Source organism: Apteryx mantelli, chromosome 10, assembly GCF_036417845.1.
Source record: "Apteryx mantelli isolate bAptMan1 chromosome 10, bAptMan1.hap1, whole genome shotgun sequence".
Taxonomy (NCBI): domain Eukaryota; kingdom Metazoa; phylum Chordata; class Aves; order Apterygiformes; family Apterygidae; genus Apteryx; species Apteryx mantelli.
This window is the reverse complement of record NC_089987.1, coordinates 9,789,489-9,861,577: the sequence shown is the minus strand read 5'-3', so window position 1 is coordinate 9,861,577 and position 72,089 is coordinate 9,789,489. Positions and strand designations below refer to the sequence as shown.

Sequence of the window (72,089 nt, the reverse complement as noted above, 5' to 3'; positions counted from 1 at the left end):
ATGCTGTTAATGCTACAGCCTTCTGCTAGTAAGTGGTGTGTTACTGGTAAGTAGAAAGCATACCACAGCTTCAGGTCGTCGCTTGGCATGCTGCAGTCCAGGATGAAAGTTTTGGTCAAAAAGCCCACGTCGAGGTTTCCCAGTATTGCTTCAGACTGAGATCACAACTGCTGCTACTCTTCCGGTGCTACATCTGACAGGGGAATAAAAACTTATGTACCACTAATGTATATATGGTGCAGGTGGTTTTATTTCTAACTTATCTGAGAACTACACTATGCCAACACAGAGAGACTTTGGATACACTGGAAGTCCAGAAACAGTAAATAGCAGTCTTGCCATATGTCTCAAAATGTCTCATTTGGGACCAAATCCTAGCTGCATGTGCAAAACATTTTTAACGGTTTTTGAACACAGCTCTGTTAGTTTTTTGCTTAATGTCTTCAATGAACAGAGCCTCAGAGTAGTAATTTTATTCCATGGTATGTAGCCTTGTCTGTGCCCACTGATTCCCAACTACAGACTCTTTACCATGCCCCTCATTCAATTTGTTTCCAGCCTTCCTCAACTACTCTGTCTCCTCAGGTTAGGAGAGTGACTGCAGAGCTAGCACATTTTGTTAATAAATGCACCTAGTCCAGAATGGGGAAAGACATGAGTTCTCCCTTTTCACATGTACACGGTAAAAATTGCATGCAATAAGATTTGTGCATTTTTATATCTTTATCTAGAACAGTGTAATACTTTTTAGAGATGACAGCCCAGATTAAATTGGAAGTGACTGAATCCTGCCCATTCTCCATACCATTATAAAATGACCCATGTGAACTCAAGCTCCCCCAATACGAAACTATAAAACACGTGAGTCAGTCAATGTATTGGAGATCCTGACTATTGAGAAAGCAGTAACTGGAAATGTTGCCTCAAATATACACCGGAAGGGGTCATATGTGGTCAATGGATTTCTCCAAATTTTTCAGCAGACTTTAAATTACCCTTAAGGGTTGACCTGTGGCACTAAAAGATGACAGACATTCAATTTCAGCGTTGCTGTTTTTAATCAAACTTTATCATTCATACCATATTATTCCAACTAAAATTAAATAGAGGTTTGCTCATGTCAGCGAATGCTCTCCAGCAATGGACAAGTGTTTCATAAATTGTTTCATCTGCATTGGAGTCCAGGTTTTCAGATAAACATCCTGGGGGATTAGAGTGTTTACTAACATTCAGGTATCATTTCCAAAGTGCGTCATATCCTAATGAAAGAACTTCTGAAGTAAATATACTGCTGACATTAAAACAAAGGATTTTTGTTGTTTTTATAAGTTCAGAATCAGAAAGCAGTATTAAAAAAACTGTCAGAAGAACTGAGCTTTATGAAAGTTCATAGAAGGTAAACAATTCAAAACAAGCCACTTATTTTTTAAAAAGAGGAAAAAAATCATTTAAAGTTAAATTAATTGGGTGTGCAATAGTCTAGTTGAGGCTCATGCCACATGTATACATGAATATCAGTTCAAAGGCTCAAAAAGTCTTCACAGCTTGTCAGTGGTCAGTGCCTAAAATCAAGATTTCCCAGATGATCTATCTTGCAAACATGCCAAGTTGCACGCTCCTGGGTGAATTCTACACAGTTCAGTTATTTGAAGATTCCTGACAAAGTCCATATTACTTTCCATTCTTTTGAGGCAGTCTTACTGAATTAAATTCATAATTTAGCATGGGTGTATTTCCATGATAATTACTAAATTTACCTCTCAAAAAATACATGGGTACAATACATTTTAATGAGAAAAATGCAAAGTAAATAAGGTAAATAACACTATTTTCAAAAAAAAAAAAGACAAACTGAAACTTATTTCACTTGATTCTTCTATTTAGTATTAGATGGTTTAGATTCAAGTTACATTATAGAAGTCTTCCAACGATCTCATTAACTTTTCATTGCTTATATTATGGTAAAGTGATTTGTATTCTAAACAGACAACAGAAGTCTACCCTTTGTTTTAAAATTGCTTTAGTTCTTCAGGTATCTGAATTTTTCCAACTCAAATGTACTAATTTAAATGTTATTCCTCTTACATCTTTCCAGTTATATGTTCATCATTTACAAAGTCAACAACAAAAACCACGTTTTTACAATAGCAAGAATAAAATAGGATACTGTATGACTATAAAAAATAAAAGCACTCACACTGCAATAATCTGAAAGGCTGAATTAGGCTGCAGACTGTAGTTATTAAAGGAAGTCATGCAGAAACATGCCCTTTAGCATGATACTTATTCTAAATTATATTACTCTTTTAAGTGCTTATTTTACCATGTGAATCTTTAAATTAAAAATGAGGCAGTTTTAGGTATAGCCTGCAATGGCTTGTTTTCATCTTATTAACCTGTGTCCTTTTATGAAATAAGATCAGCCAAGTTCACTAACCACCTATGCAAACCAGCTGCTCTGCTCGAAATCCATCACTTCTGCTCTTATTTATTCTTTCTTCTTTCCTTTAAGCCTCGGGTTGTTTGCTGCACACTTAGGAAGCTGTGCAGCATAACCCTGAGAGATGAGGATGAGCAGAAGGACAGTGCGGTCTCTTCTGGGCTGCTGTGGTGCGCTCTAGCTAAGCCTGACCAACAGGCTGTGTGTAGTTATTCTGCTTCAGCTGCTTCACGGTTGTAGCAACACATAACTTTTCTAGTCTAGCTTTAAAGGACCAATGTTTGTAGAACAAAGTCTACAACAAGATCAGAATGATTATTATCATTCTAAATATTGATTTGAAATTAAAATGGTTATGCATATGGTTAAAATGCAACTGGATTGTGGAGCAAACACACGCCCAGCTACGCAAATTGCATTTAACAGATCTGAATATTGGTCCAGATTTACCCCACGAAATGAGCTGCTAGACCTCCTCCGCTGCCTCTGGGTGAATGACTCTCTGGGAGCATCCAACTTTCTTCTGAATACTGATCAAGCAGAAAGTTAAGCAAAATGTTTAACTGTGGTAGCAACCTAAAAGCATATGGATTAATTTGGGTCTTTAAATACAGACATGCAGGTGTAGGTTGGCCTATTTACACATTTACTCCTGCTCTAAAGAGTGAAGCAGATGGTGAAAAGTATAGAACAATGAGTGGCTTCATTCAACTGACCGTTTCAGTCAGAACCAGAGTTTACAAGCACATAGGCTAGGAGTACCCCACCTCTGTGCAGAAACGCAAGGAGAAATGGTGCTGGATATATTCCATGGATAGTCACACGGTGGAGAATAACTCTTTGCTCTCATCCATGCCTAAGTCTGAATCCAGTCCTACCCTGCTATTCTTGATGCAAGCTGGATGGATACTATCCTGTGCCACACCACTTGCCTTTCAGAGCACGCTGCTTGGAGCCGGAGCCGTAAACGTGCCTGCTCACCTTTGGTATTTGCAAAGCGTTTATCACAGCAGGGCTCTGTCTCTGATTTGAGCCTCCAGTACTACCACAGTCCCAACATGAAATAAGAACAAAAACATAACCACAGGAAGAAGTGGGGAGTTTAATGAAGGAAGGACTTAATACATGCCACATTTCAGCAATTCTCCCTAACCACGCAGTTCAGCAGAGGTCATTTCATCTACAGCGGTTTGATTATTGGGTTATAACAGACAAAGCTTTAGTTTACCCTCAGGGATAAAGAAACAGGTCAGCTTTTCATTAACAAACAACCCCCTCCCCGCAAAAGAAAAGTTATTTATAAAATGGTTATGATATGTGAAACCATTAATAGCAAAATCATAAGCACAGTTAAGTAGGTAAGAAACAAGTTACTATGAGGAAGTGGGCAGGTAAAACATCATGAAGTGATTTAACTTATCTCTAATTAAATTCTGGATCTGTTTTATTTACATTATATAATTCATGATTTCCTCTTGACTGTTTATTTTTCCTTGTTCCTTAAACTTTGAAGTTGCACATCTTGTGCAGCCTGGTACATTACCAATTAAGATAACTGTCATTGGATTGTAAGTCTGAGTGATAAGTTCATTCTTACCCTTTTGGTAGCCTTATGTTGAAATCTATTATGTCCTTCCTACAGCAGGATTTTATTATAAATCCAAACATAGCTTCCTTTTTATCTTTTTTTTTTTCACTTAGATTATTGGCCAGAAGCAAAGCTGCTGCTTCTTTTATTGCTGCACAGCAGTAAATCTTCTCCTGCTGCCTAAAGAACGAAGATACAACCGGAAACTGTCTTATTTCTTTAGTGTATGAAATTCTTAGTGGCTGCTTTGTGCTCACATTCTGATGCCACCAGCCATCCTTTATTTGGAAATAGAAGAAAACTGTTTTTTCTCTTATGAAGAAATTTATAATTAATTAATTGTGATTTCCTGCAAACTTGAATTAACTGTTGTACCACCATTAAGTCTAAATCTCTCTGCTCTATTTACAGCATTATACTATGCATCTCAGATGGAGCAAAAATGATAATATGATGTCCTGCAACCTTTTATCAGAAAATTCTTGGAATCTTTATATTCCTGTGGAGCAGTTAAGATCAGTTACTGACAAATAAGAGCAACAACAGATTTAAGAAGTCCAGCTTATGCAGTTGCAATGAGAAAAGACTAAAAAATATTTCTGCAATTCTTGCAAGAGGAATCTCCAATCCAATTACTTCAATTTTGATATTACTTTTATTTTTTATATGCTTGACCCAAAGAAGGTTTTAATTATAAATGGGGAAGTTGAAGTGCCCCAACCAGATCTGTATCATCATTCAAAACATCTGAAAACTGAAATGCTCAAGCCTAAAAGTTATATGCCTATGATACATTATCTCTGCAAGTTAACTGAAGGGAGGGAAGAAATCCTTTTAGAGCTGTGCATGGGTAGCTTGTCTTTTCACTGAAAGCAAAAGTAATGGTTGAATTTAAATATTTACTCTGAATTTTTTATGTTACTGAAAATTATTTGCTATATATTTTATCTCAATCCAACAAGTCACCAAGGCATATGAGACACTGAAACAGGGAGAATAAATTTTATGGAAACATTTACAAGTCTGGTCCCAGCTTATTTTCAATTAATGAAAGGAATGTATTTTCTTAAATTCAGTAGATGGGATACCCATATGCCCTACTAGCATAAAGTTGCACATACTAGCATGATAAGTCTGTAGAAATATAAGAATAAAGAATAGGAATGAAATACTACCAAAAATATTATCGAAATACTGAAATAGCATAGCCAAGCAGACATTTTAATGAAATACTTGAAAGGATATGTGCACAATCCTATTGCTCTCTCAGACCTGGCAAAGGAATGAGCAATCAGATCTATACTAAGTTTGATAGACAAAAAAAAAAGCGCAATTTGCTTTATTCAGCACAAGGCAGCCAGACAGATATTTTAACTTTTCAAATAAATTTTAAAAAATGTCACCAGCAAACTTCATATATTAAGAAAATATACTTTGAAGTAAGATTCAGTAACAGAGTTTGAGTCTGACAGAAATACAATTGTACAAATGATACTTTTGTAGTAATATGGGAGGCATTTGTCATTTCATTGCAATCCATGAATGACGCAAACAGTAATGGGTACTAGGAATTAATTGCTGGTCAGGACGTGTAGGAAAAAGACCATAATATGTCTTAAAAAAAGAATTAATCATACAGTGATTGTTCCTTCTTTCCCCTAAAGACATTTAAAGTACATAGCTGTTGTATTATGTAGAATTCAGACAGACAATCCGGATTTATCATTTACATGATGGACTTCACAGATCTAATAATAATCATAGGGTTTCAATATAGCATATGCAAGACTCTCTTGTTGTAGTCATTATAGGAATTTCACCCTGATTGTGTTTCAGCAAATTGCACTAATCTAAGTAATTTTAATCAGCACAGGCTATCAAGGAGGACAAGGTTGGGGTAGGGATCATGAGTTTCCAATTGCCTCATCAAAGTTAGTCAAGGCTTATTTAAGTCAAGTATCTGAAGGAAATCATATGTGCAGATTTCTAAAAAGAACAGATCTTTGTTTGAACAACAGCAAAAACAGGTTAATTCTTTTAAGTGGACTGTTATTCTCTCCATCTGTCCCAAACATGCAACATGCTTCCTGGATGGGGTATTAGCCCTTGGGCCCACCAGCTATCATTTGAATTGTTTCAGCTCGCACTGTGGGCTATTAGCAGTGCTGTCTCTTGGACCTCTACGATACATTAGCTCCATCTGTAGTAATTCCATGTCTCATTGACAGATGCGACCCTCATTAAATAAATAAGTGAATACATTTAAAAGAAACTTTTACAATTCTTCCCCCTCCTCCATCTATACACATGGTAAATCAAAGTGCTAATTCATCAACTGGTGTGATTAACAAAAGATGTTACTATGAAGAAGTAACAACATGATCAAATATACAGATTCTTTTTCTTTTCTTCAGTCTGTACATTTCTGTCACTTTATCCAAAGCTCAACTTCGTTAAGGAAAATTTGCATCCTTTCTCACCTCCTTATTTTCTGTTCTTTAAGAAACAGCTTTTGTGTTACAGAATTGGCCTAGTTACTTTAGGAAAGATAACTCCACAACTGAAAGAAGGAAAAAGACTTACCACATCCATACAAGAGAAGAGATCTCTGTTGCAGTCATTATGGGAACCTCACCCATAACATCCCTTTCATGCCCTTTCCTCTGACTCACTCTATCCTCCTCATTTTCTTCTGGCATCTCCTGTCCCAGGGGAGTCATGGGGTAATGAGGTTTCCAAGTGGGTTGTGCTTCTCCATTAAGGAGGTCTGTCCACCTCAATTTTTCTCCACTTCAGTCTAAATGAAGATTCTTCTCTTCCAAACCACTAGACTCTAAGCACTTCCTCTTTTGTTCAACTCAGCAAAACCCTTCAACAAATACTTAACTAGAGCAAGTCCAGCAAATCATGTAAGCATGTGGCCAGTTTCACCTCTCGTCTGTTTTACCTAAGGAGATGCTTAACTTCTGTCTATGTATTAAGTGCTTTGTGGAACAAATACAAACCACGTATTTAAAACTGAATGCATGATGTGATGCTTCTTTAAGTTCAAATATTTACTAACCTCAATAACTAGAACTTGTATTCAAAGACTTTGGAACCTGCTGTTGATTATTACAATTTTTAGGGACCTCAAAATTGCTTAAATGAGCAATGCAACACCAAAAATCAAAGTCAATGAACCAAGAAACACAAAAAAAGACTACTGTCTTGCTATGCATGACTTCATTACTCTGGAAATCGAGAACCAGACAAAAAAATCTTTGTTAAATCTAGCTTTAACATCAACTGACACCAAGTAATTCCCCTGGAAAAATATGCTGTGTCACTTCAGCTCTTTAGACAGACCCCAGCAGATGGCATCGGCTGGCCAGCAAAGCCACCTCTTAATGTAGTAAGAAACTTCAGCAGGAGAAGGCACTTTCTAATGAACCAGGTAATTTTTACTGCTGTATGAAAAAAGCTAACTTTTGAAGGAGAACTTTAGGCACCTGTTTGTCTTGTTATTTCTGGTTCTTTTGAAAGAAAGAAATGAACCAATGCTTCAGAAAAGGCATGTACTAAACACAAGATCTTGTTTTTATCTATGAACATTTTAAAGTGCGAAAACACTTCCTTTATTTGTTACCTCTACCACATCCGGCACAGACAGGATCCTGATTCATGACTTGGAGTCTAGGTGCCACTGTAATACAAATAATATTATTGATCATTAGTACCCTGGTAGAAGATGGCATAGAGTTCAAGAAAATTAGATAAAATACAGATCATGTAAAAATGACTATGTTTGCCTCACATAGTTGGAATATAAAAATCCTTATGGCGATGTTTTATTTTAGCTGGAAAAAATATATAAAACAATGAACCAGCAGCTGATCTTCCTTAGCTAATAAGAGGCCTATTTTTTATACTCATGCTTACAAATGAAAGCAGCAAATTTAGATGCTATACCGTATGTTGTTTATAGAGTCTTCTCTCTCCTTCTGGTTTTGAAAACTGGCTCTGGAGTTCTTCTCTTGTACTTTGGGTTAGCAAAAATACTTCTAGCTCCGAATAATTTATCATGCTACTTGAACTTGCTAATCATTCTTGTAATTAACTCCCTAGATCCTATTTGTAAACTCATTATTATCATCTATAGAAGTGCGCATACCCAGAAACCTAGTTTTCTGTGATTTAACAATCCCTTGATTAAATTCTATTTACACCTAAGGCAAATAATGAAAAGGTACCTAAAGGTAGCTTTCAATTTTCTCACTTCTTTATTCATTTCCTCAAAAGCCAGAGGCTTGATAATGAAAAGTCAAAGTCAGCTATAGTGAATAAGTAACAAAATGCTGTTGTTCACAGTACACATCTATGTAAATTTTATTAATGACTTGTGCTTTTCACTTTAAAGGCTATGATTTAGCCATTCACTTAAGAATGGGCTGAATGTTAACCACATGAGTGATACTGCTAATGTGTTTATAATTAGACATATTTCATATGCTTTACCGGACTGGGTCCTAAAGCGGCATTCAGGTCACTGAGCAACAAACAGGCACAACCTAAACCGTGAAGGCTATCCCTGTCAGGAACTAGGTGTGCGGGCGATGGGATCATTTCAGGCTTGTGACAGGAAGGGAAGTTAGGTTGGGGCTCCCTCTCCTGCCCTCGCAAAGGCATCTTCCACCCTTACGAGCTGTCTCCCTCGATCCCCTTCGCCCCCACCCCGTGACCCCACTGCCAACAGCACTGCCCGGCTGGGCACCCTCCCTGCCGCAACTGCCGACACAGGGACCAGGTATCAACCCTCCTCCAAACTAAATGAAAAATCCAGGAATCACTGACCTCCACATGCCTGCCTGGGCACCAGCCAGCGCCAGCAGATCTTTCTGTTCCCTCATATAATAGCAACTTCAGTGTCCAAAATAGAAAGTGGTAACGCAAAGGAGGGAAGCTGGATGAAACAAGCTGTTAAGGAATCTCATTTTCTGAAGATATATTTTAACTCATCTACACATTCAGCATTCCCTCCCAGGTACCTGTTAAGTGGGTCTAAGTTTCAAAGATTTTTTTCACAGTGTAAGCACAATGAATAAAAATGCGACAGACACAAGGAACTTTGGGATATGTCTGCTTTTTGTCCACACATCCAGCTCCAGCTGACTTGTTATTTTGGTACACCATCACGTTATGCAAACTTTCCTTTATAGCAGAACTAAATATTATGATCTTGAAGAAAATGAGATATTCTGAATCAACTGTATTAACTTCTATTTTTAGAACTAGCTGAAAATGTGGTTCACTTATCACTTTTTGATAACAGTTTTCTTCTTGTTGATTTGTTTCATGTATGGTAAAGCAAAACTATCGGATTTAGTATTCCCACTTACTGAGTACTATGGGCTTTTTAAACTTCTTACATTCAAAGATTTCATAGCACCTTATAGATAAACATATGAATATTTTCTTTTCCCTCTTGCAAAATGATCTACTTTTCTTCCTGCTGCTCCAATTGTGAAATAATAAATTAATATTTTAAAACTATTTTTATTTTATTTATTGCTATAATAAGCTGCATCTTTTAACTTTAATTTTTAATCAAAACATTTTGAATACAGTCCAGTAGATGTCTAATTTTTGTGATGTGTTAGAGACAGAAGCTGAAATACTTTAGCAATAGGAAGGGAAAGGTTTTATTTCAGTCAAGGAACAGATTAAGCAAATTAGTTCATGGATTGGGAAAAGCATTAGAAGCACTAGATGCACAGAGCTTCCATTCATGCCATGCCTTCTTTATTTTCGAAAAGTTGTCAGCAGCAATAAAATCAGAAGACAGCAATGCAAGCCAAAAATGTTCCTCTTTAGTTCATCCAGGGTATTGTACGAGGTCTGCCTCAAATGGAGGGCAACCAGTTTCCGTAGGGTTTCATCTTCACTGAAAGAAGGGAAAATGCTTAAAAAATATGCAACCTCTTCTCTGCTGTTAAAAGCATACAGGGATATGTCTGACAGCTAGGCCAGATGCTGTTGGTCAAAAGTTTTGCATCAAACACATCTTTCCAATAATTTTTATGACAGCGCCTCATACACTTGCAGGGATGTGCTTGTGAAGTGTTTTCTGCATGGTATATGGTACACAGGTACAAAGTGATTTGAATGCATTCGGAAGCCACATGTCTGCATCTCTATGGCCGTGAGCCTAATGTGATCATCTTAAATGTAACCTTTACATGGGCAGCTGTTACAGGACATTTTGATAGATATTTTCCTTCCTCGGGTACTTATTTGAAATGGAGATTGTTCTCCAACATATGGTCTTGGTCTCATGGGCAGATAGAAGGAGCAGGAGATTGTGAAACTAAGAGTGCATCTGACTTTACTCACAAGTGGCAACTGAAGTATTATGCCTTTTCTCCAGATGTTTCTTAATGACATGGGCATGTCTATCCTCACCACTTTTATCAGACTTTCCATTCTTGGGAAAATATCATTTATAAGTACTGAATAGTATCATTCACTTTTTATATCTTGTCTGGTTTCTCACACTACCAACTATATGAACACTGTAGGACAAAACAGCAGCTATGTGCAAGTGCTTAAAAAATCATAGTTAAAAATATTATAAAGAAGGACACTTCCATTTGAATCTATGTCTGAACTGTCAAATTATCTTCTGTTGCGTACAAGCACTACTCATGGTGACCTCGTTTTGCAGATATAAGTAATTGCTTCTTGTAAATGACTCTCATTTAGCTCCAGAGAACTCATTTTAGTTCCTCTCTGATCACTCTCCATTCTTCTAATGCATACACTTCCATTCTCCTCTCTGGCTTATTCAGATAATACTTTATAATAGCCAGTATCAGCAAAGAACAATTGCAAGAGATGATATTAAAAAGAATCATCATCTTTTGATTTGATTGTGAAAACTGGTAAACATCTACTTAGAGATAAGAGAAGCGCTGATCCACATGAGTTTTAGTCTCAGCTACTCAACCTGAAGTTTAGAAGTGATAGATTTTTCATACTTTCTCCACTTGCATGTGCACATTAAACACACAGGAACATAGAAGCAGAACCAGTTTTTCTGTCATAGGTACTTCACTGAATCTTTAGGAAGTGCATGGCAGAGGCTGCCAATAGCCTTTCATTCTTTAGAGGTGTCTTCTTGAAACAGAGAAAATCAGCATTGTTCCTACCTTTTACCTTCTTACCTACCTCCAGTATCCCATTTTATCTTCAGCTCAACAGAGCTGAAAAGAAATGTGACAACGGTCTACTCTCTGAGAAGAGGCCTGTTTCAACAGAAAAGAGAGAAATTAAGTAAAGTTGATATTTATGTACTCTGGTGATCATATAATAGAAATGTTAATAACTCAAAGTATAGACCCCTTTGGTATATTAATGCTAAAAAATTAAACTTGCACCATGTGCTTTCACCCTTTTAAAACAGCAAAAAAGTACAGGTCATCTTCTCATTCTAAAAGGTTGAAAATAATAAGAAGAGTTGCTCCTCATCAACCCTAATCATCACACAAGGAATATTTAATTTTAAAAAAGTAAGCATGCTGCAGGAAAAAAAATTAATGTGATCATTGTTCTGATGTTCTTCAATAGAGAAATTAGGCATATATTTTTATTGACTGGCTCATATTCAGCACATTCCTGTGAGAGTTTTTATTGCTATTGGAAAAAATATTTTTTTATGAATAGCAATCATTTGCTCACCTCCTGTTGCTTCACATTCATTTATGTATTAAATGTACACATGCTGAACTTCTTTTTTCAGAAGACTAATCACTGTGAACTGTTATTAATCAAATGTAAAAAAAATTTTTTACTACTCCATAGTACTTAACATCTGTAATACAGACTTTTAGAAAAAAGCAATCTTCCACAAGAATTAAAATTTTAGCCAGCAGAAAAGAGAGAATGTCATGTCTTTAATTTCTTACAAACTTTTAAAGGAATAAGACTAGAAAATATTTCCCTTTTCCCTTTGATAGATGTGAACAAAAGCATCTTGGCCTGTGCCTGATCTTTGACAAGCTTCTTAACTATTATTGTGCCCCAATTAGCAGAATTTGTCACCTACTTGTAACCTCAGCGTGCTTTATACATCCACAACACATCTCAGGTATATCTGGCTGTGTGAGGGCTCTGTTCCAGTGCAAAGTCAGACTGTTAATTTAAACCACAAATGGGTGAAAACAGTAGAAAGTGTTTATATAGTCAGAGGTGATAATTAACAGGTGTGAGGTGAAAACTCCCATAGTTAAACAGCTTCCCATGTCCAACTGTCCATCCGAGTGGTTCAGTCCCTTTTGGTACACATGAGACCTGGTAAGTGAAATCATCTCACAAAACGTTGAATAATCAGTCTGAAGGCACACAAAAGCCGCTACAAAGATGCAGCCCGAATCTGAGCCTGAAATCCCAGGCAGCCCTCGCCCCAGCCCCAGCACCTTTCTCAGGTTGAAAACGGAAGAACATTTACTGCCAAATTCAGAGAGCTGCTACCCTTGTATCAAAGTTCTTTAACATTTATCCCCAAAACCTTGTATTTTAATTTCTTCATAACTGCTTGACTTTGAACTTTTAAGATGAAACTTCCTATGCTGTCCTCAGTTTTTGATTGGACTGATTTGTGTAATTATATACCAAGAAGTACATGATTCGTATCATTTTGTCAGAGTTACCTAGAATCATTTTATATTTAAAGCTGTTTCTTTAAACCATGAGAATTTCTGCTAAATTTCTTCCAGAAGTTGGCAAAACATTCTATATAATTGAAATAAAAAAAAAACTCCATTCATTTCTCATTTTAGATGGAGGTTTTATTGTTCAATATCTGAAACATTTACATATTATGAAATACATTTGCTTTGTTAGTAGGCTGTAGTATATTATTTGCTTTCAGGCAAACACAAAAGTGTAAGGCATTTCTGCCTTATAAGCCTTCATTTACATTTAAAGAGTAATTTTAAGAAAATAGGATTTTGAGGACAGACTTTAGCCATTGACTAGCTGTTTTCCAAGAAATGATCCGTCTTCTAAGCAAACAAGGCTGCTTCTTCATGGTAAGAATTTTATTTAATTCTGTATAGATGACTACAATAAGGATACAATGTGAACATTAAAGGTCACACTGAAATATAGTAGAGAAATGAGAAATGCAATAATAAATAAAATCACAGAGTTGCAGAATGGTTGAGGTTGGAAGGGACCTCTGGAGATCATCTAGTCCAACCCCCCTGCTCAAGCAGGGTCACCTAGAGCACATTGCACAGGATTGCGTCCAGGCGGCTTTTGAATATCTCCAGAGAAGGAGACTCCACAACCCCTCTGGGCAACCTGTTCCAGTGCTCTGTCACCCTCACAGTGAAAAAGTTTTTCCTCATGTTCAGGTGGAAGCGTCTGTGTTTCAGTTTGTGCCCGTTGCCTCTCGTCCTGTCGCTCGGCACCACTGAAAAGAGTCTGGTCCCATCCTCTCGACACCCTCCCTTCAGATACTTGTACACGTTGATAAGATCTCCTCTCAGCCTTCTCTTCTCCAAGCTAAACAGGCCAAGCTCATTCAGTCTTTCCTCATAAGAGAGATGCTCCAGTCCCCTAATCATCTTTGTAGCCCTTCGCTGGACTTGCTCCAGTAGTGCCACATCCCTCTTGTACTGGGGGGCCCAGAACTGGACACAGTACTCCAGATGTGGCCTCACCAGGGCTGAGGAGAGGGGGAGAATCACCTCCCTCCACCTGCTGGCAACACTCTTCCTCATGCACCCCAGGATACCATTGGCCTTCTTGGCCACAAGGGCACATTGCTGCCTCATGCTTAACTTGGTGTCCACCAGCACTCCCAGGTCCTTCTCCGCAGAGCTGCTTTCCAGCAGGTCAACCCCCAACCTGTACTGCTGCATGGGGTTATTCCTCCCCAGGTGCAGGACCCTGCACTTGCCTTTCTTGAACTTCATGAGGTTCCTCTCTGCCCACCTCTCCAGCCTGTCCAGGTCTCTCTGAATGGCAGCACAGCCCTCTGGTGCATCGGCCACTCCTCCCAGTTTTGTATCGTCAGCAAACTTGCTGAGGGTGCACTCTGTCCCTTCATCCAGGTCATTGATGAAGAAGTTGAACAAGACTGGACCCAGTACTGACCCCTGGGGGACACTGCTAGTTGCAGGCCTCCAACTAGACTCTGCACCGCTGATCACAACTCTCTGAGCTCTGCCATTCAGCCAGTTCTCAATCCACCTCACTGTCCACTCATCTAACCCACACTTCCTGAGCTTGTCTATGAGGATGTCATGGGAGACAGTGTCAAAAGCCCTGCTGAAGTCAAGACAGACAACATCCACTGCTCTCCCCTCATCTACCCAACCAGTCATTCCATCAGAGAAGGCTATCAGATTGGTTAGGCATGATTTCCCCCTGGTGAAGCCATGCTGACTACTCCTCATCACCTTCTTGTCCTCCACATGCTTGGAGATGGCCTCCAGGCTGAGCTGCTCCATCACCTTTCCAGGGATGCAGGTGAGGCTGACTGGCCTGTAGTTCCCTGGGTCCTCCTTCTTGCCCTTTTTGAAGACTGGGGTGGCACTGGCTTTCTTCCAGTCTTCAGGCAACTCTCCGGTTCTCCATGACCTTTCAAAGATGATGGAGAGTGGCTTAGCAATGACATCCACCAGCTCCCTCAGCACTCGTGGGTGCATCCCATCAGGGCCCATGGATTTGTGAGTGTCAAGTCTGCCTAAATGATCTCTAACCCAATCTTCCTCAACCAAAGGAAAGTCTTCCTTTCTCCAGACTTTCTCTTTTTTCTCCAGGGTCTGGGATTCCTGAGGGCTGGCCTGAAACATGCATTGCCTGTGACATTAAAGTGATAGGACTGAATTAACGCAGTACTTAATGTAGTGCTGAAAAACTGTGTCTTTCTATGGAATCTCCTTTATTGACTGTTTAGTAGTTTCTCAAAATCTGTATTTCTTTATTTCAGGGTTTCACTGACAGCTAAGATGATTCCTAAAATGAACATATGGTTGAACAAATCTTTTGGATAGTAGCCAAATATGCTTTTAATGAACTCACATTTTCGATCTGTATGTGTTGAAAGTATTGATAGTTTCATCCACCTTGAATGTAAACCCCAAATATTTTGCATACGAGCAAGCCGGCAACTCCTCTGAGCAGGAATTCCTCTCATCAGGTGGTGGAAGGTGGAGAGCAGCTCCACGGATGCTCAGGACTTTCAAGGCAGTCACGCATAAGAGCAGCATCATGGTAGAAGTGGATCAGGATTTGCTGAAATACATTTACAGTATTTAAGTGCTAATTGCCATCTCTCAAATGAAACTGTTACTTGACTACGTGAGCACTTCTAGTCTGTCTCAGGATAAGATTCAGCCTTTGAGCTTAAACTGCCACCCAGGGTGGGTAAGTGAAACTCTGCAACTTTGTCTTGAAATGGTTTGAATACCGAACACTGTGTCTTGGCAGAGAAATGGTAAAGCTGAGAAAAGCTTTTAAAATCTCCTCTCAGATGTAAATATCCATGTGAGTGCTTCCAATCTCTTTCAGGGTGAAGTTCTAAGATTAGCGTAGCCCACTTGCAGCAATGGGTTAAAAATCACCTGCTTGGTTGTGCACAGAAACAGAAGAGGAGCTTCCTTTATCAATACTGCCCTGCATCTGAGGTCTCCAGTTTAGCTTCTACTGATCCTGCAAATGTCATAGTTCATTTCAGGAGGAAAAAAAAAGTTAATTTAAACCACTATTGAAAATAGTTTAAACTAACTCACTGAAACTTGTTAAAACTTGGAGAAAGTTTAGTAAGGTGCATCTTCATTTCCCTTAGTTCTTAGTTTTCTAGTCCAGTTTAGAGAGATGTAATTTAAACAGTATGGATATGCTTCAAGCACAGCAATGAGACACTGACAGGGAGAGTTTGAGAGGGTGCTGAGAGTGAACTTAATGACTGAGTCATTAAAGCACATAGACGTACCCTTAGATGTACAGCTTGGAAAAGATTTGGACAGCTTTTTTTGTAATATAGTTTTAGCTTAACAGAGTTGCTTTGGATATCTGCAATGGTTTGGTAAAGGTTTGTGATACCCAATGTATTTTGAAAAAAATAAGCTCAACAAACTGGCTTTTCTTTCATGAAACTGCTTTAGCAGACAATTTCCAATTAATTCTGGGTAGGTATTCCCCCTCCATCCCAAGCTTCATCCTAACCATATTAAAATGAAGAATTGACTTTTCCACTATCTATCAGTAATAGATCCATGGATATAAAATAAAGGTGATATTGTGACTAAAGTCTGGGACTTAAATTCCTTTGCAACTGCTGAATCAATATTTGTTTATCCAGCCAAAAAGCTCATAAAGGTTCAATATAAAAAAGGAAAATTACTATATTAACACTCAATCAGAGCTCTAGCAACTTCATGGAGTCATGCCCCCGTGCTTCTATATGTATTTTTTCATCTTAAATTGTATTAAACTACAGTTTAGAAAGAGTGACAACTAATCAAAAGATATGCCTGGTTCTGAAATGGGTAAATTCTATCTTACTGATATCTTTAGGGCATTATCATTCTTTACAGTGCAAACAGGATCATATCCAATAACTGTAAGAATAATTTTGTGAACCTTATGTTCAATGGTAACCATCTAGAGCAGTTTTAATGGATTTCTCATGGCAAACGTCAAGCTGAATTTTACTGACAGGAATTGATTGCCTTGGTCATCATTTCATCAAGGAATTGCAACTTTAACACTGCAAGGAGAAAATATGAGCTATGATAATTTAGTTAACTAAATAACTTGCTGTTTATGTTTTCATCTTGACCATGTACAGTACTATCACAACTGGCTTACCAGAAACTTTTTTTATGCTCTTGTTCATGCTTGTTGATTAATAGTTTTTGATAATATTCGGGGCATTTAAGTTTCATATACAGTATTAAGTATTAACATGATGCTAATACTTAGAATATCAGGCTACTGATTCGGGAGAATAAACTGAAAAGGTACAGGATAGAAATATAATTATGTGAAGTGCATTAAAATGCTTCCATTTAGATTCCATTATATATTTTAAAAGCATACCAACATCCTATGCATGCTTTTGCATAGGTGCCCAAGCAATTCCATTTTGGTTCTTTTTTTCTACTTGTTTCACTCCTACTTGGTAAAGTGAATATTCTAGCAGGCTGAAGGGATTAGGTGTGTATAAGAAGAAGAAGCTAAACTAGTATATCTTGTGTATATTTGGAGGAAAGAGCAAGCAAAGGTGAAGTTTAGCTTGGGAAACAAAAAAAGGAAATCAAATCAGCTTTCTCAGGAGATAACAGTAATTCAAAACAGATACTTTCTTTTAACGGAAGCTCAATACCTTTAGACTAACTGATCCTAAGAAAAGACCTTTTCATTAAGGATTATCTGTCTCCTTTGCAGAGACATTATTGAAGATTAATGAATTTAATGAAAAGCCCCATGTAAGCATCAAACTAAGAATTCTGTTGCTAAGACAGGGCAGCTGACTTCCCTCAGTGAAATCACACTGTTACCATATGCATCTAATCCTGAGCAGGTGACCACATTATTTAATGGATAACTGCTGTATCTGAATGATGAGCTCATAAAAAAATTTGGCCCGTGTTTCCAGGCAAGAAAGAAAGTGAAAGTAAAGACAATTAGTGAATTGCTGTTGATTTTTACAAAAGATGTTGCCACAAAAATATTTAAAACAAAGTGTAGAGAAACTCTTACCATTTACATATTTTTGAGACATTGTGCTGCTTCATAGGAAAAAGTGGGGTTTTTTACTATTATAGTCTGCATTTTCCTTTTGCTTCAGTTCCAAAAACAAATGGTGCAACAGCTTTCTTCTTTCTTCCCAGCTTATTTTCCAAGCGCGCTGTTAGCGAGAGGTGACAACTGGCATCCCTGGGGCCTGAAATCTCCTAGATTTGCCCATTACAGAATCACACCAGCACTGCAATCTTCTCCAGCTGCCACAGTTTACCTGCACGCCTGGTGTACGTCTTGTTTTACCTTCAGAAAGTGGTTACACACACTCAGGTTTACTTGCAAGAGTGGCATGGATGGACATGGTTTGTCAGCAATGTCAACTGCAATTAAAGTCTTAAAGCAGCAACCTCAACAACTGTAGCTGACTCAGGCTGTGCACGGTCCCACCACCAGAAGGGTGTCCTAAGCATGGGTGTGGCACACCAACACACCGAGCTTTCAGAGTTTCTGAGCATCTGGAATAAAACCAAAATTCCCCAAAGTGCTGAAAAAGATGGTTGTCATATTCCCTGGATAAAAATCATAATCTAAGCTCAGACACTTTAAGATTTCATTCTAGCTCTGTATTGTTCCCTCAGAATCCCAGCTCTTGGTTGTGAGTCCAGTCCAACGTTTCAGTGTGCAGGACACTTAAATTTTTCCAGCTCAGATGAATAAATAATATGAGCCTGGGTAAGGCTCCAAATACTTCTTCCCATGGTTGAGATTACTCAAGGTAACCAAGGTGCCACAGTTGGGATGTTTATTTGAGAAATTAAGTAGATTGAAATGAAGAGCCACTATGCAGAGGCAGCAGAACAGATGTCAGATCTCAGTGATTTACTGCCATGGCTTAGTTGTGGTCAATTCAAACCAGAAACAATGGAGAAAAAACTACTGGTAAATATAAATTCATTCTGGGAATTCTGAATAAGGCATTATTTGCATTTTATAAAAACTGAAAGCCTGACTTTATACCATGTCATAAGAATTACTCAGATTTCATAAAACTAGACAGACTCATAGAACTATATGTAGCTTGAGAATATAATACATATTTAGCCAAAGACAATATTACTGGAGCTATTGTTTTTGCCTGTTTCAACTTTTAAATAATAAAAGATTTGACCTGCCAATAGTCAGGAAAAGAAAGGGGAATTAAAAGGAGACATTTCACTCTCAGCTGATCTCTTATATTTTTCTGGCATTAAGTCATCACCTTAATTGCCTGTGAATTTCCTCAAGGGCTTAATATTATTCATTTTTAGTCCATAAAATTCTTGAAAATCCAGATGTTTGAGGTAATGCTCTACCAACCCTAATCTTCAATATCAACTGATATGCTATATTGATTTCAGTAAGCCCAAACGATCTCTTTCCCCCCCTTTCTTCCTTTCGTTGAAACAGAGAATCAGTTATGGCTAGCTTTTGCTGGTCAAATTTCATTATGACTTTTCTGGGTTTTTTTGATTTAGCAACTGTAACAACAAGCAATATTTAGCAGTAATTAAAGCTATACCATTACGTTAACAGAGCTTAAATGAATCCAATTACTCTCCTGTTTCAGAAGTCAAAAAAGATGAACACCTCAAGCTTATTTCCTACCACAATTGCTTATGTGCTGCAGATACCTCTTACCCATCTTAACCACTGTGCCAGCACAGAGAATGCACAGGAAGATTAGAAATGTCCTATGTATCCTCTCCTAAATAGTTTTAATATGCTTTACTCTGATTTTTAAATATCTGTATTGTCCATTATTGAAAAAGCTATTGAATATTTATTACTCAACTCTATCTTCTCAACAGAGTATAAGAGAATAATTAAACTGTATTTTTAATATACATCGCTGGGAATGGATTTTAAGTTATCTGCATAGTTTCATTTAGTGAGATCATCACTTTCAAAGATGAGACATGACATTTTGATAAAAGTGTGTCTGCAACTCTTGCACTGTGTTTTACTCATGTATGTTGGAAAACTATATTAAAAAAGCAGAGGTTGTACATGCAGTTGAATACTCTGCAAAGTGATTAGGTAAATCTTCAGAAGCAACACACAAAAAGTAAAATTTTCAGAAGTTTTTGATGCCTTAATTCTGAAGTGCTTAATTCAGAGATTTTATATACAATCTGATATTTATTGGGCAGGCATTTGGCACTTTTAAGTTTTTGTCTCAGAGTTGAGATTCCAAAAATCTTAAAATACTTTAAAAAATCTTGGGTAAAGCTCCCTAATTAGCCTAAGCCACAAAGCTTTAAATCTAGAAGCAATTTTCTGATGAAAGTATTCTGATTTTACTCAAACATCTACAGAAGAACAAAAGAGGTAAACAAAAGGAAAAAAAAGTCCCTCCCTAGAAAAAGGCCTGATACCATTGTCCATTGAATGCTGGGAGTCTCTCATACTGAAATTTTATATATATTTGTACCAAGCATGTTTAGCATAGCTTCCAACATGGATAAACTTTCAAAGCGTTAATGTGATATAAAGTGAAGTGTTCACATCTAATTAAATCTGTAGTGAAAATAAAGCTTATGTATCTAAATATCCATTGTATATTTGATTTTTCTTCTCAGCATTTCTTGGAAATATATATACTGTTACAGAAAACATTAAATCCCTTTCTGAGGATTTGAATGTCAGTTGTTGTGGTATATGTAAAAACTAGGCTGTATGAAAGCACCAGTGGTATGTAAAGATACATTTAAAAGTAATGCATTATATTGTGTTTTGGTTTTGCCCACAATTAGTGCCTTTATCCTCTCCTGGGATCAAGGATTCTGCTGGAAAAACTCCCTTGACTTCCTCTGGTATAAGTTAAAAAATATCTAAAATAACCAGTTGTGCAAATACCTGTTTTTTTCTGCGGTAAGCTGAGAAAAAAGCCAAGAACGAACATATCAGATGCTGTTTAAGCTGAACCAAACACTGGGGGCACGTGAATTTGTTTAGTTTTCAATCTGTTTGAATCTTGATGCTAATAAAAAATGAGAAATTTTGCTACATTGCATTTGTATTTTTATAGAGCTTTTTACCGAGACTATTTTCTAAAATTTACTAAAACTCATAGAAAATTTCTGATACATAGAAAAAGCTGCTATCACATGTCTCTCCTAGCTCTAGCTGTAACCAGAAAACAACACAGTAAGCTCAGTTTTCTGTTCTCCCATAGCTTTTACTAAAATTATGATATTATTATAAGTACTCTATGATACCATATTGGAATAGTAGTCAGGTTTCCTTTGTATTGGTAGAGACTGATCACAGACTAGGGCAACAACATAGAGCCCTTTTTGTAGTGCTGTCAAAGATTTTCCTCTGAATTAAATGCTAATTATGCTTGTAGTCAACAAGCATATACATATACATGGACATATATGTGTGTATATGCTATATTTATATATTATATATAAACATAGCATTCATAGTATGTTAAGAATTTTCTGCTTGCCAAAATAAATATTTCTCTGTTCCTCTTGTGAGCAGAAATGTAAAGCAAAATGATACATATCATATACTCTTCTATATAATGTATCATATGTAAATATGTGCTGGTGATTTTCAGTATCAGTTGTCAAAACAGTTTAAAAGAAACAAGATTATGTTTTGCTTTTTAAAACCATTGTGACATGACAACCGAATTCATGGACTTTCCTCTAAGTGGCTCCCAGGTGCCTGGCAATAAGGGGATGTTTTACCACGATGTGATTACACTGCCTTTCCCATACCTCACTACTAATCCAACGTATGATACGAGCAACTAGTAATAAATGACAGCATGCTGGTCATCTGGCTGTAGTCTAGAAAATGCCAGCAGTCAAAGGGTTAACGTAAGAGTAGAGTTAAAGTCGGTTCCTCTTTCTTGCACTGCACGCAGTGTTTTTGGAATGTTATTCAAAGGATAAGCCTGTCCCCAACTCATTTTTTTAAACAAAGCTTGCAGTACTTGAACCTGTCTACTTCAAGCCTTGATTAATGTCGTTAACTGCTATCCTCGCTCTCTCCTTGCTTCTGCCAGATGGAATGCTGAAGATTATTCTGCATCACTTAATTGGAGTTTATAATTAAAAAATGGTGTGTTATGGACCACGTTTTGCCCCTTTGATCCCTATGCAGACAAACAAGCTTCTCTAATCAGTAATTCCCCCATGCCCTAATTCAGAGGCTGTCTGAGATCATATACCGCTGATGTCTATAGTATATATTATAGTGTGTATATATATATATTTATTTACATATTTATTTATTTATTTATTTATATTTATATCATGTCATTTCCAAAAGTGAGGAGACAAATTCTGGTCATACGTGCTTTGTCCCCTCCAAACAAGTAATCCTACATATGGAAACGTGGCTCTTCATATACCCTCCTGTGCACACCTCTCAAACAAGCAGCAATATACTCCCTAAGCAGAAAAATAGCAATATACGCCAAACTATACATACGGCTCCTATAAAGTTAAATCCAGGACATCTTTTTTGTAGTTCAGCTAAGGACAATTTTGAGAAGTGACTTTCTGCATTATTTTGGAGGGCAGCCAAACCGAGCAAGGGCAATTATACCTCTGCTTCTGTTTGTAGCAGCAGTCAAAATGTGTGTCTGTGTGCACAGGAATATGTATGCAGACAGAAGTTTGCACAGTAATTTTAAAGCAACTATTCTTCCATTTTTCTATTTAAGTAATGACACTGCAGGCAGAATTAGCACAGGAGGAATCACACAGTATGCACCTACTATAAGAAAGTTCCCAGGCCTCTGCTTCTCTTCTGAGCATAGAACACAACCCACAAAGCCCTTCTAACAGTCTTCTAACACATTAAGACCTTTGGTACAAAAAGAAAGCCACAAAAACTGCAACATGCTTCTTTCAGAGAGATGGAAATATGAAAGTCACAGCCATTGGCCTTCACTCTGCAACAGCAAAAAGCCTCACAGACTAAAATGCTGAGGTGAGCCCAGGAAATCAACTGCGACTCACACTATTGGTGAAGGCAAAAACCACAAACAAACAGAACCAAAAACAAACCTGCCACTCCGAACCGAATGGGAAACCTCTTCCTGCTGTTTCTGGAGGTGAACCTGTTCCAGGTGACAGAACGAGCGGAGGTTGGTGCTGGTGCCTCTGAGCCTGCTTGAAGCCAAAGCAGCTGCATAGGCCAGCGGCGGGGAGCAGGCCGGAGAGCTAAGCGAGGAAGAAGATTAGGTCACCATTAGCCACTGTGGCCAGAGGGAAAAGCAAATTCTGCTTCCTAACTGAACGGGCCACAGAAATGTTTAGGTCTCTAAACAGACATGCATACTGATTGCTGCGAGTTAACAGATGTTATACGAACATCAACTCCAAAATCTGACACGTACTACACAAAACCTGTGTGAGTCTACCTGATTTGCAAACATGGTTTTAGCTCTGATCTCTGTAGGGAAATACTACATTGGATTACTTTGATTTGCTCCCAGTTGACTCTAGCAACTTCATCAGCATTAGAATAACTACTGCTGGTAAGGGAAATACATTCATCGTTGTGACCAGGGTCTGCAACTTGCAGCCAACTCCTAGGAAGGCTCCAGGCCCAGGATTTCCTAATGGGCACAGGGAAACTTCCTCCAAAGGTTACAGAACCGGCAACACCCAGAGAGCACTTGAAAATGCCTAGAAAGATTCCAAACTCAGAAATTCCTAGAAGATAAAAGGAAATCCTAAAAGGAGCTGGGAAGTTCCTAAAAAGCAAAGAGAAACCAGTTCCAGATGCAGGAGTTCCTAAAAAGCTGTGGGAAATCCCTAGAAAGCAAAGGGGAGTACTAGAAAGCACAGAAAAAATTCCTAGAAAGCTGCAGGTCCTAGAAGGCAGTGACCAATTCCTAGACAGGTTCTATGTCGAGGAATTCCTAGAAAGCTTGAATTCCTACATATTTGGGAAATTCCTAGAAAGCAAAGGTAGAATCCCAAAGGTAGAAAGCTGAGGGAATTCCTAGAGAGCACAGGAAAAATTCCTAGAAAGTGGTGCAGAACTTCCTGGGAAGCAAAGGGGATTCCTAGGAAGTTCCAGGATTCCAATCTGGAAAGCAGTGACTAAGTCCTAAAAAGGTTCTGGATCAAGAAACTGCTAGAAACTGCTGGATTACTCTGAAAAAGGTTCCAGGTACAAGAATTCCTAGACCACTGTGTGGACTTCCTAGAAAGGTTACAGATCCAGCTGGTGCATCTGCAAGATTCTTCTGCAGTGAATCAGTATTCTTGGAGTCTAAATATGTTAGCAGAGCCTACCATGCCAGGTTATCACTCATAAGAATGACAGGTAATCAGTTAACAAAAAATAAGAAATCATACGAAAAATAATATGTTGGATTTAAAAAGAGCACATGTCCTTTTTAAATTTGTTCTATCTTTGTCACATTTTTCAAATATATAAGTATAGTTATATATATTTCTAAATTGTATCATCTCTATCAGAATAGAACTTCCCATCTGCAAGAAATAGAGGGCATGTTAAGAATATCATGATTATTTTTAAGACATCGTGTTGTTTTTTGATTAAAGAAAGACCACTTTCAAACCTGATTTATTCTGATAAGCACTGTAGTCTTGATTCAGGAAAACATTTGAATACATAATTTGTAAATGCTTAATTTAAGCATGTGTTTATCTGTTGCATTAAATAGTTTTTTTTCCTTAAAATAAAGCCAGTTATCTTATGTAATAAATCTGTAAAAGTTAAGAGAGCTTGTTAACTTTTACACTTATCCATAACTGAAGCAGAATTAAAAGTTAGTGCAAAATGAAAAACAGTAATATAATAGCTCATGGAGAACATTCAAAAGAGTAACAAAGCTGAAGCGGTTGTCCTGTCTCACAGTCAAAGACAGATCATAGTTCTTCATACTCAATCTGTAGGGCCAGAGAAGAATCTGAGGTTTGAATGTTTTCTTTACCATATGGTATTAACTGCAGTGCCCCATCTCGATTTATTTAGCACATAGCTGTTCTAATCTGTAATGACTCATCAAGCAGCAAGTCCTGCTGAAGCAACAAAGGAAAAAGGACACTGCAGAAATATCATTTAGTGTATATCGGGTAAATGACATCTTCAAACTAAATGTTCTATTCTCTGGAGGGAAACAATAGAAAATAGCTTTTATAAACAAAACACCAACCCCAGAAATTAAATTTGGATATTATTTTGCAATGGTAAATTACAAGCTATTTAATGTCATACGGAGCTGGAGGAGCCCAGATTTCAGGATGGAAAGGCTGAGCAAGGCTCCAATCCCTCAGAAGAAAGGCTACATAATTCCCTTGCACTGTGAGAACAAGCTTCCCCTCTCTTTGGTTCTCGGGAGCTGAAGAAACAACTGTGGCTCCATCATCCCATGTACCTTGGGCAAATGTCAGCAGAGTGACCAAAAAGGAATACTCTAACACAGATTTTCCTGAAAAAACCTTCTGGTCCCAAAAATGGTTGCCTGTGTTGTACGAGCCATTAAGAACAAACCTAACTACCTTGGCTGGAGGTAGCAAACCTCACTGGTCCTCAGTATCACTCTAACTATGGGCTTCTGCAAACAGCAGTGGAATATTGTCCCCCAAACAGATATAATTTTACACATTTAGGGCCTGTAACTGATCACATTGTTCTCACAGCATAGAAAAAATTTTAAAATGCTAAAATGATTATACTTATATCTTAATAATATAGTTTTCAAGGAAAGGTATTTGGCATTTAACTATAATATTTAGTGTTGTTCAAGTATAATGATTAGATACTTGAGATTCAAGTCTTTATGTGTAATTAGCTTAATCCATAAATTATAATCCATGAAGGTAATAAAAACAGTCATTTTGAAAATCAACCAACAAACAAGCCCATAATTTACTGCAGCAACAGTGCTTAGTAACAGCAGCATGCAAAAGCCAAAATGCTGGTTGTTAAGGAATGCTGCCCATCTCTACCCATATTAAACCAAATTACTTGACAAGACAAAGTCGCTTTCATGTTACTCTCATGTGGTTTCCTTGCCAAGTTCTTCTGGTAACTGGTAAAAACAAGAAACCAGAAATGGAGGATGACTACCCATTCCTCACTTGGGCAGAGTTAATGTATATAGTTCAAGATCCTGACTAGAAGCAGATCTCTTCTGAAATTACTATGATTTCAGTATTTCATATTTTTCCCTGAACAGCTATAGTTGGCAGTGAGACTCAGCACTAACCTATACTTAGCAAAAGTGTTTCTTTGTAATAAGGGTGTTTCATTCCAATTTAGGTCAGAGCTATGATTGAAGTACTTATGTTTTTTATTTAAATCAGTGTTTTTGCTACTAAGCATCTCTCCTTGTTTGCTTTTTTCTTTCATAACTTTTAAGTTTTGTAAAATATAATCTTATACAGAGAGAATATGGAGCAGGAAGGCTGGAAGTGTGCATTAATTGCATGAGTCCATCACCTATAGCTTAAAAGAGAATTCTGTGTTTTTTTATTTTTTACTGTTTTGTCAGAAGCAAGAAAATACTACAGCGCTGGGGTTGTTCTTTGTGAATGACAAAAATAAAAAAACCTTAATGAATAGTTTAGTCAAAAATAGTTTTCTAGGCCACAATCATGGCATATAAAGAAATCAGAGGTGCCTCCTTGTTCCTCTACACATATCTGTAAACCAATGAATTTGTGACACAGCACTAGTGTCTTAAAGTCATTATGGCAAATTGTCAGTCCTTGTTAAACTGAAATCTAGAAACAAATGCTTGATTATAACACCTTATAACAGCTCCTTCACATGTCATATACTATATTTCTATTTTAGAATATACAGGTTAAGATGTTAAAATGAATACTGCTTACAAACACATTAGGGAAAGTTATTTATAATACTAGACAACTAGGAATTAATCATTCTTGACTCATATGTAAAATTAACTTTCAAATGGACATATACAAAAGGTAAACTTGTATATTTAAACTCACACCATTTATAAAGTATGGTTGAACTCCTAGGCTCACTAAAGTCAATGAGTTTTTTCTCCAGACTCACGGAGACAGGATTTCACACACAATACTTTGGTGTAACTATGCCTAGTGCATTTCACAAAAGGAAGAATGGCAGAAACATTTAAATAAGTATCTTGCTGAATTAGGTTAAAGCACATGCATGATACTTCCCGGGCTTCAAAGGAGAAGGGCTTGCTGGAAATGCCAGGCGAACCAAGACATGTTGAAGGTTGACATTCTCTTTGTATCCAATGCCTTGGATCATCAGTTTCTAAATTACTTCCAGTTACAAGCACATTTTTTATTGTGATCCCAAAATCCAATACGAACAATTCATTTTTGTCAGATTTGTGACCCCCTTCATAATGGCTGTGATCCATAACTTTGCAGCCATTGCCTTCGCTAGCAGCCCAGCTAAGAGGCATGGCTTTCCCAAGTTCTACAAACACCAAGAGAAAACATTCCTATGGGATGGATATGTTGTTCTCATTTTATAAGACTTTTCCAAAAGAGCTGAGATACAAGGGATTATTTTTTCTTTTTGTTATTTACTTTAAAATATTTTTTAAATTGCTGAAAGACACAGCACATCTTTCTGAACTGAATACCTGGCACACTACCCTGAGATGTAAGCGATGGTGAATCAGGCTGGAACAGATGTGGCCACTGATCCACCACAGAACTCCCCGGGCAATCAGTGCTCCTTAGGCAGCACGATACAGAAGATGCAGCCTTTCTAACAGACAATGAAAACTTACAGGGAATTGAGAGGGGTTTTAAAATTCTCGTACCAACATATCTGAGGAGAAAAAAAAAGCCACCGATAGGTCACTGTGCAGTTGCTATTGCTTAAATTGATTAAATTGCTGTATTGATTAAATTGTTCTGTCCTCAGTACAGTAATATAATATTTCATATGATTGCAAGAGATATATTTACTTCACTCATTATTATATGATGTGCACAAATCTTTTAATGAAAATCCCCCAGTAAAGCCTCTGCATAATCAAAGTTCCTAATACTCAAATACTCTTTCTGCATTATGATACAAAGAGGCTCTAGAATTGTATGGTCTGCTTTGCTTTGAGAATTAGAAGAAAACATTACAAGACAAAGCATGTTTTTTTTTAAAGAGACTGTGGCATAATGAGTAACTGTGAGAAAGGCTTCCACTGTATAAAGTATTTTAAACAACACTGCATTTTATAGAATAACAAGAGAATTTCTAGTTTTCTTACATTAGTCAATGGTAGCTTTTAAAGAATCATAATGCATAACGTATTTTCTACTATTTGTATTTGTGTTATTAAACTCTATTATATTTTTAAAGAGAAACAAAGTGGATCACCATGCCAGCCTAAGTGTTCTTCATATGAAAATCAAGTTCTGTAACAAGGAAACAGAAAACCGTTCTGGTAAACTCTCCCAAAGATAAAAAATATGAACTAAGTAAGTTTGTATTTTACTGTTTAAAGATGTGCTTCTTAACACTAGCAGTTTATGCCTAAAATGTGCACCTTCAGTAAGCTATCTAGATCCTGAATGTATGTGAAAACAAAAACAGGAAACATGCTTTTTGCCTCTTGTGATCATTAGTCCCTTTTTCACTTTTGTTAAGCAGTAATTTTCATTTGTAGAGGTAAATGCCATACTAACAGCCAAGTTTCTACATTTTTAAACTGAAATTCCGTAATGCTCATTTCTTGTTCAACTTTTCAGCAAGTTTGCTAGAAAGAAAGAGAATCGATATATTCCTCACTGTTAATCAAAATTGCCATTTCCTTTCAGCCAGAGGATACATTAAACCTCAGAACACACTTCTCTGTAAGTAATCTGACCATTCTGCTATCAAACTGACAATACCTGAATGCATGTCTCACATAACAGTAACAGGGACGTTTGACAAAAAAAATCCTCTCACTTTAATAATTTTGGTCACACAGAGTTTTGTGCTAATTCCCTTGCATTTGCAACAGAAGCTGAGCATTGCAAAGGGAGTGATAATTGAAAAGTTGTGCTAACGTGCTGCTTGGCAAGGAACAGCAATCTGAATGTGTAGACTTCAAAACAGTATTTGTTTTACAAGGCAAAAGGAAAAATTGTGGTTCATGGTTTTCAGTTGCAACAATTTTTTTCCATCTTGGCAATGTGTGGGTCCTCATTGCCTCCCATTGCTGGAGAGAATTAGGAAGAAAATATGGTTCTGGGTTGAAGGGTGGTCGGCCACCTCAAAGGAATCTGAGACAAAGGACAGGAAAACTGCATGAACACGCTTGGAGGTTAATGCTATTAGAAGCTGGCTAATTCCTTCTGGTTAGATTGCTGTCATTTGCAGTAAAGCATCTGCCTATTGCTGTAAAATATCAGGAAAGCAAGCCCTGTTGGTGAGACCAGCCAATTAGAGCTATGTCTGCCTCTGTAGGGTGCTTGCATAAGAGGCTGAGCCATTTTCACAGATAATCCATTTATAAATCACTGTAATAAAATGGCCATCTTGACAGCAGCTCACTAGCGTTCTTGCACGTGTTACAGTTGTCTCCAGGCAACAGAAATGTGTTCATTAGATAAAAGGAGAGGTGGGGATTTAAGGGTAGGGGTTCTGGCAGATTTTCACTGATTAGGGTGGAAAGGGCAAAGGGCTAAAGATAGACTAGTGATTAACATCTGAATCTGTTAGCATATTAATATTAGCTTAGTTACTTGCTTGAGATACCAACCATGATACAACTAATGTACGCAGACACACTGAAAAAGTGCATTAGCTGAATAGTTAATGGCAAAATTACTTTTTCTTGCTATATATATATATATTCTTTAAAGTTTTTTCCTTCCCTCTTCCACTCATCCTCTCTGCTACCTCCTCTCATTTCTATTGAATATTGACTTTATGGTAAGTTCAGCCCACTGTATTAGCTAAGAATGTAGGACCAGATGGTAGAAATTCAGGTACACACTATCCAGCTCAAAAGTATTTTGATTTCCTACACATTCTGGAATATTAATTGTAAAAAGCTGGGATAGAACAAGCACAAAAGTAATTTTTCAAGCACAATCACAGTGGAAAATGGGGATAAGTGTATCCTTCCTTGAAAGAAAAGCTTCTGTAAATTCCCTAGTTTATCACAGATGCAATTCAAAAGCAATGAGAATTTGGCTGAATACCCGTAGACCCATTTGAAAATCACAGTATCTGGATTCACCATCATATAATGTAGTATAGAAATCACGGCCTCAGTTATAAGAGTAAATACAGTGGCAGTGTTACATGTCGGTGAATAAGGTATTTCTAATTCAAAACATTTAGTCTGTGTAATTTAGTCACCAATTTTACTTAGTGTGCTACGGTTAACTTTCAGAACAGTCCCCCAGAATGAAAACAATTCTTCTAATTTGGAGAAAGGAGTTTTATGAAGAAAAATTAAGAGCAAAATCCTTGTAATATGATGGAGGTGAAAATAGTGTAACATGGTTTTAGATTGCCATTAAATAATCCTCTTCTACACAAAAGACCCTTTCTATATATAAATAATAACCTGAAGTCAAAAGAAAGCATCCATATAAGGGAATTTACTTGCCTCCTTTTGAAAAGAAAACAAGAAATTTAATCTTCAGTGCAATACAATAGCACTCTCAGAGCTGATCGGGAATATTGCCTACCATGACATATACAGACTAATGCCCGTGAAATGAGAGGAGCCTTCAAAAAGCACTGCACCTCAGCAGAATCGCAGAGCAGCAGGGAGCAAACTCGAGGGCTCTGCTGGAGTTGTCTCTTCAACTTTGAGTTACTCACTCTCCAGACATGCATCACTGTGTATTACTGCTAAATTGTTGAAAATGCACTTCTAGTTCTTATTTCATCCAGTATATTAAAACATTATGGTGGAAGAGAGAGCAATTTCCACAACCTGACTGTGGCACCAGATTCTAACAGCATTTTGGCTGTATGATTTTGGAGTGAAAGACAGAAAAAAGGTTGCAGATCAGATCCTTTTGCCTGTGGCTACAGAAGAGAAGCTGGAGGGTTAAGATTTATTTGGCAAAACTAAGCTAACTAATCAAAAATGCTGAAGCAGCATAACCACAAATAAGGCTGTTCATACTATAGTAAGTGCTGCTCCATTGCTTATGTCTACAAAACTCTTAGCCATGAACTTTCCCTTGAGCTTTCCTCATAAAAGTACATCCTAATTAACTACTTGCACTCTCATGTACCCTTGGTATTCTCAGCAGAACATGTATTCACTAAATTAGGCAAGTCAAGTCTGGAGTTCAAGCCCAAAACAAGGGTTTTATCATGGAAGGCTGCACACAAAGTACAAGAAAGAGGAAAAAATGTGTTTGGACAGAAGACACTGAAGAAAAATGGTGGCATGAATTACTCTTAATATAAACATATGAAATCACCTGAAGAGAAGAAAGAAGAAATCAGAATGAGAATTGCTCCTGGTTTTATTTTTTCAGTAGCTGAACTACTGGAACAAAACAGGAATTATGCTATTGGGGTAAGAGACCAAACAAGGCAGCAAGTTGTTGTACATCATGGAGATTAAGGAAGGGTTCCATCGCATGCCGGTTTTCCTTTCCAAATTTCAAGGCTGTTTTTACTTCTCTAAATATAGATGCCTACTGCCATTTCTGATGCTCAGGGCTATCCTGTCTAGCCTTCAGCTGGTGATCCAAAAAGTGCATGGGTCTCCTCTAAGTTCTGTGTCTCATCTGTCAGACTCTTGCTGATGTCTTGGGTACCACAGGACACCCAAGATGGTACTAGACACTTATGTTTAAGCTACTGCATTGACTCCTCAATGTCTCACGGATTTCTGTAATGAAATTTCTCACATTTATAAAAATTAATATATACAACATAAAAGCATAAACAACATTTAACAACTTGGACAACAAATTAGAAAAAGAACTAGAAATACCAAACAGACAAAAATCAGAGAAACATTTGCTCGGAGCAGTATGTATAAGGTATGTCTACATAAGTTTAAAATATTCACTGAAGAAAGAAAAGACTCAAAATTTGAATTATATGTGTGTAATTTCTGAATAAAAGCACAGTTAATTCCAACAATACAATGCTTGCAACGAATAGCCTCAGTTTAAATATCAGCTAGATATTAGCTGTCTGAACACTTTATATATTTACAGCCTGCTTTTCATTAACAGTGACAGAAAGTATGAATTCGTTTCATTCCTCTCTCGTCTTGTCAAACTATTTGCTTAGTTTTCAAAGCAAGCAAATAACCATTGTCAATCGTAGGAACTGAGTATCTAATTATGTACAAGCAGGTTTAAATGGCAAAATATGATCATGTCACAAAAATGTTGCTTAAGTACCAGTTTTGTCAAAGTCATGATTTGAATATCCTCCAACTGATACATCAGCAATACATGTATTCTTATGGTAGGGACAACAGTTTTCCTTGCGAGTTTCAGAAAAGGAGAAAAAAAAGCTGAGAAAATTTCCTCAAAAGTTCCCATTTAAAAAAATGAACATTCAGAATTTATTTGCCCATGTCCCTACTTTCAGTCCTTCTGTCTAATGTCAAAACCTGTTCCAGCTGTTTCCTGTTTACGTTTGTAAGATGTTAACAGAGGAAATGCAAGGTTTCTACTGTTTTTTCACATCAGACTTTTATTCACTGTCTCTTCTCCCAAACACAGCCCCATTTTTCTGCGCTCTCATATAAATTGATTCCTGAGCTCTAGTTCATCTATTGTGCAAGAGTATAGCAGACAAGCTCCTTTCACAGTAATATTAACATCCTTTTACTTCTTGAGTTAGACTTTGTATTACTTATAATTGATAATATTTCTAATGTTTTCTTGCTGCCATAGCACTTAAAGGCCCTAAAAAGCTTGAGCTCTAGTGGTGCCAGCTGCCTCATTTACCTGGGTACAACGACCAGTGACAGAAAACTGGACGCTGGCACGCAAGGAAAGGAAAGCGAAGGTCTCAGAGGAACACAGTGTGCCGTGGAGGATGCAATATTTCATCAGGGTCTGTGAGTGAGTGACAGGCAACGAAAGTCATTTCCTTCTACTTTCTCCTCTAATATGAAAGCATCCCTGCACAAGGCTGTGAACACATTCAAGGTCTATCACAGAGTAATAAAGCTCAACCCGAGAGAAGGGAAGTGCAAGAGGTGTTGTTGCAGTAATTTTCAGAGGCAGTGCTTAGTTTGTTGACAGAGTTTGGCTGAGCACCACCTGGTTGTGGTTTTCATTTCCCAGGCTCTTATTTTTCCATCTCAATTATTTACATATTCAATACTTTGGATATAACTCTCTTTAAAAACAAATTCAAATAAACCTTGAAAAATTGAAGTGACAGTATTTGAAATTATTCACTAAGTTTTCTCCCTGTATGTAAAAACTCCAAACTTTTTTTTTTTTTAATATTTTGTAATGTTGCTAGATTGAGAATTTATATACAGTCTTGCCAGATATGCTCATACAAGTAGCACAATCTCCAGTGTTCCTAACTCAGGCAAATTTTTCACTCTCTGTATTACTGAACAAAACACCACAGGTTGGGTATGCTGGTGTCTCATATATTCTGCAACAGAGAGAGAAAAACACCCTGATGGTATTCAGTGAGCACCACCTGTGAGACAAGTTTTCTGTCTTTTGCGCTCCTTTTTGTTTATTATCCCAGCTAGCACTGCACTTTCTGGGCCACCAAGTCTCTAAGACGCTCAGTGTTCCCCATCATGGAGTCCCGCTGGAGGGAGAGAGACTGACACTTACCTCTCTTTCAGGAGCACCTGCCCAGAGATGTGGCTTAGATCCAGGACAAGATTCCAGTTCAGCACAAATCCTTTTAATCTCTTGGGAGCAGAAGCTGCCTTCCTAGACAGCTGACATATTTCAGACCACAGATATCATTATTTGGAGGTATTTATTGGTGTCTGCGCAAGATAAAATTTGGAGCATGGTGTATCTAGCCAAGAATTTTCCTTTCCACAGTGCCTCAGATCCTCACGCAATCCACTGCTATAGAAACAGGGAGAAAAACAGGTAATTCAGACACAATTCTTCAAGTATAGATAGATCTGTTGTTTTTTTCATTCCATATAGGACTGCAGATCCATGATTATTAATACTGGATCATTACTATTTCACCCAGCAGAAAAATTTGATCTGATCTGGACGACGAGTGCATGATTTTTCTCAGATTAGAGGGATCACTATATCAGTAGATTTTAGCATGGCTGCCACAGTTCTGATGTGGTACCTGGATACTTAGATTTATTGTATCACCACGCCATGTCCTACATATGCAGACTGCCCCTGCTGAGGAGATAGCTCCTGTTCCAAAGAACATTTCTGTTTTCTTTTAACCACATTGAGGCATTCTGTGCTTTCTTCATGCACAGTGACATAATCCACAGTTTCACTGATAAAAGCTTGAGATGGTCACTGCTCTAAAAAGCAGAACTGTTTGTGTACCTGTGCGTAAGTCACCATTTTTCATTTTCACAGCATTTAATATAGATGCTTCCATGCTCAGCAGTAGTACTGCCCTATCCTCATTACAGGTATTGAATGGTCATTTATTAGATTTTTTATGTCCTTTTATAATACAGTTTCTGTTATAGCATCAATCATAGAATAACTCAGGTTGAAGGGACCTCTGGAGGTTCTTTAGTCCAATCCACTGTTCAAAGGAGGTCTAATCAGATCAGGTTGCTCAGGGACTTGTCCAGTCTTGTGATTACCCTGTGATTAGAAAAAAAACATGTAAAAAATTCAAACTGTTTCTTAACACAAATATATCTTAAAACACACAGAGTCATCTTTCAAAAACGAGACAGATTTAAAATTAATGAAAATCCTTATGTCAGTTATATTTGTATATATTATTCTTCAAAGAAGTATAATTTAACCTATGATGTACAATACAACCCAAAAAATAGAAAGAAATAATTCTATACTAAAAATTATTCAAAAATAATGAGTTGAATTATTCACATGGAAACCATTTATTGTTTTTCCTTTGGGGGAAGAAAGACCGCTAGAATCTAAATAAATTGTTTTTTTTAATATTGCACTACAATATAAATTAATTGGTAACTGATACCCTGCAAAACTTTAAAAGGTGAGTTACAGTAAAATTTAATATGCTTATCAGACAGTTAATGCAAAAAATATGTGGGAGATGCATGTAATGTTATACCACAATTTTCTAAAGAGGTACCCTTAAGGAAATACATACTTTCCATTCTAAAATGCAGATTTGTGTTATGATCCTATTTTAAAGGCATGTACTACATAAAGTGCAAGGCTAAACTGCATATGTGCAGAAAATGTGGCAAAACAGTCTCAGAAAATGGTGCTTATGGGTAGGCTTTTTGGTATGTTTGGTACGTTTGTAAGATCTCTAAGACCTATTTTTACCCTCCTGATTCTATAATCTTGGGTTTTAGTTTTACCAGTCTGATTTTCATGTCCAGTAACTCCTGCTAGTTGTATACATGGGTTACTGTATGAACAAACCTGCACATACAGGTTCTCTCTCATTTCTTGTTGTATTCTAAGATTAAACGATATATTTGCCTCCTGACTCCTGAAGCACAAGTAACATTAAACTCACACTTTAGAACAAAAGACAGAAAATTGGTAAGTGTATCCCATGCGCTAGTGAATGCTGTTATTCCACATCTCCTCCCTTCGAGAAGCCTGGTATCAACCAGAAAAGCCCTCTAGGGACTCAGCAGAGTTTGGAGCAGGCCCCTGGGGTTTCACACATAGGATGCTCAGAAGTTTTCTTCATTGCCTTAATTTCAGCAGAGGCCATTCATGGTTGTTCCTGCTACTATCAGCAGCATAAATCTGAAACTCGTCAGTAAAAAGTGAAGTATTTAGATAAAATGAAAACTGTACGGGAACATATGTAATAAAATAAACCCAGTATTATGCTATGCCTTCATGTTAGCTATCGTTCAAGTGAAGTAACCTAGATAAAAGGGCTAGATTTTGAGAACTGGTCAGCTTGGAGCTGGATATAAAAGATGTCTGCATACAAAAAGTCATAGTCCATGGCTTAGATGTCTAATTAGATACTGCTGGGTCTTCCGTCATTTTGGAAATCTGGCTTCAAATAGACACCAGAAACTTTTGAGTACTGAAGAAATAGAATCACCTCACACTTGCTTGAAACACTAACTACTGGTAATAGGAGGTTAATATAGTGCCAAAAGATGCAAGTGTAAGATAAAGCTGAAGTGGCAGTGATTAGTCTATTAAATCTTTCAGAGTATATTTCCCTCAGTCTAAACCCATGAAATCACTTTTGATCCAAGCTGAAGGAAAAAAAAGTAAAATGTCAAGCTATTATATTAACATTTCCCAACTTCAGGTCTTTATCAACTTTCTGAGACAATAACCAAATCGAACTTTCATGTCTGAACATGGCTAGTGAGATACAGTTGGTATAGCACTCCTGTCAAACACTTGGATCATTCTTTACCAAGCATAGAGCAAAAATGTCAGCTGGGATGTTCACACAGATCTTGACATTTGGGTGAGCGACTATAACCTTCAGATCTGGCTTTCTTTTAACACCTAGCAGAAAAATGAACAAGTAATGGTGAGGGGCAAAGCAGAGCGAAATAATCATAGCACAGCATCCTATTACTCCAGGTCTGCCTAGAGGGTTCAATCTAAGTATTTGCACTGGGAGCTGCACGTCACCCTACACAAAGAACTAACTACTTAGCTCAGGAAGTGTGGGTTAGATGAGTGGACAGGGAGGTGGATTGAGAACTGGCTGAATGGCAGAGCTCAGAGAGTTGTGATCAGTGGTGCAGAGTCTAGTTGGAGGCCTGTAGCTAGCGGTGTCCCCCAGGGGTCAGTCCTGGGTCCAGTCTTGTTCAACTTCTTCATCAATGACCTGGATGAAGGGACAGAGTGCACCCTCAGCAAGTTTGCTGACGATACAAAACTGGGAGGAGTGGCCGATGCACCAGAGGGCTGTGCTGCCATTCAGGGAGACCTGGACAGGCTGGAGAGGTGGGCAGAGAGGAACCTCATGAAGTTCAAGAAAGGCAAGTGCAGGGTCCTGCACCTGGGGAGGAATAACCCCATGCAGCAGTACAGGTTGGGGGTTGACCTGCTGGAAAGCAGCTCTGCGGAGAAGGACCTGGGAGTGCTGGTGGACACCAAGTTAAGCATGAGGCAGCAATGTGCCCTTGTGGCCAAGAAGGCCAATGGTATCCTGGGGTGCATGAGGAAGAGTGTTGCCAGCAGGTGGAGGGAGGTGATTCTCCCCCTCTCCTCAGCCCTGGTGAGGCCACATCTGGAGTACTGTGTCCAGTTCTGGGCTCCCCAGTACAAGAGGGATGTGGCACTACTGGAGCAAGTCCAGCGAAGGGCTACAAAGATGATTAGGGGACTGGAACATCTCTCTTATGAGGAAAGGCTGAGAGAGCTGGGCCTCTTTAGCTTGGAGAAGAGAAGGCTGAGAGGGGATCTTATCAATGTGTATAAGTATCTGAAGGGAGGGTGTCGAGAGGATGGGACCAGACTCTTTTCAGTGGTGCCCAGCGACAGGATGTGAGACAACGGGCACAAACTGAAGCACAGACACTTCCATCTGAACATGAGGAAAAACTTTTTCACTGTGAGGGTGACAGAGCACTGGAACAGGTTGCCCAGAGAGGTTGTGGAGTCTCCTTCTCTGGAGATATTCAAAATGCGCCTGGATGCAATCCTGTGCAATGTTCTCTAGGTGACCCTGCTTGAGCAGGGGGGTTGGACTAGATGATCTCCAGAGGTCCCTTCCAACCTCAGCGATTCTGTGATTCTGTACCAAAGAGCAACATGGTGTATTTTTCAATACCAATCTAGTGAGGTTGTTATCTATAAATAGGTTCTACCAATAAGTTACTTGCCTACGTCAATTATCCACCAACTCACGACATGTAATGTGAAGAACTCACTCTTTTCCTCTCTACATGCCAGAGACATCCCAAGACTCTCCAAGGAAAAGACAGCACCTCCCTTGCTCTGCACCTTAGATTCTGTACATAAAGTAGTTAAGCTGGGAAGCGTGGCATCACCTTCTGTAATGCATCCTCAAAATCATATTAGCATTGAAGGGTGGTAAATGTCAATCACTGCAAGTATTGAAGTCTGATGCATGAACCTGCATTGTCCCCAGATCAGACGACTTTGCTATTTCAGATGTTTCAGTAGAGGCAAGCAGTGCAAAAAAATGGGGCTGTTACCAGCAGTGACACAAGTTGGGGTTATTATCAACAGTGACACTGGCTAGTACTGTGGAGGAGTGCGTTTTATGAAAAAAATCAGAGGCAGATGCTTTATCCTAGGTTTGTTGCTGTAATTTAGACAATTGCAACTCCATTTCTTTAAGCACTTCAGTGGTTTGTGCTATATCTTTGATGGCTTTTAGCAGTTAAAAGTTAGAGAAACATACAAAACCTCGTAGCTAAATTTCAGCTAATATCTATTTTGTTCATAAAATTTTTGGTAACATTTTATTTGACGTTTTCTCACTGATACAATTATTACATTCTACGCTATTCACTTTAATTACTCCATTTATTCATTTCTTCAGCCTTTTCCACACATATTTTTCCCCATACAATTTTGAGAAAGTTTAATGTGTTATGATAGCAGAGAAATGACTATGGATATAAATGAATAATACTAAATCTTTTTTCCTCAAAACAAGGTAAAGAGATACTTCCAAAATCAAGTAAGAGGAAAATACTGATTAAGCACTTATTCATCTAAAATACATACTCTCCGCCTCATCATTTTAGTTGAAGTTGAGAATACAACATCTTACTGCAGTGCTCCACAGCTACTAGATTGAACCTAAAAGGTGTCTTAATTTTCAAGCTGCTCAACAGCAATGAAGTTTGGGCAATCTTGATCATTTTGAAAAGTCTGTTTACTAAATGAAAACTAAGCTTTGAAATTCTTGTCTTAATTGTGATGATGAATAGATGATAGATGAAAGCCAGTTCAAAAAGGTATGGTTTTCCATAGCTTTTCTCCATAGCAGTGGTGTACTTTTTGTTAAAGATTTACCCTGTGGAAAATATGTTCTTGCTTCTACTATAATTCTCGAATTAAAAAAAAAAAAAAAGACTTTGCTGATCATAGTAAATTCTGCTATATAACCTCAAAGACCATGACATAAGTCATTTTACCATGCCATCAAAATAACCTGCCCCTGTAAAATAATCCCTAACCAAAATATTAAATCAAGCAACCATCTCTTTTCACGCACGACTGACCAAATAAGCTGGCTTGAATTCAGCAATGACATAAGCGTACAGAATCTACCAGAAAATAAATCAAAATTCTGTCCTACCAGGCAGTGAAATTGCCAAGAATCAATATCTCTCTGGAGTTTTCAACATCAATGCACAGGAAGGATCTGAAAAACTCATCAAGGACAATTCTCCTATTCAGCAAACTAGGGAAACACTGGATCTGTCAAACCAAACATGAAAGAAACAACAAACACTGAATTTGTGTTATGAGCCATGTTGTGTATATGTAAAAGGTTAAAAAGATTCAGATTCTCAGGGAATTTAACTTTTAATGACTCTGTTAAAATATTTTTCAAACTATGTCTCCTCCCATCTGAATATAGACTTAGTTAATAATGAATAAGCATACTCATAAGACATGTAACAAAATTAAAAACCCTGCACAATAGAATCTGTAGTTACCTTCAACGTACATATTTGTGCGACTTTTATAAAAGGCATTGCTGTGAGGTTACATCAGAAAAGGGCACATTTGCACCCTAATCTCTCAGAAAGTTAAATGCTATACATCGAAAAGACAGAGTAGTCTTTGGCCAGATTTTTTAACCTGAACATCTCATTGAAGTCAAAGGGAAATTTCTCACTTACAGTCCTCACTGTTTTTATACAGCAGTAGTACTGGGTTCAGTTTCTGGCACTGTTTTCTTCTGATTTGTCATATTTCAGTCTCTCAATATTATTCAGTTGAATCATTTCTTAGAAACAGGAAAAAAACACCTGAAACACTTCATTTCAGTATTATCTAATTGAAACACTGAGGGTTTTTTTTTATATTATATATTAATACATTTAGCTGCTTTTTTGACTTTTTGTATCAGGAGGAAAAATGAAACACTGAACCTTATTTTCATTTGCTTGTTTTCTGTTTAGCTCATGAATGTTGAATATCCTTGGCTGTAGAGAACTAGAACTAAGTATAAGAGAAGACTCAGTATAATCTTCCCATTTGAGAAAACTATTCTGAGAATGACAAATGTAAATGCTAGTCCTTTTAATTAGGTTATGTTCCACTTCGACTTCTCTTGGTGGAGAAGAAGTTTAAATAAGATTTACATTTCTTTTCCTCTCTTTCCATCTTTTGTTACCACATCACTTTAGTAACATTGGTAGAGCATGGCTAAACCCAACTTTTAAATCAGCAATTTCAGAGAGCTCTTTAGTTCTGTTTGACTTTAAAACAGAGTATGTTCTATTATCATTATAAATCACTGTGCGATCCATATACATTGTTTTGTGTGTTGCTTGTTTATGTAACTTCTGTCCTTGAAGAATTAACAAATAAATTTAAAACACATATTACCCTGAAGCCATAAATGTCGAATTCTCAGTACTGAGAATTAGATTCAGTATGCTCAAAATACCTCTGAAAACTCAGAATCTAATAGTGTTGATTATAGAGTTTTCTATCTCCAAAACCCAACAACTGACTTATTTCATCCCACAGAAAAATCAATCTGCCATTTAGGAGCTGTAAGCCAGACAGTCCAGGCCTCACCAAAAGCCCTTAGATGCTCAGCCCACGGAGGGGTAGCGGTTGCTGAAGAGGCACAGGCTCGCAGACCACAACCAGCGCTCAGCCCTGGCGGTGCGGCAGCGGGTCTTTGTCTCGCATCGGAAGGTCTTGCCTGAAGAAGTGGACTGAGCTGAACTGCTATGATTCAAGAGAAATGATTAACTTTGTTTTACTGTTTTCCTTTGCTTAGGAAATCAATAAGGAAATTAAAACAACCCTCTCCAAACCTCCCAACAAGCTAACATTGAAATCATGACAAATACCTGTATGCTATCAGCTGATATACAGCAAATACAAAAGAGAGGCAAACACACATTATCCATGCATACCAGCAAGAAAATAACACAGATATACATATCCCTGCAATATAGATATGAATTTTACCATATACTCAAGATGACAAGGACAGAGAGGCTGTCAGCTCTTGCATAAATAACATGAACTAAAATATAATATTTCAGGACACTTCAGGACTGGAAATTTATATCAACCCATTGGCAAAAAGGACTGTGAAATCCTGACCCCAGTGAAATCAAAGGCGGGAAGGGAACTCAGGATGTTTTCTTCTACATCTGCCATACTCCAGGAAGGATCAGTTCTGCCTATGTCAGTATGCCAGGCAAGCTGTTCTAGTGCTCACATTGATTTACCAAGAACTTATCCACTGATTTACTAAGAACTTACTGAAAACTTTCTTCTATTGTCCAAACAAAATTTTTCCTTGCCTCAGTTTATACCTCTTCCTCTTTGTCCTGTACACCATGAACTTGGAGAAGACTTCATGTCATTCCTCTTGCAGCATCCCTTTCTATACCTGAAGGTCAGTATCATAGATTTCTCTAGACTAAGTATTCTCAGTTCTTACAGCCTTTGTGATTACTTCTCTCTGCCTCAGTTTGCTAGATATAAAACAGAAACACTGCAGCTGCGCCAGGATTCATAAATTGATCATGAAGATGTATTAAAGATGTCTGATATTTTTCTTCACGCTCTGACTCTTCAAATCCTGTTTTCTGAAAATTTAAAGGTATTAATCAGAACTAAACTTCAGAGAAGAGCCTGAAAGCAAAAATACTAACATCTATGGAACCAAAAGGCAGATGTAAAAAAATCCCAAATTTACTAAATGCAATGTTTTCTAAACCTATTCTGCAATTTCCCCAACTAATTCTTGGATTTGAATGCTTGTGGCTACCTTCTGCCAGAAAATACTTTATAAATACTATAACAAAAAATGTTGTGACATAGAGATGCTGAAGAGGAAATTAATCACTGTATTCAGTACGGAGTTTAAATGGTGTGTGATAAATAAGATCAGCAGTTGCATGTTTAATAAAAAGAGATAGCTTTCAGTGCATATCACTAAAAAGAAGTATCATATAACTACCTATTAAGTAAGCTCAGCTGTTGCACTAAGTGCAAGGAAGAATAAAGGAAAAATTAGAAGCTGACTAGGTAATAACACTATGTATATGAATAGCAGGAGTCAAATTAAGTTTACATCTGACATCCAGTGCTAAGCACAAAAGGTATCAATGGTTACCACTAAATATTAAGTGGTCTGAGCGTCCATTGTGTTCAAGGTAGCATCATCTAAATCACTGCATTTGCAGCAGTGTGATTTCAACTGATATAAAAAGATAATATTAAAAGGACAGTATTTGGTGCTTTTACGGACATTATCCCAAGATTAATACAGAAGTTATGTGAGAAGTTTTCAGCAAAAGTTACCTAAGGACTAAGATCATAGAAGACAACATTCTGTAAAATCAAATCCTTATAAACAGCTTTAGATGAGCTGTGAAGTCATTTGGGGTATTCTCATTTTCTGTTCTATGTGCCAGAGAACACACAGCAAAGAAGTTCAGATGTGCTTTAAATAAGGTTTAATTACTTTCAGACTAGAATAACGGTATTAAAATATGTTCAAGGATTATTAAGGAAAGAACATTTAAGCAGATACCAGTCTTAGCTACAAATCATGAATTTCAGATGAAAAAGGCAGAAAGGCAAGAAGTCTCTCTCTCTCATAAATAATATAATGCCATTCTTAAACTTTTACAAAATACTAGGTTTACAGGAAATTTAAGTTTGTTGTGGAAGACCTGATTAGGTCTCTAGTCACTAGAGGTCACTATTACAGTTTTGATTCTTTCAAGTCTGCTGCCTCTTATTTTTTTCCTTGGTGTGATTTAATTTTAAAAACTTCCCTCTATGAAATGTATTCATGTTTGCATAACGGTAGTTGAAACATATACGTATGTGTCTTGTTCAAAGGAATAAGTCCAGGAACTCTTAGTCAAAACTTCTGTTTAGGAGAGCACTTTAAAATATTTAATTTATTGCTGTTCTACCAGAAAATTTCACAGTGACAGATTTATTCCAATAAACCTAGCACTAAATAGAATATTAAGATGAGCAAAGTAGCAAAGTTGATGAGCAAAGATTACCCTGATACTTCAGCTTGAAAGAATATTCAAGCTGTAACTTACCAATAAATATATAAATAAATAAATCAGGAAGAGCAATTGGTTCATGAGATATTTGAGTACTATCTCATCAGGACTCCTTAACAGAAAAAGGACGAGGGAAGACTAGAGATACCTGAAAAAAATCTGAAACAAGAGTGGTCAAAAGTAAAGGCTTTTTTAGATGCTGTCTGGACCACCTTCATCCTTGTCTAAGATCTATCATCACTTTGACGTACATTAAATAAAGCAATTAGCGTGTGGCATTTGCTGCAGAGCGGTCACTTGTGCTGCCCCACACTAGATTTCTGCCACTGAGGTCGTCCCTTTGTTCTGTTTTCTCGTTTCCAGCAGGATGGTGGTTTCAGTGAGGACTACACACAACAACCAAAAACCTCTCAAGAATACGTTCCTTTTATAAATGCAAACACAAAAACACTTGAAGCTAGTGGGTCTGATCAAAACCTCAAGTATGTCCCATGTCTCCCAGGGACTCTGGGCTGATTATTATGTGACCTGATAGTTCAGCGATCACGAACCTACTTTCACAGTGGTCATAAACAAGAGGCAGTGATGGCTGAGAGCAAACAGGGCAACCACAGCTAGCACAAGAGGTCAAGGGAGAACCACATTAGTGCCAGAACACCAGAAAACCACAAACAAACTGAGGAAAGTCAAATGCTGAGATATCAGGACAAAAAAGAATCTATATGTAATGTTCAAGTGACAGGTGAGTCAAGACTGGAGTCAGGATAAAGGTCAAATTTCCTGGCTACAAAGAACGTGGAGAATCCAGATGAGCTTGGGGCTGAAGTTAGAAGCACAGACAGGACCAGAGACGAGTAGAAATAAGGAAGAATTCAGAGTTCACACAGCAAAGACAAAACCTCAGGAGGGATTATGACCATTGAACAAATCCCCTGGCTGGGAAGGGCAGACCATAAGCAGTTAGTGTATATACCAGGTCCAAGCTGCTGGTGCCCTAACTACTGCCAACTGCATGGTTGGGAGCCAAAGATGTCATGTGAGCAGGTTTTGAGTGCTGAAGGGAAAGATGTAGGTGCTCTCTAAAAATGTACAATTTCCTGAGACAACTTTTATAAGAGAAAGATCTCTCACCTTCAAGTCCTTTCTAGCTGGGGTACTTTTGGGGATAGTTTTACCTTGTTTTTGTAGGATAAAAGACCTCTAGAAACCAGAAGGTACGAGTATGTTGTTTTCTTTTTCATATTTTCTGCCCTTACGATGACACATCATTCTTCTGTCCGCAATATTTGTCAGATTTCTGAGCTTCCCTTTCAGCACCATAAACTTCACCTTCATTTTCATTACCAGGAAAAGCAAACATCCAAAACAAACAAAAGCAACAGAAATCCCACAACTAACATCACAAGCACTCCAAGTGCCCAGTATTACTTTGTGCATATTTCATGCCTTTCATGAGACCATGTCAGAGAACTGTATACTTAATTATGAATCACAGCCACCGCAGGAGTTCCAAAACTGATGTATTTATTCAGAAGATGACTTAACATCACACCACAAGATGAATCCAGGCATCTTACTATCTTGTTTCCATTTCCATACTCTGTCAGTCCCTTCCTCCCAGAGTGCTGTATATGTTTTTCTTTTTTTTCCCCCATTTAAGAATATAAGATTATTAAAATTACAATAGCTTGTGTTGCTGAAAATTCTTTGCCCAGTTTTTTGTTATGTCTCTAAACAACATAGGGTGAGCTTTATGAACAAGAAGCCCTTTTAGAGAGACCACAGAGGAAGATTCAGCCAGATGTGCTCAGTTTGCACAACAAGTGTTTTATGTGTTCATGCTCTCAAACAACAAATGCTTAAAAATCATAAATCTAAGAATTAATTCCACTTTTACAATAGTGGAAAATGAATCTCTCCTTACAAAGGATGAGAAGAGTTACAGAGCTTGAATACATGCTGCTAAAAGATATGAATGAATGTCTCACCCATTCATAAGTTCTTTGTGCAGTAAACCCAGAGAAGAAGGCAATATAGTGAAGGAACATATTCACAGATGAAGAGTAGGGAGACAACACATGAAGGGAAACTAAAAATATTCTGACACAAAAAGCTCCTGATTACAGAAAAAAGTAATCCCATAATCAGAGATTTGCAGTCCTCATGGCTGGCATAAAAACATTATATTTCTATTGAAGACCAGAGTCCATAGCAAAGCATTCTTTGTATACAGATTTCCAACAAATATAATTCTATATACATTCAACAAATGTTAATGCAAGTCTGAGAAAAATTAAAGCCAGACAGTGCAGTGAACATAAAGGTCAATCAGAGTTATAGTAAAAACATTCACTTCCAGTTCTTTTCCAGTCAGCATCCAGGGGAGATCATTATGTTTTAGAATGAAAAGGGAAGGTATGGGGGGGGGGGGAGAATCATTCTTTTCTCACCACGGAAAGAGCTGGTAGCAACAAAAAAGCCTTTTACATGGTTTCATTTGCAGAAAATGGAAGTAAGAGAACAGCTGTGTGAAAATACTGTTTGTGCTTGTTATTAAACAACGTATAATCAGTCTAGACGGATGTAGAGAAAAAAAAAAAGTCAGATCTTGCTCAAGCTTTTATTCATTTCCAAATCATTTTCCTGATTTGAGTCTGTTCACTTTTGACTCTTGCTTTCCACAGAACTATAATTCCTCTCACACTACCTAGATTTTTCACCTCAACAAATTCAAGGGCTGACACTACTTCAGCACTGATTTTACTGTCTGGCTCCTGGTTAACCCTTGCTCCATGTGAGAAGAGCAAGTTCATCCATCATGTTATTTATTTATTTATTTATTTTTACCTTTTTGGTTTTGAATAAGGTTAGCTTGCTTCAATATTTTTTTTAATTATGGGGTTGCGATTATAGTGACAAATAGACACATCAAGATCAAGATCAGTAGTCAATTTGATCTGGAGAAGCTTTCTTCTTTTGTATCATGTCAGATAAAAGATAAAATATCCATGGTTACTGCTATTAATATTTATACTACTCTCCAAAAGGAAAGAAAAAAGCTAGACAACAGATCAAGACATTGATTCTTGTTGTACAAGGTACTTTAAAAAAATGCGACCTTAAAAAAGGACTAAAAATAGGTTTCTATTGTACCAGAAGGCCCAGAGAGCTGGGAAAGGCTGCCTGAGTAAAGCTGGTTTGGCTCTGGATGCAGAACACCAACACTTGGTGTTACAAAGGCTTCATTCAGTCTTCTGCCTCCAAAGCACTGGAAATCTTTTGGCCAAGTGAAGGTGCTCCATGGGCACTAGGATCTGGGAGCATCAGGTGGCAAACACCCAGCCCATTCATACCACCCATTTTCCTCCCTAACATGTGCTGAAGCTTGCCTGAAGTCAATGTGTAGATTTGCTTTCATAAGTCAATTTTGCTCTAAAGTGTAAGCTCAGACCCACACTCGGATCCCCAGCAACAGCAGAGCTGCAACCAGGGTTAATGTTTCTAGAAGAAGGATTTTACACACATTGCGTCCTCCATTTGCCTTTGCCAGATCACACAGAAAATCTGATGAAGGATCTCTTAGCATAGTATTGATAGCTCTAGCAGAACAGTATAACTGAAGCCTGGCACAAGTTCACAAAAATGTCCTGAGGCCAAAGTTATTATTGCTGCAACCTCGGGCACTAGTCAGTGCTATATAGCAGGCAAGGACTGAAGAGGGGACTAAACAGAAGAGGGGTTTTTCCCCCAGGAAAGACAAAATGTTAATCCTGTTGTAGGAGTGAATTTTGTAAATGGAATTTTGGAAACAGTGTTTTAGGGAACGCTTTGCTCCTGGGGGTGGGGTGGGGGGGAATTACTAGAGAACTGCATTGGATGCATGGCACCAGACTGCTGAAAGGTGCACTTGCCCTATTGTTTTTCTACTAAAATGTAACTATGCCAAGAACAGACCACTTAGCCGCTGAAAACTGTCCTTTTAGTGGCAGATCTTAGTAATAGCAATGAACACCTGGGATAGATATATATGTATGGCAAGAAAAGAAAAACAAGCACAATAATAGTTGTGCTAATAATTCTTCCAAGGTTATTTATACTTTCTTTAGCAAAACTCCCTGTAATTGCCAAGCGTGCTTTATGGTGGTCGTTACATCAGCATCAGTGATGCTACCTCTTTTGCTGGCAGGACTGCAGAATAGGCAGTGCTGGTGCAAGCAACACAGATTAGCAATTAGCAGCATTATCCCGTAACTTCTGCTTCTGGGAGGAGCTGCTCCATCAAGCAGATCCTGTGCATTTGACTCAGCTCCTCTGCCACCGAGCAGACTTACCTTCTAGATGTACACACACAGTACGTGTATCACAAGCTCAGATGGGAAATGCAGACAGCCAAGGCAAAAATGGCCCGTTTTATTTACAAATGTATATCAAACCTAGAATAGAAATAAATCATACACAGCAGATCCCCGCCCTGCTCCTTCCACCTCAAAACCTCATTAAAAAAATGCAAAACCTGCATTAAAAAGCCTCATTCTTGGTAAGAATTAATTCTTCCTCTAAGAAGTGATTCTAGGAGAGATTAAGGTGGAGAAAAATTCTCTGCGTAGTCACCACAGCCTCTCTCCAGTGACTACTGAGTTAGCAGACTAACAATACATTTCAGCCTTTCTGGGGAAAATCAAATCTCACCTGAACATGGAGAAATGCTTGTAGAACTATGAGTAACAGGGCCATCACACGTCTCCTGACATAACAGCATTAAGTTAGGGAGGAACAGAAATGAGTGAGAAATGATAAAGGAAGCAGCAGGAAAGGAGACAAGAACAGCAAGGAAGAACTGTCAGGAGACAAACTGGAAGCTGGTGACAGACAGGAGATTTGTTTCTGTTGCTGCAGTGAAGAATGACAGGCTGGTGGGAGTCGAAGGGGAGATGCAGCCTGCGAGAACACCGACTGCTCCTGAGCCTGGCTGCTCTCCAGCAACGTGGCCATAGGGAATAGCACCAGGCCCCACAAGCCTAATGCCGAGAAGGGTTGAGAAAATAACTTAAATAAAACTGGGGGTAAGGGACACTTCCATAATGTTTATAATAAAAAAGATAGGGAATCACAAAAAATAACTGGCACTGTGAAATATAATAAATTTGACAGCATACAGCATTGCCGCATGCAAATTATGAAAAGATGAGCATTTCCGTTTAAGGAAATGAGTTTTTGTTGATGTAGATCAGATACTGTTCTACAGTACAAGCAGTGGGGAAAAGAGAAAACGTGTTTTCTCTCTCGTCTTTGTAATTGACATCTCATATTTTAAGCTGCCAGTTTATTAATTAGTCTAATTTGCACTTTTGACTGGTATATTTATACCGTCATTTCTCATTCATGTTTTCCACTGTATGCTACAAGCAAAATTATGGCAAAGTTGGGCTCATGGGCACCCAATATTGCTGCTACGCTTTTGAAGTTAAAATCTGGGTAACTTTCAAACTTATGGGCAAGAGGTCAGGAAACTTTTTATCAGTGCTTCAGAAAAGATCAAGTGTTTTTCTTACCATTCGGGACAGTACATGGACATTTAATCAGGTCCTCTGACCACTAAATACTGTTTTGTAGCCTTTTGGGAGGTACTTATTCCTCCTTTGGAGGTCCCTTCTTTCCTCGTCCTTTAAATTGTCAGAGGATTGATCCATGCATTCAAGCTTCCCAATTAATTTTTTAAACAATAGATATAAAGTGCATCTACAGAATTTTTTACTCCAAATATATTACTTTAGGAAAAGACTATATGAAATACAGCATATTATTAATCAAGTATCGAAACCTTCAATCTTTCTTGCAATATTCCTTCTTATTTCAAATGAGCTTGATTAAATTCTGAACTCCGCAATTCATTTACTTATATGGAAATTTTCAAATATTCATCCCATTTATTATAAATAGCCTAGGTATATTTGAAAATATCAGCACTCATTTTTAAAAGCTGTCTTTTATAGGATTTGGCTTGCATGGCTCTCAAAAGCTATCTGTAAATTTCTTAAATCAAAGTTTTTCACAATGATAAATGCTCTTACCACAAGCATCATCCATTTGAAATAGGTGTTTAGCTCTTTCTGAGAAGAAAGATGTGCTCTGAGTTGGACCTGCAAAAACAGTGAACCAAAAGTCACTTGTCACTTTTGCAAAGCTTGGCTAATATTTGTTTAAATTAAATTAACAGTAATTACTTTCATCTATCATACTTAAGTTGGCACTGTACAGGTACCTGCAAATAATTTTCTTTTTGTTTTCATGAGAGCTAGAGAAAATTAATCCTAATTATTTTAAATGGGACTGTGCTGACTGTTTAATGTGCTGGTACTTCAGCAAAACACCTACTCAACATATTGCACATAAAACAAGTGCACTCTTCATGGGGCCAGCACTGCAGTATTTGGAGAGAAAGGCAGATCAGTGCGCAGGGGTACAACCAGCAAACTTCTCTACATTCAGAGGATGTAGAAAAGGGATCAAGGCAGTGGGTGTGCCTGATAGCCAGCATTAACTTCAACAGTTTTGACAATTTTCTACACTGTAAGGAAGATGTCACCAGACATCAATTTACTACATACGGCAAATGGGAAAAAAACCTGATTGAGACCCAATCTACAATAAAGTTAATATATTACCAATAATGAGTTTGTTTAGAAAATATTTTGAATATTACCTCACAATATGATGCACACTCCTCTCTTCAAAATCAGCTCTCTTCAAATTGTCTCCAAAAAGACTCCAACTTATCTCCTAAAAATAAGAATCATTATATAATTTTTGCACAACCTTTTAAGGTCACCAAGTAACAATCCTATTAACATAATAATCCTATTAATATAACTAGCAATGGATGACTTCTTTAACTGTGACCTTCTAGCATTGCTTTCTAGATACAACATGATTCATAGAGAAACAGTGAATGCAGTCTGAATGGAAAATACGGTGTTGTAAGTATGCCCACATAGGGGATTAAGCAGACAGTGGAACTGTAGCCCTTTCTAGGGTCACTCTCATTTTAACAGGAAGCACTGCCTACATGTAGAGAGGTAATAAAAATGCATTCTTCACCTGTTATCAGATCCTCACATGTATTTTTAAATTGTATTAATGATGGTACATACTACCTAGAAATTGCTGATAAATTTGTCCTACTACATGCTTGATGTTGCTTGCCAGTCCACTCTTGAGAATTACAAATCCCACACCCATAATCTGCTTTCATCATTTAAAAAAGCTGATTTGCTTTACATTTTGTAAGTGCTGATGATGGCACTAGGTAGTTAGATCAGCTCTTACCTGACTATGCTGTTTTTCTTTCTCCTTAAGTTGCATAACATCCTAATAATTTTTTCTTTCCTGCTTAAAACAGATGATACAAATAAAGGAAGTCCATGAATGCATGCATTCAAAGAACTTGTATTTTATTATTTGCCTTATAGACATTCTTATTAATGTCATTACACAAATTGTGACATTCTCATTAGTTTTCTCCAACTCTAATATACAATTAATTGCCTTTTTATAAATCTGTAATTTGCTCTTATTAACTCCAGTAAGCATTGCATCTTTCAACTGACATTTCCATATACTTTGTAGAGTGGCTGGAATGGAAATCATATGCAAAGTAATAATCCCATATGGGAAGCGTACCACAGCCAGGTGGACTGCTTTCAGGATCACCCACGTTCTCTTGCTGATAGCTTCTATTGTGCCTGACAACAGTCACTTCAAAACAACCATTCTTGCTTTTAATTACAATTGAACTGTCCTGCATATCCTCTCTGCAGAAAGACAAAAAATTCACATAGGTTTGCTTAGACTGATGCTTATGAAGTGGCACAGAAATAGACAGGTAGGTGGTTATTTTCCTTTGACTTACAAAGTATCCAGGACATGAAAGTACAAAACAGAACACAGCTTCCTTTGAAATGAATAAAACATAAAATTATTCCTCCATCTACGCTAGCAAAGAATATTCAGCTGAAAGCAAAGGAATGGACCTTTTCTGACAATAAGAACGCAGTAATGTTTCCCTATGAAATCGTGAAAGCCCTGGAATGCTCAGCAAACCTAGATTCCTCAGCTGTCTGAATATTTTGACACTTTAAAAGGAGGAGATTAGCCATTACAAGATACACCAAGAAGAACACAAGTTTGTTCTGTTCTCACAGATGGTGGTGTTGGCATAACTCAAATGAGTTATTTAAAACCTTTCTGACATTTGGGAAACCCAAATTTCTACAATAACACACTACAGAAATTACTCTGTATTTCCACATGAATATGTCACACCTGAAGAAGTCTCTTTATCTTATAACTTATCTATTATTGACCAGGCTTCTCCTGACAAAACCTTTTTAATTGGTAGAAGAAGAAGAACTACCACTTTGAGAACATTTGGTATCTTTTCACATATACATTACTGCATTTAATGTATATTAATTTTTATCAGCATGTTAAGGAGTTTGATTGAGAATCTCATGTATGTGTGTGTAGAGAATGAGAGAGAGAGAAAAGTGAACAGATGTCCAACAATAAACTGCTGTGATATGTAAAAAACAAATATTAATTAAATAGTTTAAGAAGTTTAGATTAAAAACAGTAAGTTAAACACTAAATATTATAGTTGGCCTCATGTTTTCCTGGCATTTTATTTCTGTGGATAGCTAACACTGAAACTGAAAGAGGTTTTAGTATCTCCTTCACATCAAGGAATTCCCAATTGGAAAGTTCCACCTTGAAACCAACTTATAAAAATCAGTTCTACCATAAACAACTAAATGCATCAGCAAGTCCTTTTTTTTGACTGCTTTCAAATTAAGACTTCTGCTTTTTTTTGTTAAGAAATGTAATTAGCTGTGACTTTCTTCAGTAAAACCTGTGAACAAAAGCAGAGCTGAAACTATCATCTCATCTGAAATCTCTTGACTGTGGAATGGCCTACAGAAGACAAAAAGAATTCAAACATCATCACTTCCATAGAGAATATATTTTGATGCAACAAATACTGCAAAAGCAATATTTGTCTTAATTTCTTACTATTTTTGGACAATACCACTAAATGCAAAGCCTTGCCATACAGAACTGTAGGCCTACCTTCACTCCTCTTTACCTTATATGAGCAGCTGTCCTTGAGGGACAGCATCTCCCATCGTATAACATGAATCTTCTTAGATCTTAATTCTTAGGTGCATCAGAACCACTACTCCCATTAGGAAAGGGCCACAGAGATAGGCAGTGTAATGCCGAACACTTTAAAAGTAATTGAAATAAACAAACTAAAACAAGGCAGTACAGTTCGAGGATTACTTAAATGTTTCCTTCTCATAAAAAAATACAAAAATGAAGCATTTCTGATTTTTCCTTCAGAATTTGTCTCCAGAAGAGTTTGAATCTTTTACATTTTATCCAAACTGTTAAATTTAACAATTCTATATACGATCCCTGAATACTTAGGCATGAGGAGCTACTTTTCAGTCCTTTGCATCAAATTACCACAGAGTAACTCTAACTATGCAATAGAGCAAAGATAGATGAGCAGCCTCTTGCCTGAGCTCAGGCACAATAAACGTACAGCAGTGATGCAGTAAACGTGACCACAGGCACAACAGCTCACACAACGAAATCATGTGAAAGCCTCTGAAAAGAGTGTAAGGCCAACCCTGTGCCCAGCTAACCCTTTCATTTTCAGAAAGCTCATCTTGAGTGCTAGGGTGATGTTTTGTATGATACAGAACAGGACCAAGACCACCGACTGCCTTCATATAAACCAACAAAAAACAGCTGGTAGACTGACCTATAAAAAGCAGGTGATCAGCCAGAATTCAGGCTAGGCTTATCACCCTTGCTGTAGAAAATGGACTTTGCAAACATAAATGACTCCATCAATTACCAGTTCTTATGAACCCCCATTTTATTTTATGCTGATATTTATTGGTAGGTCAAATCAATCACAGAGTGGGGACAAGATGTCAGAAGTTGGCATCTTGTTTCCACTGTATTCTGGAAGTCTGAATTTCCGTGTCATTATGTAGTCTGGAAGGTATGAATCTGGAGCTTATATATGCAAAAATTATAAAAGTCACAGAAGTTGTAAAGTAATTTTTTGTACAAGTTCACCATCCCCTTTCCTAGTATATGTGTTACACATAGAACATATTAAATAAAGGAGTAAAGACTAATCAATTTCTAACATTTGAAAGACAATTGTGTTACTTCTAAGCACAGAACAGCAAAGCACAGCACCAATATAAAGGGAAGACTCAAGATAATGTGAGATATTAAACTTACAAGATATTTTTCTCTAAAATATGCTCTTAAGCATTCTCAGATCTCTAATAAAATAATTCCTCTCATCTTCAAAATGTTAACATATCCCACACAAAGTTCATTGGTGAAACAAATTTGCTAAGTTTTCTTCCTCTCTTTCTCACTTTATCATGTGCCACTTCAGTCTTACTAAGAGAAAAAGCAGTACTGTCCAATATCTTTAGCACAGTTAGAATTACTTAAAGTCAGGTCTCATGCTGCTCATGTTTTCTTTATGCCTTTTTATAACCATCTGCTATTTGTACTGTTTTGTGCTATATTTTCCTCTGTTAATTAGAAACAGTGACAGTCAGGTTGTTGTTAATTAGAAACAGCGACAGTAAGGTGGTATCTTTCTTGCATCACTGGAATGCCTTACAGACTTTTGTGGTACATCTCTCTTCCAAACTGTCCAAGAAACACTAAATAATATTATTCCTTTTCACCTGATTGTCAATGCAGATGTGAAGAGATCTACATTAATGTGCTCTTAAAATCAGGTAGCATGTCATTTTTCTTCAGTGTTTTGGTAAAGAAATGGAAAAAAAGTGGATCTTGGATATCTATAAGAATAGGTACTACTAAGTTTGCAGCAGCATAGAAAGTTGCAGTTTTCACACCCTGTCCTGATCTGCTAGACCTATAGGACTTTGTCTGTGTTCTGTTTTCCCCCCCTTTTTTTTTTAAAAAAAAGGGTTTTCTCTATTCAATTCAGTTAATATATTCTAATTAAACTTTTTTTTGGGGGGGGGGAATTAAGAGATCTTTTTGTCTTCTTTAGAGCTCACTGTGGCAGAAGATCAAGTCATAACCAACCCAAAGCTCTTGCTGACTCAGGGTCCCATCACAAACAACTTGTCCAAATTCTGTTAAGTTACACAGGGTAATCATAGTTTAATCAATAGGTTACTATGGATTTCAACCATGTAACCATGAATAATATTTTGACCCTGACTTTACCATGCTGACACTAGAAGCTTTATATAGATCAGATTCTTCAAGTATTTACGCATTCCAGTCATTTAATGACATCAGACCTATTTATATTACAGCTGCTGAATGTGGCCACAATAAATTGTAGTCTTGGAAATAAAAGCCATTCCTGCCTTGAATCCTTTGAGTAACTCGGTTATAGAAGAGTTCCAGCAGAGCAGAAGGAGCTCCAGGGCTGAAGGGAGCATGATGGAGATGTCCCTGAGTGAGTGGAGAAAAAAAATCAGCAAGTTCACATGGCACTGCACAGAGCTGTGCAGTCTTTCTTAGCTTGCTTAGGTCTAGGAAGAAGTATAGATGTGTTTGAATTAATATGCATTGCCTTTTGGTATGTTTCTCAGCAGAATGCAGTATCTTACAGCTGTAACTGCCCTGCTTGCACGTGTGAGCTGCTCTCTGTACCGACAGCCCTGGAACATCTGCGCTGCAGCCCCCATGCTCCCAGATCCGGAGCCAACACAGACACAATGTCTGCTTAGCATTGTCTTCACTGTTTCTTCCATATACATTTTGTCTTGAACTTCTGTTACATGCTTCAGGCTCAAAAGTAAACAGATATTCAAAATAATTCCACTTAAAAGTTGACAAGTTCACCTCTTTCCCCTGCAACTTGTGCCACTGATTCGTTCACTTTGCAAGTCAGCACAGAGTGATTTGAGCCATTGCAGTTTTGGACTAGTGCTGTAACAGCTGGCTCATTCTTTGTCTGCAAGGCAGTACCATAATTGTTAATTATCCAGTTTAGAACTAGATTTTCACTTTGACTTTGTTTCCATAGGACGGACCACATCCTATATGTATTTTTAATTCCAGCACAATTTCATATAGTTCTGCCTTATTAAGAAATAGATGTTCAGTCCAAAATGATGCTCATTTAACTTCCATTGATTTCAACCCTTATCTGTGTAATGGACAGTTCAGAAAGTCTCAGTTCACTTTAGTAGGGACTATTAAGAAGGACAAATAGCAATTCAGCTAATTTTTTTCCTTGACTGCCAGTTGCCAACTGCAGGTTCTACAGATTTTTTTCCCTGCAGCATGTAGTAGGAAGTGCACATAAACAATCAGCTTTGAGTAGGCTGAGAAATTTTGCCATCTGGCAAATAACTCAGCCACTACCATTCTCAGTTGGATTTCACTACATAAAGATACAGAATTCCAAAACCAGTAATTCATCCCTTAGAATTAACTGTCCTCAGGAAAACTGCTTTAAATTATTTTTCCCATAAGTAAATTACAAACATTTTGCACAGAAATCAATATCTGAATATGGGTGTACAAACACATTCATCTTAGCACATCTCTGAAAATAAACAGAGATATTATTTGGGCAAGTGAAAGATGTCACCAGGTTTCCTCCAACTGAACAAGGACATTAAGAAAGCCTCGGTGACTCAAGGGACATCTGGCGCAGCACTACTGGCTGCCCGTCAGAACAGGGGTGACTTGACGGGTTGAACAGAAGCGGGGCTAAAAAGAAGGAGCTACCCCAGGTACCGCGTTACTGAACTCAGCACTGTAACACCTGCTGGTTGCAGGGCCAGAGCACAGGTCTGGTTTATGAGAACTACAAGGTGGTGAGATAAACGAGAAAAAGAGCGCTATGCTAAGCAATTGGAGGCAACATGGTTTTTATACTTCTGCATATATTATGTTAAATATACACCAATAATTTTATAACACACTAAGACATACATTTGCTTTTGTTCAGTTTAAAAAGATACAGCCAAAATCACAACGCAAACCGAGCACAGAAAAGTGTCAGTGACATTGCTATTTCTAATGTAGACTGATTTGTTTTGATAGAAAACTGTTTACCCTGGCTGGATAATATTCTTTATGGCCATGTTCGAACTAAAGCCACTAATTTAAAGTGACATAACATTAAGGTCTAATTCAAAGTGCTGCCATTAAAGAGCAGAGCTGGACAATCTGAAAAAAGATTGTTTGACAGAGGTTTACTGATGAGTGACCCTACCTCAGCTCATTTAGGAAAGAAAATTGATCTAGTTTAAAAACTAAATTGACTTTCATGGCTCTGTATGATACAAAGAAAAGAAACTGTGTGGTTAATGCTCTGTGTACTGTGTATACCAGTTTAACCATGAAACTAAGCATATTTGGAAATACTTTTTTCATTATTATTACTATTCATCCTGTTGGATTTGTGTGGTCTCAACCTTTCATAGTTTCCCTCTTCCCCTGTTGATTGTGATCCCTGCATTTTCTGCTAAGAACAGAATTGTGTCCAAAGAATCCATATGCCCGTTCTCATTTACAAATTACTACCTTTTCCTTCAAACTGCTTTAAGCTAATCAAATATTTACTAAATTAGTAAAGATTATTGACCATATAGTTGACTTGTATATGATTTTAAAACACATGAAAACTGATGGATTACATTTCACAGAGATTTCCAATTAAATAGAAAAACTGTTTAAAAATAATCCATGAAGGTTGCTGGAACCCAGCAGTGAAATTTGAAGAGTAGATCATGACTGACAGTGTCCTAAAGCTAGAGGAGATCCCAGAACAAAATTCTATACTCATCAATGTCCACAAGTCCAATATTGACACATCCCTGGAATTTCAAAATTTGATCTTTGTGGGTTCCTTTGGTTGCTCTGATGGATCAACTCAAATATCCTCAATTTAAACTACCAGGTTTTGAAAAAACTAGATCAAGGTGTTGCACCTTGAATTCTTCTCTCTGATGGTACCTTTTCAGTTTTGGGATAGCATGTGGTCAGAGCAGACAACAGACCCTATGAACAATAATAAATTCCATATTAGCCTTTTTTCCCCTACTCACCCACTTTTCATCTGTCCATAATCTTTCTAGATCTCCTGACTCCAAACTGTCATAGATATTTGTGCCTTAGCTAGCATAAAATCTCCCCTTTCTATACTTTTCCCCATCTGATGCAATTACAGAAAAATTATTGAACTATAACACAGAAAAAATAAATCAGATACAACCAGAAAGACATATGAAACTGTAGATTAGCTCTGATTAAACAGAGGCATGACACATGGTTTACAAAAGACAGTCACAGAGTAATATGAAAGCGTCTGATCTAAAATTTGATAAATCATCAACTGTCAGGCCTTTGTGAATGAAAGTTTTATGAGATGGGACTCCCTCATTGTTCTTCTTATCTGTGTCTTGACCCATTGTTAAAGGAGCAAACAATCCCCCTTTGCAGCCCTGAGTGGCATCATACACAACACAAAGTACCATAATCTGGAGATAAAAATCTATATTCAGGCATCTTCCTGTCGGAATAACAGCAGCTGCAATATTTAACTACTCTGCATTCCATGCCAGTAGCTTTTTCTTAGGTTTTCAACAGCTCTGAGGCTCATCTTAATAGTCTCCATGTAAGTGTCTCGTAACATCCCGAAAAAATGTTACAATTCTTTGAAAAATGGCATATTGCTTATGAAAAATAAGATCGACAGTAAAAACAAATAAATAAATATAGGTGTGTAATAGCAAGATCATCCAATAGCCACCAATCCTGTATAGAATGGCTGCTTTATAGACATTTTATAGACTAGTTGCACTCACCTTTAAGGGTTTTCTTCAGATTCATTCTTTGATGAATAATGAATCAGGTACAATTAGAATCTTTCTTGTAGAGTTCAAAAAGTTGCTGATATCTACCTTTTAACTCTCCTTCACAGCTGCATATTATAAGGCTTTAGGTGCCAATATAATTTGTCTTTTTTTCACCTGCATCTATCAAATATTTCATAAGATGTGTTTTCTATGCCAAACTATAGCCATTTGATAAACTGCAAACTCATTAAGAAACATGATAAAACATGAATGAAGTATTTGAGTATCCTGCATACTTAGAATATACGATATTAAATGCACATTAAAATATTTCAAATACTAATTTGTTTAAGAGAGAGGCCATTAAAAAAGACAGAATAAAAAAATATAAAGCAGTTATCCATGTGCTTCTATACATATCTTCTTCTGTGCATCACTTAGGTTATGCAAACTGATAAGTATTTTCGTTTCAGGTTTATTTTCTTCAGACTGTATTTTTACCCAAAATACCAACATTCAAAATAATTACAGTCCTCCTCAAAATTGCTCTACACACAACTTTTACTTATATACTAGAGAGAAGCATTCATTAGTTCCCAGACCAGGTCTTTTCTCCAAAATTTGTCTCAATCTTTCCAATAAAAGCACAGTGCTTTTCAATTTTGAGAGGGCTTAACACAAGCAATAGGTCCCGCCTTCCTCTTTTATATACAATATCCAAATTCCTTCAAAGAAATGTGCAAATATAGGAGGTTAAAAAAAAAATTTCAAACCGAGATGAATTCTACTGACATGAAAATGTTTGTTGGTTTCAAGTTGTTAAAAGAGACAGTAGTTATTCAGAACAGCAGTAACAAAAATCTGAAAGAAACAGAGTAGGCATAAAAGCAATGATGGCACTTGACAGCGAGGCAGGAGTGGAATATATCCCATATTCACTGGCCTTACTCACTGCCATGGCTAATACAGCCATGTAGCATTATTGTTACAGTTTTTCAGGGCTGGGTATCCATGGCAGAAAATGCATTATCAATGATGATCATATTGTCACCATTTTTGATATATCTGCTTCCTACTAAGAACAGCTATAAGAGAAATATACAAAAATATTCATCTGCCAGGAAAAAAAGTATGAAGTTTTCTGAAGACAATCCAAAGCACAGAAAGCTCGTACAGCATGTGTAATAACAGCGGAATTCAGCACAAGTGAGGACCAAATGACTGTCAAAATTATTATTTTGTGCTTTTCATTGAGCTCTTATTGTGCTTTCAATAGGTTGGTTTTTCACATTCTGGCAATCAACGGGAAGCAAATGCTAAATAGCATCCACAACTCTGAACTTCCTCCATATATTTCTTAGATGCCCCTAATAAGTAAGTGAGCGGCATTGCCTGCCTTTGATTTAGATACTAACACCCAGAACCCTAGAACAACAAAATCTTTCAAAGCAAGTTGCCAGAATATTATTTACAGGTATTTGAACATGTCTGAGAAGCCACTGTAATTCCAATACTGTTGACCATCGACGAGGTGCTTCTAAGGGGTGTGATGCCTCCTCCTTCAAGCCAAACATCAGTTGCAGATTATTACATATCAGGTGGACTACAAACAACTATTCTCCTGTCAGCAGGTGTAGCTGTACCATGGTACTACCTGTTTCTGAAGAGCTCTGGAGCCCTGTTCCTTTCCAAACGCACTGCTCTACCACTGTGAAACTTATTTGGACCTCGCATATTTTAAAATATTTATATTCATGCATGTCTTCACAAAGTTTCCCTTTTCTTTGACTAATACGCACCTATCTTCTCCTACTTACCAACAAATAAACAGACAAAAAAGGTAGGCTAATAAGGCCCATTCCATCATAAATTGAAGATAAGACACTTCTCAAGTGGTCATATTTCCAAATGTGTAGAGATTCCTAAACAGAGAGTCAAAGAAAAAGCCAGGACATGTTCATAAATTACACAGACCACTGAGATTCAGCAATTACAATTAGGACATCCCAAGATATTTCCACGCAAGAATTAAGGTTCTGAAAATGAAATTCAAATTAACAAAGTGCAGTTAAATATAAATGTGTTGTACTCTTTCCTAATCAGTTTATGATAGTTTACAAATGCATGGATAGCTTGAATTCTGATTATGCCATTGCAACATTTTATACGAAATGAAGTTTATAGCCTGACAGGTACACATCAGTTAGACGAAAAGGTCAATAAATTTGTCATTTGAACTTAATGAAGAATAACCAATGAAAATTCAACAAATTATGCATGGGTTATTACTGAGAGGTGAGGACTGTTCTGAGTAAAAATGCAATTAAACACATATTCATCACTGTTACCCAATACATATACTGACCTCCCAAGAAAGCAGTATAACTTTTAAATCACCAGTTGTAATGATAATAGCATTTTTATACATCTGCCTTTGCTCCATAAGTTCCTTTTCATACAGGATGAGTCTCTAGATACTAAATGCCAATCAGAATTCATCATCTATAGATCTCTTTGGTTTTATTTTTTCCCCAGTTGGCCTAGTGGTGACAAGAAACCATGATCAACACTTCATGAATCCCAAAGGACTGGGAACAGATGAGTTTGCAGCAAGTATAAATTGATAATTAACTCCCTCCAAATTCCCCAATTCATTCAGAGCAGTGAACCCTTGCAGTGTTAAATATCTTAACTTTCTATACTCAATTTCTCTCTTGACAATCTTGGAGGAGTTTATTGCAAACAAGGGATGTGATTAACTAATGCCTCAAAGAATATTGAGACTATCAGCAACAGCAATTCTGAGGAAACCAGCTAAATTAGTGTTTAGGTTACTACTTGGTCGCCTAATCACTTACTCTAATGGAAAAGACTGGACAACGTTATAGCATATGCAGTTAATTCTCAGTGGCATGCTTTTCTTTTGCACCATTGCCTGCTTATTTAGCTGTTAGCAAATAGAAGAGAAACATACAGCATGGAGAAAAATATCATATCCCCAATAAAAAGGAGAATTTTATTCTAGGTTTTCCCTGGAGCCAAAGGCTGAGAGCCCTGATTCAGTCTGTTTAAAAGCGAATGACCATGGAAAAAAAAGTTTTATATCCATGCAAGTACTCGATTAAAGTTCATATTCATTTCTAGATTGTTCAAATGAGAAATACACTAAACTTAATTCTGAACATACTAGGTAGTAAGTAGATTATTTTGACTATGTAGTAATATTAAAAGATGATGTCTAGAAACTTGCACAGCAGAAAATGACAAAATCTGCTAGTTATTGATGCATTGCACACTTATGCTATGACAACATATTCATCTACTAAGACAAGTGAGTTGACTTTCAGAAAATTGTAATGAAGATCACCGCCAGTTAAGCATGACCTTTGAAAGAAGGTATTTGGCCTTTAATCTTCAAGACTATATGTTGAAAGGTAATTAAGGGAAAAAAAAGACTAAAAGAGTGACACTAACATGACAGCTATTGAAGATGTAAATAAACATTTACCTCTGACAGTTGAAATATAAAGTTTAACATTTGAAGACTTATTAACAATGAGAAGTAAAAGGTCTGACTATGTATCCTCTAAATTGCATCACTGTAATATCAGAAGAAAAAACCCACTATCTCATAACAAGCTTTTAAAGTCAACTTAGTAATTTGGAGAATATGCATTTACCCATATGGAAGCACAACAGCAGAATTGTTAATCCATGGACCTTGGGATGAAAGATCACAAATGTTTCCAAAAAGGCCATGAACTATTTTTGTAGATATAAGTAGAAAAATTGGTAGGTGAAAACCAAGTTAATGGAGGTAACGGTCTTTCTAGAGAAGAACAATATCTGCTATTAAAGGAGACTGCCGATACCTTTTCTAGATTAGCATTCTGGAGTTTTCACTCTTCATTTACTGACTGGCTGGTTGTGCTTAAGGTGATAATTCTGTTCAAGAAAGCACTTGTAGCCTGAGAATCGCCTATTGGAAAGCAAGCAGTGGAAATTCTCTTTTCACAAAAGTCAAGGGAAGTTTGCCATGGACAACATCAAAACTATCAAACCCTTTATGAAGTCTACCTGATTTTCATGAGAATTTAAGAGATCAATTGCATTTTGTTCCTTTACTACTGTCAAGTAAGTTGGAATTACAGTCTGAAGTCATCAGTGCAAATCCCAGCCTTTGGTATAGCTTCCACACTAAGCTATAGCTTTGAATTCAGTAATTTGCTTTAGGAGAAGTTTTGGATTTTACTTTAATATAACATTCAAATTAGTTTATCATTAAGTACTTTCCCGCTCATGTTGCCTTTCTAAATAGTATTCCCAGATACTATGGTTCTTCAGAAGCTCTGATCAATAATCTCATATCTATAAGCAAATGCAAAGGTTGGCAGAAAAGAGCTGAATGAAATATGATTCATTGCATGCAGATGTTCAGAGAGAAACACCAATTTAAAACAAAATTGGGGGCTAGAGAAAGTGTAGTAGTTATTAGACCAGATTGTGATGTGCTACACCAAAGAAAAAGAGATGAGAATCTGACCACGCGCATTCATTATCCCTCCCAGCACTGAGGCAGGCAAAATGCCACTGTGAAATATGCAAAACAAACACAGGTGCAGGCTTTAATAAATAAAGGCAAATATAACTTTGATATGAACCAAATGATTCCCTGATATGTCTTGAGAGTTACAAACCTTTAGGTGATCATTCATGACGTGCTTATTTCTATCACTTTGTTCCATTTAATCTAGAAATACTTGTGCTTATCTTCCACTGCAGCTCATTTCAAAACCTTATATAAGGCTTTATTTATGTTTCCAAATATTATCATATAATATGATATTGCCACTATTGTTACTCAAAGAAGAAAAAGATTACAAAACAGATAGAGACATGCAACCAACCTGCATATTCCTGAAAGCCTGGACATAATCCTTAGGAAACAGAATAATGCTACAAATGCATTTCTGGCCTTCCAAAGTGAAATGGTTGGAAATTCTGAGATACACATATACACCAAGTGGCCATTTGTTTTTGGATCTGTTTGCTGTATTTTAATCAGTAACTTTTTTTTGCCAAAAAATAGATCAGCCATCACATCATGGATTTAGCCCTTTTGTAGCTGTATTTGTAAATTATCACTAACACAGATTCAAGTTTTAGTTCGATGTTTTTCAGTACATAGCTTCTGTGAAAGATACTCAACCTGAATCATTGCCAGACTAGTTGCCTCCAGTATACCCTGTACTGCAGTTTTTTAGTTCTAATCAGTATTCAACAACAACAGGAGATTTCCTGAGCTTTCTGACTAGATGGTCTGGTTGGGACTATAAAAAGTAAGTGATCCTTTATTCTTGTAAGCAGCAAGAATACACATTTTTGCACATGAAGAGTTTTGTTAACAAATTCAAGCAGCTTTACAGAATGAACTGACCCATTTTCAGAGTCATTTTTGGAGTCGCGCTGTTTTGTCACATCAAGGCAATCAGTAAAACCTTATCCCCGTTCCTGCATAGAAAGCTTTAAGGATACCAGCACAGCACACGTCTAGATCTTGTGACCCCGTTTGGCCAAAATCTAGGAGAGACCAAGCGGTCCGGGACAGACTGCAGCTCTGCTTGGAGAATGACAGATGTTTCACCGTGTGAGAGCAGTCATTTGGCAGAGGACATGAACTCACCCCACAGAGAAGCCCTCCATAGACAGCATTTTGAAAAGAGCTATCTCCAACAACTCCAAGAAATCTCTTAGAAAACAACAGAAAGCTTCATTTGCTCATTTTCTTAACACTTCTTCCCACAAACCATACACATAAGAATAGTAAGGTAGAAAGTGCTTTTATATTGATTGGTTTTTCCTCTTTATATTTGACAGCTGGAGTGTTAAAACAGAATTCTGAGTAAATTAAAGCAATAACAAAATTACACAGGGCAGCTGTTTCAGCTATTTCCACAGAGCAATGCTCTTTAGAAGAGCTAATGAATCTAATGGAATCTAACAGACATTGCCAAAGCAGCAATAAGTGATTTAAAATGTAGGGGAAGGTCTCATACAAACAGCCTCACCAGGCACTAAATGAAGTAACACAAAACTCTTGGGGCTTCTCACTTTTAACAAAAAAAATCAAATAGATCTCTGTTCATTTATTGCAGTGGTGCCCACAAGCTCTCTACAGTACAGGACCTGTCAGAATTTCTATTATACTTCTCATTATTGAAGTGTTTGTAACTTACCTAATTACAAATTTGCTCCAGGCTGTAGCTTGCATTCACTTACTGCCTGGTTAATCCTCATTTCCCATACCATCCAAATTTTGAAATCATTTTTTGTTTATCCTTTCTAAAGGAATGAGGACGAGAGATTTGTTCAGCTACTGAAGTTCTACTGCGCTCTTCTGTTTTGCTTTAAAATGTTGCTTATAAAAGCTGACATGTGGGAAGCACTGCACTGTAAATCATTCAAATGTGATAAATTGGTTTTCTTTGCTGGGGGAGGAGGTAATGATCCTCATCTAGCAGGCTTTGAGTTTGCAATTTAAGGAATAAGCCTGCAGTATGCTCTAGTTTCCTTAAGGGGGGTGAATGTTTTGTCTTAAAGCACACTGGCAGGCTATTTACATACTCCTGAACAGCTGAGAAAAATTCCCAGATTTCCCTGCACATATCATAATCTGAATAGTACTGATTTTATAAGGAATTAAAGGTCAAATTCATGGTGAGACTCTCAAGATCCAAAATGCACTTTGGAATTTCTCCCAAAGACCTTGTGCACATTGCCTTCACGGCATGTAGATCTCCGGCTCCTTCAAAGGGCTGCCAGAGCACTTTGAATGAATCTCCTGCAGGTGACTCTTGCAGAGAGATGAATAGTCCCCTTATCATCCTCGAAGGAGGCCACGGCTTAGTCTACTGGTGTGATACCATTCACACCAGTGAGGACTGAGAATAGTCAAATTAAAGGATATAAAATAAAAGCAGTCTGATTTAAAACGCCTACATGACCTCCTTTTCCTAAATGCCAGCTGATGTTCCCTAGGAATAGCTGGAGCTCCTAATAACCATTTCTGATGACTTTACTCAGCAGAACCCTTGCCCTTTCACTTTGGTGGGAAATAAGGGCCCTGAGCCTTTCACAAGGCATGCTTTGCCATTGCTAACACACCCGGCTTGCTGGACTGGAAGTCTCAAGAGTGCAAGCTTTCTAACAACAGTACAAGAGAGCTGATATTTTCACTAGTCCTCAAGTCTGAAAAATCACCCATTTTCTTTTAGATCAAGATTTCTCCTTCTGATTCCTACCTGAAATATGAAACAGCATTCTTTGCTTCAGTTATTGACACGTTTTTGTAACAGTCTTCAAAGTGAGGTGTTTCATATCATATGCAGGAAGGCCCAATGACTGGAAATATAAAAGATTAAATTTAAGGTAGCTTTTCCTTTTTAGTTTGAATTTTTATACAGCTGGATTTAACTCATAGTATTTACATTTCTTGGGCAGAATTTATAGTATTTAATTTAGACTGTTCAAGTACAAACTAACTGCATTTGAATACAAAATACAGTTGCATGCACTGCACTTTTATTACCTTTTTCATCAGAAAGACTCATCGTTGTATTTTTTTTACAAATTAGTTTCATTCATTTTTCAAAATAAAGCTGCTAACAAATTAGTTTCATTCATTTCTGAAATAAAGCTGCTACGGTGCTCAGATTGAGATATAAAACTACAAGTATTCTTGTAAGCTAGCATATACATAGCTAAGAACAACCTCCTTGATAGTTAAGATTAGACAATATGTATCTGAAAGGCAGATGTATTGCCCCATGGACTTTTGAATCATATTGGCAATGTTCACTATAATTAATAAATAATAATCTCAGCATATGCTACAAACTGTAGCCTGGAGCAAACACATGTAAAAGATAAGCTTAGTTACCATGTAAATAAAATAAAAATATGTACATGTCTTTAAGTAATTTTGTAAGCAAGGTTTAGAACTCTGATTAGTATCTAAACAGCTATACCCTGCAACATGCTAATCAGATGCCAATTACTTGCTAAAATAGTAACATTTATAATGTTAATTGAAACTGAACTTGCTATAATGATTTATTAATCCTAGTTTTCAAACTCTTTAATTATCTCACCCCCAGAAAGACCATATTCATGATTCAAGTGGTTCCATTAAATTAACCTCTCGGATGGGGATGCTGAGAGAATATATACTGAAGAACTGTGCAGTTTATAAAAAAATATACTTTTATCATAAAGCTAATCTGATACAGCATCTCAATTTCATTTCTCTTGAGAGGGAAGAAGTGAGTAAACACACTGTATATAGCATATTAATCTACAGGATATTCAAGTGTAATGTATTTCTGATTTCAATATTGTAGAAAAGTGATGTCCAGCTGTTTCTGGCAGGATGAAATCAGCTGGTCTTTTTAATTAGCTAGCTTTTATCTGGTCTTGATAAAATTATAAACTCTTGACTTTTTTAAAAATAGAATAGGAGATCAGCTAAACAAGAAAAGATTTTTTAGCATGTGCCAAGTAATCTCCGTCTTTAATAACGAAAAAATAAAACAGATTTTTTTGACTTCTCTATTATAACTTACTATATTCTGAGATGTCAGTATTAACACATAACTGCCATGTACCACAGTTACTCATGAATTAGATAAAAATAATAAACATAATATAAAACTGAAAAAATGACTTAAATTTTAATACTACTTTGAACTGTTTTCAGTTTGTTCTGAAATACAAATTTCAAATCTCTCTTTTTGAATCCAGTCCAAGAGAATTCAGGCAGGGGGAGGGGGATTCTCTGCATTTCCACATTAGAAATACCAGTCTTTGACTCACTCCTATCTATTTTTTAGTTATTTTATGCTGAAACTATCATCTATTTTTACTGAAATTTTCCAGTCATGCAAACTGGAGGTTGCTCTCTCCCAGCACAAGACTCAGCACATTGGCAGCTGCTTTTACTTGTGTCAGCTGCTGAAAGTTGGGCCCAAAGGGGACTGTATAGGAGCCACAGATCAATGAATTGGTGAGACAGTCTGGTCTCCCTGAATTTCTTGGCTTTTCCCCGTCATTTCCCCTGATGCCAGTAACAGATATCTGAGCCAATATACTGGTTCTGCATCTCTGGAAAAACCTCCATATTATGGAGAAACCCTCCTGAGACCACCTCATTAGCAATGCTGCACAGACCGGCCACAGCAAAATCCAGGGCAAACATACTAAACAAATGCATCCTCTTGTGTAGCAGAAAGCTCAAAATATCTCATTCCATCTCACTGCAACATTCCCCCACTTAAAATTCAGGGACTAAGTTCAGCACATGCAATGCAAACAACCTCAACAGAGTTAACACCACAAGTTGCCTGGCTCCTTGTATCTGTGTATCCGCCTCCCTCCCCCAATTAATTTGCCTCTATTGAAAGCCAAGTCTTTTTTGCTTTAAGCTCTGATGAAAACCTAATGGGCCCTCTATTAACTTCAATGGGCTTTAGATGTGTCTCTTAATGAGAAGGGCTCTGTAAAATTTGCACAACTGACAGCTTCCTGCTTATCAAGTATATTTTCTTAGTAACTACCCAGTGAAGTATAAAACGTTAACAACTGGTTAAAAATGATATAAGCCCTTGCAAGAAACAACACTTACAGTACAAGCTTACTAATAAACTGGCAGTGCTTTTCCACTGTGCAGTTAGTCATGCCCCTGGTTGTGACCAATTAGAGAATTGTCCATTGGGATCATCCAGAAGGTGCCATCAATGGTGGTATTAGTTTCTGGAGAGAGAGATATAATGACATTGCTACAGCACCTTTTATGGAAAGATCTGGAAGAGCATTGCAGATCTTATAAACTTTATAAGAAGATGTCAGAAGCAGCCAATCACCCCCCAAAAGACTCTCCCATGGATGTTAGTGGAAGCTACTGGGTGCTGAGAACCACTAAAATGCTCTTGTTAGAGGGACAAAATAAGAGCCAGTGAGCAGTGAACTCATTTAAGCATCTAACCCTAATTAGTTAAGGCTGAACCTTCTACTGCACATCTGCTATAGCAAAATCATAATCCCTAGTTTATCAATGAACAAATGAAACACAAAGGAGCAGCAGCTTCTTCAAGCTTACTGATTAATACTGGGATATATAATGAATAAGCTGGATTCCTACTCTCCTGTCCAGTAGACCATACTTAATGATGGCACGACTTTCTCAAAGAATAGCAAAGCAGCAAAAAGTGGGATTCTGCTTTGTTTTCTTTATTTACATTTTTCTTACTAAGCTACAAGTGATGTGCAAGCTTCACAATTCAGTTTCACCCAGATATAAATGACCAGAAAAACAAAGAATTTAAATTAGTTGTGATAGCCTTAAGCCATTTAAAACAACTGCCATTATATACAGATAATGCTCTTGAAGGAGGTGTACAGCTAGGAAATGTCATTTTTAATTCAGGAAGGTTACTGATAAAATCAAACTTTTTCACCCAATTTTGCCAGTGACCCACAACAAAGAGCTTGCTATTCTGAAGAGCAGATTCAATTTTAAGAATTGAACCAGGCTCAAATGAATAATTATAAGATTATTTCTGTTTTACTGCTTGAATATTTCTTCATACATAAATCTAAATTTCTCTAAAAAGCATGACTATCATATCATTCCCCCTAAATATGTTCATATTTTTACTTTAAGTGGTGTAGTCACAAGGAAAATTTAATCTACTCAGAAACATCATGCCTAAAAACATCAGAAAGAGGTACTGCATTACAGGCTCCAAGAAATCTCAGTGTAAGTGTGGATACAAGTAAATTCAAAGGTACTAAAATTTGAGGAGTGTGCCTAGAAACCGTAAGATTTGCATTAATTCACATCTCCTCACTAACATGCTTTCCTTCTCCCACTATTTAAGTTTATAGAAAATTTTTCTTGCCATTAGCACTGAATCAATACCTGAATGATGTTTAACGCACCATCTTAACAAAGAAACTAGACTATCTCCTGGCACAGCCTGACATAGGTCTACTAAAACCAGCTGTGGCTCTTGACTTCAGGTTTTATATTCACGGAAAGACTAGAGGTTATCCAACTCTGCTCATAAAGAATCTTCATTCTGTGGCTCTGCAACTAATATAATCTCCTAGGAGTAAGATCTGTTCAACACATAAAAGCAGAATCTGAGCCACGGTGATGAAATAGAAGAAGTTGCATAGAGACTTAGGTTTACCGAAGTGCAAGGACAGATAGAGCTTTATCAGATTCACTAAAGTTCTTCAGAGAATTAGGTGCCTAAACAATATTATGAGAGAGTGGAGATTAGATGCCTAACTCACCCAGGAGCTTTAATGCATGCCCACAGGCATCTTGAGCTGCCCAGTGTCATTGTGAATCAAACTTCAAAGCATGCATGTAGAGGAAATAAAAAACAAAACATGACTGTAAACCTATTTACCATGTCAAGCCAAGATTGCCAGAGGGAGAGACAGAAAGAGTGGAAAACACGTGAAAAGCGGTATGTAGTGCTGAGCAGTAAGTGTGGAATGCAAAAAGGAACTAACCAAGCTGAGGAGCTGTAGATTTGACCATACAGACAATGAGTGAAGAGGAGGGAGAGGTTTAATACTTGGAGATGCTAAACCCTATCTTGACAGTTCATCCACAATGGCCTGAAAAATAGCTGTTCAGACAAACTCTTGTTCTTGGCCTGTTCTTAGTAGCTATACAGTTAAAAATAATATTTGAATAAAAAGTATTTAAATATTTAAGTATTTAAAGTATTTAAATAAAAGTATGTATTTAGTTAGGATGGCATGAATCCTAACCTGAATGGGCATTTTGCAAATTTTGGACTGAAGGCTCCAGTCAAACTTGCATTACAGACATTTGTAAAAAGAACAAAGCATAGCTATACTTTATAAATATGAATCTTTTCTGTAACAACTATACTTCTTTTAATTGTATACTGGACTCAGTTTTCTCCAGTGTACAGCTTATTTACTGCAATTCTTATACACTTGCCCTCATTTATTATACTAAATATCAAATGTATGCAGTGGGATTTTTTAAATTGCTTCTGCTCAAGAGCAATCTTAATACAAAGATGTCCTTAGGGTACTGAAATATCTACGGAACCTGTTTACATCTACAGGAGATGCAAACAGACACTAAGTGTCTCTCGTAAAACTGAATTTTATTTCTGTCCAAGAAGGAAACAAATGTTGCCCTTGAGTATCAATATTAATCAAGGGCCACTGACAGACAGTTAAAATAGAACAAGACAATGTGGAGAAGAGGAAAGGAAAAAACAACTAAATCATGATTACCTAAGCTTCCCTATGAGAGCGTGTGTGACACCAAGACGGAAATTGGGACAATGTTAAAGTTTTGAAAAAATGTTTTTCACTGGCCCCAATCAGATGTCCGCAAATGTAGATTCGAAGGACCACAGTTTTACGAGTGAAAGCAGGGGTTTACATACTGACACGGGCACTCCTTTCCCCCTCAGCTCCTCCAGAATCTCTTTACATTCATATTCTTCTTCAGGGCTCATTTTATCTGTTGGGATTTGTGCAAGTCAGTGGGCCAGTACAGTCAGCCTACACAGTAATATAGTCAATACTGCGTATTCCTGGAGGCCACACTTTAGAAATACAACCCCAAAAGAAACCTCAAATAAGTCACCTCATGATACAGTGGATTTTTTTAAGTTCATTTTTCACAGAGGCAAAGATCTAAAGGATTAATGGCTGGAGCAAGCCTTTGCTATTCTTGTCTGTCCCTACAAAGCTGGTGCAAATCTTCTAAAAGTGCTTTACTGATACAAAAAGTAGAATTACTACAAAGGAGTACTTGATATGAAATGAACTTTATACAATTAGGTAAAACATTTACAAAGACTTACTTTTATATTACTCTTTTCCATCCTTTTCTTAGTCAAGAACTTTCATGTGTTTCATGTTTTCAATTCATTCAAATTCACACCCGTCACCTGCAAGTGCTCTGAGAAAGCTCGCCAGCTCTTTATCCTTTGCAAGTTGCAGTTCTCCGTAATGTGTAAATAAGACACAAAGAATAAAAACAGTTTGTTTGTAAAACAAAAAAATGTGCACAATGACTGTGTAGACTGCCAATATTTTACTTCCTCAGCATTGCAAGTGACACTATTTAAAAATCTGGGTCAAAGAGTTCTGGAAGTAGTTTTAAGAAGCTTTTGAAAACAGTAGCATCACTAAGTGTGTGTGTGTGTGTGTGTGTGTGTATATGTGTATCTATATATACGTCTAATTTTGTATTCATAATACATTGAATATACGGGAAAGGTGCACAAAAAAGCAAAATATGAAGTAAGCAAAAGTTTGGCAGGCTATCACCTCCATGTGCATTAAAATTTCAAACAATAAGAAGCACACACAGAGAATGCTTGTCTTCGTGTGCGATGGAATGTGCAAACTGAGAAAAATTTGAAAAAAAAAAAATCTGAAAATCTGTCCATTAAAAAAACCATGCCCTAGAACACTTTTCCTAACAGTTACTGGAAGAGTTCAAACTCTTTGTTGAATTTTGTACAAGTATACACACATGCACAGAGGCCATTTCTCTATTTGGCAACAGTCTTGGAAAATCTTGAGAGAGGAGGTGGAGAGCAGTCTTGATGGCAGGTGCAAAGAAAACAGCCATGACCATCAGGTACTTATGTAGAGGAGAAGGGGAGGAACAAACCAAAAAAAAAAGACAATGAAAACACCTGCATAATACACAGATTTTTGATGTTCTGCTCAGCTTTACGCTTGCTCCCCAGACAAATAAAGGCTAGAAAATAGGTGTGGAAAGAGAGAAGCAGCCTAGCAAGGGCTATGGTGCAGGATGTCGGTACCCGAGAGGAGTCCAGGCTGCAGAACGAGAAGCTACACCAATGATGCCTTCCCCAGTCACGACTGCATTCGGGTCCTGCTGGGACGAGTGGTGAATCTTTAATGCAGGCTGAACAATTTTAGGCAGAACTGAGAAATATGAAGTCTTGTTTTTGTACTGTGTAACTAAAGTAACGAGGAGCATGAGACTGGGGCTGATAAGCAGTTAAATTAACAGCAGGGCAC

General features: G+C 37.3%; 2 long non-coding RNA genes across 3 annotated transcripts; both read right to left on the bottom strand.

Annotated features, from left to right (window-relative positions):
• Positions 1-14,510: 14,510 nt before the first annotated feature.
• On the bottom strand, positions 14,511-40,765 carry LOC106483370 (uncharacterized). 2 transcript variants are annotated; one of them, XR_010885325.1, is made up of 8 exons: positions 40,604-40,765; positions 39,697-39,803; positions 39,147-39,268; positions 34,253-34,522; positions 33,551-33,796; positions 22,835-22,990; positions 15,099-15,311; positions 14,511-14,654 (listed from the first exon to the last, which is right to left on the bottom strand). It is a non-coding gene; the product is annotated as an uncharacterized lncRNA (long non-coding RNA). The 2 variants fall into 2 exon arrangements; XR_010885326.1 differs by having other exon boundaries at positions 34,435-34,522.
• Positions 40,766-49,785: 9,020 nt separating this feature from the next.
• LOC106483369 (uncharacterized) lies at positions 49,786-67,762 on the bottom strand. Its single transcript, XR_001292366.2, has 4 exons — positions 67,651-67,762; positions 65,273-65,372; positions 50,758-50,888; positions 49,786-49,857 (listed from the first exon to the last, which is right to left on the bottom strand). It is a non-coding gene; the product is annotated as an uncharacterized lncRNA (long non-coding RNA).
• Between the last annotated feature and the right edge of the window lie 4,327 nt (positions 67,763-72,089).